The 61612-nt window shown below is 46.5% G+C and overlaps 5 protein-coding genes across 6 annotated transcripts; 2 read left to right on the top strand and 3 right to left on the bottom strand.

The window, feature by feature from the left end:
- Nucleotides 1–2485: 2485 nt before the first annotated feature.
- Nucleotides 2486–5856, bottom strand: ppcdc (phosphopantothenoylcysteine decarboxylase). 2 transcript variants are annotated; one of them, XM_084452594.1, is made up of 5 exons: nt 5323–5856; nt 3690–3785; nt 3463–3591; nt 3030–3198; nt 2486–2707 (listed from the first exon to the last, which is right to left on the bottom strand). In XM_084452594.1, the coding sequence occupies exons 1-5, from the start codon at nt 5467–5469 to the stop codon at nt 2616–2618; spliced, it is 633 nt and encodes a 210-aa protein (XP_084308720.1). In that variant the 5' UTR covers nt 5470–5856; the 3' UTR covers nt 2486–2615. The 2 variants fall into 2 exon arrangements, with proteins under 2 accessions (XP_084308720.1, XP_084308721.1); XM_084452595.1 differs by having other exon boundaries at nt 2569–2707; nt 3030–3226.
- Nucleotides 5857–6033: 177 nt separating this feature from the next.
- Nucleotides 6034–14474, top strand: hacd3 (3-hydroxyacyl-CoA dehydratase 3). The gene is made up of 11 exons (XM_084452553.1): nt 6034–6156; nt 9639–9681; nt 9805–9878; nt 10054–10218; nt 10331–10379; nt 11677–11787; nt 11929–12056; nt 12815–12927; nt 13089–13195; nt 13276–13407; nt 13690–14474. The coding sequence occupies exons 1-11, from the start codon at nt 6067–6069 to the stop codon at nt 13764–13766; spliced, it is 1089 nt and encodes a 362-aa protein (XP_084308679.1). The 5' UTR covers nt 6034–6066; the 3' UTR covers nt 13767–14474.
- A 93-nt stretch (nt 14475–14567) lies between these two features.
- Nucleotides 14568–23905, bottom strand: ints14 (integrator complex subunit 14). Its single transcript, XM_084453133.1, has 12 exons — nt 23874–23905; nt 23230–23510; nt 22676–22783; nt 21329–21484; nt 18100–18218; nt 17580–17722; nt 17177–17269; nt 16941–17085; nt 16414–16547; nt 15765–15883; nt 15486–15551; nt 14568–15119 (listed from the first exon to the last, which is right to left on the bottom strand). Exons 2-12 carry the CDS (start codon nt 23449–23451, stop codon nt 14886–14888), a joined length of 1539 nt encoding a protein of 512 aa, XP_084309259.1. The 5' UTR covers nt 23452–23510; nt 23874–23905; the 3' UTR covers nt 14568–14885.
- Nucleotides 23906–25205: 1300 nt separating this feature from the next.
- On the top strand, nt 25206–34762 carry slc24a1 (solute carrier family 24 member 1; the record flags this gene model as incomplete). Its single annotated transcript, XM_084452552.1, has 7 exons — nt 25206–26264; nt 27963–28025; nt 28140–28248; nt 33080–33342; nt 33668–33757; nt 33980–34146; nt 34513–34762. 7 exons carry the CDS (start codon nt 25206–25208, stop codon nt 34760–34762), a joined length of 2001 nt encoding a protein of 666 aa, XP_084308678.1.
- Nucleotides 34763–37488: 2726 nt separating this feature from the next.
- On the bottom strand, nt 37489–58450 carry dennd4a (DENN/MADD domain containing 4A; the record flags this gene model as incomplete). The annotated part of the gene is made up of 29 exons (XM_084452554.1): nt 37489–37625; nt 37856–37920; nt 38043–38205; nt 38449–38566; nt 39101–39461; nt 39558–39733; nt 39931–40022; nt 40742–40964; nt 41480–42349; nt 42765–42883; nt 43354–43476; nt 44464–44605; nt 45338–45466; nt 45585–45791; nt 45925–46060; nt 46527–46660; nt 49609–49629; nt 51667–51812; nt 52731–52955; nt 53503–53603; nt 54133–54308; nt 54434–54578; nt 54767–54825; nt 55326–55392; nt 55485–55732; nt 56651–56820; nt 56958–57027; nt 57380–57626; nt 58140–58450. The coding sequence occupies 29 exons, from the start codon at nt 58448–58450 to the stop codon at nt 37489–37491; spliced, it is 5181 nt and encodes a 1726-aa protein (XP_084308680.1).
- Nucleotides 58451–61612: the final 3162 nt, after the last annotated feature.

Consider the following 61612-nt stretch of genomic DNA (forward strand, 5'->3'; position numbering starts at 1 on the left):
AAAGAGTTGCTTATGTGAATGTGAAGGGTGTATGTGTGTGTGTGTGTGTGTGTGTGTGTGTGTGTGTGTGTGTGTGTGTGTGTGTGTGTGTGTGTGTGTGTGTGTGTGTGTGCGCGCGCGTGTTTGTGCGCAGGTGCAAACAGCCACAAAAAGGTCACAGAATAAGTACAACACAGATAGGACCAAGAAATAGAGTAGCCTAGGGTTAGGGAAGATTTAGCAGACTGGAAGCCATGTTTGAGGTGGGAGTGGAGTATCATAGATACTGTAGGTTTAATGAGCAGGGAAGCAGTTGGCAGAACGCCCAGAAATGCCCAGAAAGGCACTGCATGAGCTCACACCTTGTTTTGGCTGGTATAAACAAAACTCTATCTTTGTAACTTTAAACCTCCAACTCCCTCAGGGTTAGAATACGTGCAAGCTTGCATTAAAGTCACTCAAAAGTGTGTTGGTCTCGGGGACATTTTTGTCATCTTGCCCACCAAACCCAGAGGGACTTCTTGAGGTCCACAATGTATCTTTTTAATTAGGTAGGTACGGCATGTGGTGGAAATTCGTTAAAGCAAGGTGTTCTTTGGAAAATATTGAGCGTATTCAACGTTCAGAAAGTAATAGGAAAGTTTATTAAAGCAAGGTACCGGTACAACCTTCTTGAGAAAGGTCCCCCTCTCTCAGAGTGAGAGAGCGAGCCCCGAGACAAGATTCATGTTTATATAGGCTTCTCGGTCAGTTTGACCGCCCATCTGTAATGTCAAAGGTCGGTATACAGAGAGAGAGAGAGAGAGAGAGAGAGAGAGAGATACAGAGGGTGCTGTCTGGGCATAACATGAGTTATTTCCCCACTCAAGCCACAATGGGGAAGCAGGTACCAGTCTTCCCAGGCCTGGGGACATGAGTCAGCTAGCTGTCATCTAAGTATAAGGGTTATACTTGCTTTCACATCATCAATCTGGCGCATTCTAAATACTGATCAGACATAACTTCATAGAATACATGAGTTTGATTAACGAAATCCCATTACAGGCATCACTTTAGGAGAGGATTGGCAATGTTTTGGAGGCGAGGGAATGATAGCTACCTGATGTTTAAATGTTACTGAGATTTCCATGGTCCTGATGGTATAAACATTGACACCATTGTTGACATTGATTAGTGACCTTGACCTTTTTTACCCCACAAATCTGTATTCAGTCAAAATGTTTCAAAATCATGCTTGCACAAAGACAAACAGGCACTAGCTCCCAACTTAGGGTTCATCACAGTGACCCTTGGCACTTTAGGACCATAAAATATATATTTTTAAATACAGTTCAAGCAAGCTGTAGTTCTCATGATCTGTGGAGGCATAAACACACTAGAGAACCCTGGTCTCTGAAGCTGGAGATTCAATGTGGACAGCTTTATTAAAGGAGTAGTAAAGGGAAAATCATGTTTAGCCCTGTTTTAGGGTTACTTATGATCATATACTGTACAATGGTTCAGATCAAAAAGTTGACAAAACTAGCACTTATGAGAAAGTCTGATAATTGCTCTAGGTCATACAATGGATGTGGGTGGGCACCGTGAAAAATCATTAAAAAAAACATGTTAACCTCTCAATTTCAAAGACAAGAAACTCACCGAGGTGTTAGTTGGCATTCTGACATATAATTCGGCATAAAGTAAGATTCTAGTTCATCTGGAAAGGCTTTTTTAAATATTTAGCATATAACTATTTAGTCGCAGCACATATGTGTGTAAACTTCCGCAAAATAGGTAGCCTAGCAACATAAACAATAAAAATAGCTACCGTAAGTAGTTCCGCTTCCTGAATCTCCTCTGCGGATTGATCTACACATCTACAATGGTCGCGTCAATACAAGTCAATGGATTTCATAAAATGATAAATAAAACCCTACAGGATTCATACTTTGCGGCAAATTTGATGTCAGAACACAAACGGACACCGATTACCCCCTCAGTGAGCTTCTTGTATTTGAAATCGAGAGTTTAACATGTTTTTGAATGATTTTTCAAGGTGTTCACCCACATCCATTGTATGACCTAAACGGTGGTAGAGCAATTATCAACTTTCTCAAAAGTGCTAGTTTTGTCAACTTTTTGATCTGAACCATTCTATATGATCATAAGTAACCTTAAAACAGGGCTAAACCTGATTTTTCCCTTTACTACTCCTTTAACATGTTATAAACGACTCCAGGGGAGCCCATCCTATATAATCCCCTGTGTAAAAGCAGTTTCCGCTGCTCTGTCTACCATAATTACCCCCTAGGGCACTATGATGGCTTCTCCAGACTCCAGAAAAACATGTACATCACCCACACTGAATGACCCCCCCAACTTCTGGTCACTGGGTAAATACAACCTAAAAATAGTAATATTACACAGGCTGAATATGCAAAACATCACACTGCTCAGCAGTTATGGTTAACAACCAAAATTATAAATGCTAAAACATGCACAGAGGATTCATATCATATAAATACACCTTTATTGAACTCAATTTACATAATAAAATCTTACGCTTGCAACAAAAATGACTGAAGAGATCTGTATCACAGACGTACAGTATAAGTAATGTCTTGCTGTGCAGAACAGTGGGACATTTCATTATTTCATTTCACGGACAGGGAGGTGACTGCAGTTTTCTGAAAGTAGTGCTTGACAGCATCCACAATCGTCGATACCTCTGCCATGGCCCCTTTACCTGCAAATAAACAAATGACTGAAGTTACATACTGTATGACTTGGCATTGGTTTGAAGTTATACATGGCTTGGCACTGGTTTGAAGTTATACATGGCTTGGTACTGGTTTGAAGTTATAAATAGCTTGGCATTGGTTTGAAGTTACACATGGCTTGGCACTGGTTTGAAGTTATACATGGCTTGGTACTGGTTTGAAGTTACACATGGCTTGGCACTGGTTTCACACTGAATCAGTGAATACGACCAAGCAGTGATAATGTGCCTCCTCACATACCTCATTCACATATAAAACAGTTCAATTAGCCCATTATGAACAACACACCTTCATCTCCACAGACCAGCTTCTTGGCGATGCAGGGGATCTCTACGTAGCCGAACTCTTGGAGGCTGGCCACCTGCCGGGCTGTGATGGGGTGCTGCCACATGGCCGTGTTCATCGCAGGGCAGAAGAGCAAAGGTCGGCTGGTATCCCAGGCTCGTACAACACACGTCTGCCAAGGACAAACGTGTTGTTTTAATCTGTTGGTATTTCGTCTTAGTCATCACTCTAAAGGGACAAATTCCAAAATAGCCAAGTCATTGTGGTGAATTCCTAGGCTTGTTCTGCAAATATCTGCTGACGACAGACCCCTTGCATCTAATCTAATCTGAAATCAGTGGCAGGTTTCTCAGAATGCACCTAAAGCAGTCCAACTACCAATTCCTAGGATACTAACTAGCATGAAGATTGCCAGCACACAACCTCAGATCCTCACCAGTAGATTGTCACAGATGCCACTGGCGATCTTGCCCAGGGTGTTGGCGTCCAGCGGGGCGATGACGAGCAGGTCGGCCCAGCGCCTCAGGTCGATGTGTAACACCGGGTCAGAGCGCTGTGTCCACAGCTGGGAGAAAGAAAGACACTTCATTGCTAACTTTTTCTGCGCACTGAATATACATTTTGCGATGCAGTCAGTCCATTCCAGTGAAAACTGAAATTCACCTCCCACTCATCGCTATCACCGTAGACTCTCACTGGCACCTCCTCAGGGTTGTAAAAGTGTCGGGCGTGTTCCGTGGTGACCACTCGCACATCTACCTACAAGAATATGTCATTGTACATGATACCATCATACAGTAGCCTACAGTACATGACAAACAGACTTAAATGTGGAACTTGAAACAGATTACTTGTCAGACATCAAATTACACAAAATAATATTTAAAACATGGGCCTACCATACAGACCAATCACTTACACACAAGGAAGTAAAGGAGCTGCAGGTGTTGTGCCGAAAAACGACTGCCCTGCCTGAAATGAACGCTGAATATCGTTGAGTCTGCCTTAAATGTAGGCTGTGGGAATACTTCAAACATTAATAGCCTGCTTTTTAGAGTCAGATGATATTATCCTCTCAAGAGTCAGCTGGTGATAACTTGCTAGCCTATTGTGATTGTGTGCCTGTGACTCAAATGTGATATAGATGTAAATTAAACATGCTGCCCTGATGCTAATATAGCATCTTACTAAGAGTAATTTCTTAAGTGTATAGTAATTCCACTCAGACAGAAAACACACTCATGAGTTGGTGGGCGGGGCAGTCATATTTAGGCAAGCCCCTGCTGAAATAAAACTGCCCCTCCTAATTTAGGATTATGAAGGGTGACGATGACAAACTTTTCGTTGTCTTTTCTTTATAGTCCTTAATTAGCTCTGCGTTGTGTTTTTTGTTTCCAATAAAAGACGGACCCCCAATCTCCAAGTATACCACACAGTCCAGTGTCTCCTTTCTCAGGTGTTCAAAATTAATCTCTGCAACACGGGATTTGAGTCTCAAGCAAAAGCGTTTTATTCCAGAAGGTATAACATACAGAAGAACATGGCAATGTCTAATGCACAGATGACCTGTCTGGATGCTGGCTGAACCCAAATCAAAGAACATACAGCTGAACAGTGGTTTTAACCCCCTGGCGAGAGGGGGGGGTGTCCCACACCCCCCTACGTCCTTTGAGACAAAGCTGTCTCTCTCTCTTCTCAATCATGCGGCCTTGCAACTAAGATAGGATGAGGCGCCTGACGCCCTCGTGTCTAAAGAGTCGGTGTACCACATGAGACTGTCACCCTTACCCTAGGGACATATACAGCTATACGGTAGGGACCCTTCCCTATGCCTAGACCCCCCTTGGGTAGCAGCATGACTCCACCTGTCGTAACCTCCGTCTCCAGGAACCCTCGGGCAGTCACACAGGAGTCATACACCCACACACACTGGAACCAGCTGATAATGTTAATGATTGACAGTTCTTTCTAGCAGCCAGCTCTAGTACATTTTCATCACAAGTATACTGAATTTGGTAAATATCAGACTTTGCTATCCTAAGAAAGGTTATGGTGGGGCAGTCGTTTTTCGTCTGGCAATTGTTTTTCACACCTGGTAAAGGGCACTATCGTTAAACATCCCCATCTAGTGGCAGTTTTGCGCATGTTACAGTATACTATGCATGATCTGTAGCATACACTAGTGCAAAATACCCTACATATAAAAATACTCACTTATTCTACATAGAAATATGTTACATATGTGTTACTAAAGAAGCTTTAAACGTAAGGTAACGTGGAACAGTTCACTACTCACCCCAGGTATTTCAATAAGTTGGGAAACCAACAAGGGCAGTTTGAGTGCTGCTACACTCCCGGTCACACCGACCAGCACGCGGTACTCACTAACGTAGAGCAACAAGTCTTTAACAGGGTGACCAGCCTCAGGGCAACTGGCCTGCATGTTCTATAATAGCCTCAATATAAGCCTACTGTCAAGACGACGTACGCAACAAAACAATGACCCGAAGATGCAGGATGTAATTTAGCAACCACAACCTACCAAACTATTAGCCTGTAATAAAAGTAAGCTTAACTCCCATATTCCGCAACTCTCAAAAGTCTCTTACTTTTGCCTCAATTATAATTCGATCACCACTAAAAAAACAAAACTAAAAAAACGTCGATCACCACTTCCGTAAACATTGGCAGGGTGACGTTATGAAGCTCTTCCGTTGTGGATATAGATGATATAGCCTATGGATGTTTATCACAGCTTGATTCACTCCACTCATTGGGAATTCTTATTCTGGAGCGACAACCTGGGATCCGACCGAACCTCCTTCGCAATTGAACACATAGGGTATGTAATGGTAGTCTACAGTCTTTATATAAAAACCAAGTGTGGCGTTGCGAGTGTGCTGTGTCGTGAACGAGCACGCACCCTCAGGCGAATTCGAGAGCGCGCACGTTCACAGAATATTCTAGTCACTCTTGACGACTGTCGCTCTTTCATTCATCTTTGATGTTGGCAGGCTATAAAAATACCAAGAAGCTAAAAATGGACACGATGCAAACGCTTACTCCTCGCGTGTATTGGGCGCAGCGACATGAGGACATCTACCTGCGAGTGGAGCTGACAGACGCGCAGGTGAGATGTAGAGCGCTCATAGCCATCATTTGATTTTGTTGTTACTGACGCTTTGCATTCCATTAGGCAAATTATAGATCTTATTCTTAGGCAATATACATTTTGCCTAACGCATACTCATGTGTGACATGAACGCATGCACGTGTGACAAATAAAAGTGTCTTGTTGGGCCACTAGTGAACTCTACAGTTGGGATGGCACACGTGTTCCTCCAATTAATTTGGTGTTTTGATGACTGTGGTGGAGACCGCTGTCCAACACGTCAGTCCACCTCGAAGTTGGGTTGAGATCTGACTGCAAAGGCCAATAGCAATATGATTCACATAATTTTCATACTCATCAAACCATTCACCCTCGTGCCCTGTGGATGGGGGCATTGCCATCCTGGAAGAGACCACTCCCATCAGCATAGAAATGTTTAATCGTAGATGATCACTCAGAATAACTTTGTATTGATTTGCAGTGATCCAAGTGGACCCAAATCATACCAGGAGAATGCCACCCCAAAGCATAATGAGCACCAGACCCTCTCACTGTAGGGGCCAACCAGTACTGTTCTCTTGGTGTATGCCACACCAGCACTCTCCCATTTGTTGATGAAGCATGACTCATCTGACTCACTTTTTTCCATATCTCTGTAAACCAGTGCCTGTGTTTTTTTTCACCACTGAACTCTCAAATGTGCATTAGCCTTTGTAATGAGGGGGTTATGCACCGCAACCCAACCATAATATCCCTCTCTATGCAGCTGCTGTTTTTGCTGACACTGATCACGTCCTGCATTGACATTCTGGGTCACATGAGGAAGAGTTGCTCTTCTGTTTTTCCTTACATATCGCACTAATAATGCACACGCATCGCAGTCATCGGATGTGCACTTTTGACCACAATTTCCTATTTACAGATGTATTTAGGAAATTGTATATATTTACAGCTTTCTTTTTATGTGCTGCAAGAAGCTCTCACCAATCTGAAACTAGTCCTTAATCCTAGCAAATCTAAGTTTATGTTGTTTTCTAGAGCCAGGATTACTGATTATGATAGTCTTCTTTTACTAATGGCTCATGTGTTGAGAGAGTCACTGAGTGCATACGTGAGAAGAGAGGAAAGATCCGCACACTGATTTCTCCCGGTCCACTTTATTGAAAATATACGCAACGTTTCGACCCTTAGGTCTTCATCAGGCAACTTCAAAGCTTCAAATGACAGGTAGCAGGTATATATAGGCTGAGAGCCTGTGACATCACATCTGACATCATCTGCCAGTCAATTAGGCTAAAAGGTGCAGTAAGAGGCAGCAAATATATAAAAACACATCATAATGACATATGAATAGCCTATGTACACCATTCTAGATACAGATAGCCTACATTGGCAAAACGTCCAGGGAGCTACGCACTAGAATTAGTGAACACAGAAGCAGGATCAGAGCTGGCGATGAGCGTAGCCCCGTCGCAGCCCCCTTCAAAACAGCAGGGCACACCGTTAGTGCCCTGAGGTATTTAGGAGTGGAGAAGGTAGAGAAGCCACGTAGGGGGGGTGACCTAGAGAGAAAGCATCTCCAGCGTGAGACCTAATGCATATATAAACTCAATACCAGGTCACCTAAGGGCCTAAATGAGGAGTTTGACATTAAGCCCTTTTTGTGAACTGGTGTTTGGTGCGTTCGCTCTACAAACAGTGTAGCCTACATTGATGTAGGCCTATTTATTGCACTTTGATAACTCCGTATTATCTATAGTCTCTTTTCTGTATCTGTTTTTTGTGTCTGTATCTACATTGGTGTATATAGGCTATGCATGTGTCATTATGATGTGTTTTTATATGTTTGCTGCCTCTAACTGCACCTTTTAGCCTAATTGACTGGCAGATGATGTCAGATGTGATGTCACAGGTTATCAGCCTATATATACCTGCTACCTGTCATTTGAAGCTTTGAAGTTGCCTGATGAAGACCTAAGGGTCGAAACGTTGCGTATATTTTCAATAAAGTGGACCGGGAGAAATCAGTGTGCGGATCTTTCCTCTCTTCTCACGTATGCACTCTAAGATCCAGCACCTGGCCTACTAAGGTTGGATGTGCACACAGCTCTTTTGCCTTTAGTCACTGAGTACTTTTGTTTGTGGCTGGATGATCAACTCTCTTTCAAGTTTCAAGTAGATAATCTAGCCTCTAGCTGCGGCAGAAAATTGGCTTCCTGTACAGAAACTGTTCTAGCTTTCCTATGTTCAGCAGGAAGAGAATTGGTCAAGCTGTCGTCTTATCAGTATTAAACTATGGTGACACAGTCTATAGACATGCTTGTGTGACTACCCTGGAACCCCTAGAGTCTGTCTACCATTCTGCCCTAAGATTTATTTCGGGTGATAATTATGACACCCACCACTGTGTTCTTTATGATAAGGTAGGCTGGTCTCCTCTCTCTTTAAGGCGTAACTATCACTGGTATTTGTTTATTTTCAAAGCCATTATTGGTAAACTTCCACCATATATCTCGTCTCTGTTGGACTAGAGCCTTGGAACCTACCAGACCCGATCAAACGATCAGCTTGTTTTTAGGGTTTCTCGAGTGCATTCTGAACTTGGTAGAGCTGCTTTTTTCTATGATGCTCCTTATACCTGGAATACTTTACAACAGACTCTAAAGCTTGAGGTACTTCCTTCAGTCGCAGAGTTTAAATCCTTGGCTCTTGACATTTGTACTTCGACCTGTAACTGTTTTTATAATAATAATAATAATAATACTTACAATAATAACAATAATAATAATAATTTATTATTATTATTATTATTATTATTGTATTTGTTCTGTTGTTATTTGTGTGAACTCATCAACACTGTAAATGAGGGAAACCTTACGAGTATAAATAAAGGTTTGAAATAAAATGAAATGAAATTAAGTGTTTCCCATAGATCTAAATGCAGGTACTGTCCTGTTGAAAACTCATCAGTTGAGTCTTTGTGACTGAAGCTCCTGAGTCCTGCCATCCGTACCCCAATGATGAATCCTCTTTCCAAATATGCTTTCATATCTTTGATTTTGGTCTAAAAAAGCATAATATTTGATCATTTGTAGAGAATAGAGAAAGCAACAGTTTATGAAGAACAGTCTGGCTCCAAGGCCATGTTGTCTATTGGATGGATCTGGTTAGTGTTTTGTCAGAATCTTGTGATGCATCAGTTCAGGCAGCACACAAACTTCTTTAGAAACAGGCTTAGCAGAAGTCATGACCACCATAAAATACCTATTAATTTAGTCTGTATGTGGGTGGACACATAGCTGGCTTCCTCTTTAGAGATGAACTAAGCTGATATTTGACCTGGCTGGTTACATTGTCTGACACAGTTTCCTCTGTAGTCCTATGCCTAATTTACAAAATATTTGTGCTTTTGGGGGTTATGGTTTGCATGCTGTTTGGGAGAGACCCTTATAGGAGTAACTCAAATTCAACGTCTGGCCTGTCTCTCCTTCCTCTTGCAGAATATAGATATCTGCATACAAGAAAATGTCCTTCAATTTAGGGGTAAGTTATCTACATTATAATCACGTGATATGTCGTCAATAATTATTGTTGGGCAAGGCAGGAATTTTCATGAATTATAATCGTATAATTTTTTGAACATTTGTATATATGTTTGTTTTCTAGCCCAGGGCCATGGGGCAAAAGGAGAGAATGATTATGAATTCAGCCTGACGTTTCTCATGCCAGTAAAACCAGAGGTATATGTCAGCTCCTGAGTAATGATTGGCATACTCCTCAGAAGATACGTGATTACAGAATGTAATGAGTTTGTGTTGACCCAATCTGGTGCTATTACGCTGTACTTGCTCTATGAGTCACGACTGTTCCTGTGGCGATATCTGTTCCTGTCTGTGGTGGATTGTGTGTGCTCAGCTGAGCCACAGATCCACCCAGCGCCAGGTAAACATCTCAGTGAGTAAGCAGCAGCGGAGGTGGTGGGACAGGCTGACCCAGCAGGAGCGGAGGCCCGTCTTCCTATCCCCAGACTTTGACCGCTGGATGGATGAATCAGATGCAGAGATGGAAATAATGGAAAAAGTAATATCTTCTTCCAAGCCGAAAGCACTGTTTGTAAATGTAATTTGGATGTTACGGAGACATTTTGACATGTTTTACTGAAGTAGAATGTTCTTTACCGTTTCTCTGAAAGGAGAAAAAAAAGAACAGACTGCAGATGGATTCCGTGGATTCAGAAGATTGTGAGTACTTGTGTCTTCTGGGACATGCAATATGACATTAGCCGATATGATTCACAAACATACTTTAGACATGTGGTGCGGCTGTGGCTCAGGAGATGGAGCGGATCGTCCAATGACTGCAGGGTTGGCGGTTCGAATCCCGGCTTCTCCTGTCCACAAGTATCCTTGAGCAAGACACTGAGCTTTGTTATATGATTCACTCAAATATCATATTATAGACCACAGTGATAGCTAACACATAATGGCCTACCATGTAGGTACCTTCTCTGTAACTATTTGTGCACTCTCCTGTTAGTTTAGTTATGTCTCTCTTATGAAGTATCTAGCCCATGTTTACTGCTCTGTTCTTAGCCAATAGACAAACATTTTCCTGGAGCTTGCTCGATCGTCCCGTTGAGAGAGGTCAGGGAATAATTTTTACAGCTCACTTTTCTGGCCCCCGGGTGAAACTGTTTTTTTGCTTCCCTCTGGAGCATGTAGGGGTGGAACCTATGCCCACCCTCCCATTGCTCTCTGTAAAGTGAGTAGCATTTAGTTAACACATACACCGTATCCTTTTCCTAGCCCCACCCTACCCCCGACCTCTGCCTCTACCTGGACCCAGGCAGACTCACACTCACGCACACACAGACATACACCAGTCCTGGGCTCAGATCCCCTTCCCCTCACCCTAACCTGGGTCTGTATCCTTTTCCTACCCCCACCCTACCCCAACCCCTGCCTCTATCTGGACCCAGGCACACTCACGCACACACAGACATAGTGTTTGCCATGTCTCTCCTATGATGTTTTTAGTCCTTTTTGCTCTGAAAAAATAATTTAATGTAATTTATTGCTCTATAAATGTTCTTAGCCGTTGGACAAAACATACTCCAGGAGCTTGCTCGATCGTCATTGAGAGGGGTCAGGGAAGAATTTTTACAGCTGACTTATCTGGCCCCCGGTGATTACTGTTTTTTTTGCTTCCCTCTGGAATATGCAGGGGTGGGACCTATGCCCACCTCCCTTGTTCTCTGTAAAGTACATTGTGTTACCTCTGTGTATGAAATGCGCTATACAAATGAAGCTTTGTTTGTTTGATTGCTCGATTGATTGATTGATTGATTGATTGATTGAACCCCAATGAGCAGGCTAGAAACTTGCATGGCAGCTGCTGCCATGTGTGTGTGAATGGGTGAATGAGAGGCCATTGTAAAGTGCTTTGGATAAAAGTGCCATTAAGGTGTCATATAAGTGCAGTCCGTTTACCATTTACATAGCCACTGCAATATTCTAATTTCGTTAATGTCTTTCTCAGCACTTTTCAGTCTGAAGAAGGTGTTCCTGTTCATGTACAACTTAATCCAGTTCCTGGGTTTCTCCTGGATATTTGTCAACATGACTGTCCGCCTCTTTATACTGGGCCAAGGTGAGGATTGATGATCACCTCCATTCATTCATATCAAAGTTACCATAATGAAGGATATGGCCTGTAAGATGTTGCAAATTCATATCTGATGTGATTAAATCAATACAATGGTCTGTAAATACAATCTGTTCCTAATTTCAGACTCACTCTATGACACGTTTCACACCATATCGGATGTGATGTTCTTCTGCCAGATATTGTCAGCCGTAGAGGTACTCAATGCTGCTTTTGGAGTGGTCAAGACAGGTGTTGTCCCAGTTCTTATCCAGGTACTTTGTTTAACTATATCTACTGTTATAGATTTATTCTAATAATTCAGAAAAGAGTAGTCGAGAATGCCATGGTTCATCTTTGCAAGTCCAAGCTGGTTACTTTTATTCCAAATAGTTTATGAGTTTGCAAAGTCGGACTCAAAGAGAAAGGAACATCCACCAATGATCATCATGAAAACAGAGCATTATAAACAGTGTGGGTGTGACCATACCTTCATACCTGTATGCAAATACTTCACTAGCCAATTGAGTTGGCTAGTTCTGAGGGTCAACAGTTGAAGTAAACATTACAGAGATCAAAGATAGCTGGGAGGAGGGGACCCCTGGTGAGGTCTCCTGCCATAAAGCATTATTCAGGCCTGGGGATAGTGGGGTCAGGGCAATAAACAGAGGACAGCTTCTCACTTTAAAAGACAGGCCTATGACAATGTCTTGACCAGAGAATACACTCATTTGAATGTATCTATTACACTACTGGCACACTCTAGGTCACAGCATTCTGCTACCACATGTGGCAACAATGACACACATGGATTTTGTTTTTGTGATCACTTTTTCCCCTTCACCTTTTTCTTTTTCCTGTTTACGAACAAACTAAAAGTCATGTAACTACTCGTGAATACCCAGGAATATAAACAAAAACAAAAAATAAACAGTCAGCAAAAGCAAGCCAACCATGACATTATAATGAAGGATTAGAATGTTGGAATCAACAACTTTCAGATAGTTTGACTCTGTTCTCTTGTGTTCTCCAGGTGGTTGGAAGAAACTTCATCCTCTTCATCATCTTTGGTAGCTTGGAGCAGATGCATAATAAGCCAGTAGTGTTCTTTGTGTTCTACACGTGGAGCGCAATAGAGGTTTTCCGGTGGGTATTCAGACTCTCACTGTGTGTACCCTTAGTGTATGGTTGTGCATCACTCCTGTTCTACTAGTATGAAAATGATTTATTATTTTTATGAAAGATACATTTTTGGTTTGTGGTCTCTTCAGAGATGGATTCTCAATCAGTGATGCCCCCTCTCTCAGGTATCCATTTTACATGCTAGGCTGCATTGACACAGAATGGAAACTGCTTACTTGGCTGAGGTACACTGTCTGGATACCTTTGTACCCATTGGGGGTGCTAGCTGAAGGTGAGTCAGCTTGGCTTGAACACATTGTGTTTCTCCGTTTAAAGGTTAAATACTTATTGCAATGATCATCTCTCCTACAGCTGTTGCTGTGATCCAGTCCATTCCCATCTTCTATGAAACTAATCTCTTCAGCATCCGTCTACCTAAAGCCCTGGGCTCATCTGTCAGCTTCTCCTATTTCCTGCAGGTCTACTTGATCCTCATGTTTCTGGGTGAGTCTTGTGTAACCGAGTGAAACAGAGTCATCGTGAGTCCAGAGTAGGTAGCGGGTTGTTGTTTAAACTCACTCCCCCAGTATAAATGAATACTGTCCACCCGCGCCAATGTACATTAGTTCGTTTTTCATCGGCGTAGCTGCTTAAAAACAGTGTCTGCCATGCGCAAGATCCAGGTTTGTATGCCACCCAGGGCACGCCAACATTTATGGGTTACACATGTATCATCTTTACCAATATCTACCCTCACACACCGTCTAACGAGGAAGTTCCTTTCAGGACTTTTCGTCAACTTCCGCCACCTCTACAAACAGAGGAGGAGACGGTTCCACACCAGGAAGAGGAAAGCAAACTGAGGACCCAGGCCTGCAGATGTCCTCCAACCCCTTCGCTGCCTGTCCTGAGCCCCGTCCTCTTAGTCCTCAGCTTCATCCTGAGACCCGTCCTCTTAGTCCTCAGCTTCATCCTGAGACCCGTCCTCTTAGTCCTCAGCTTCATCCTGAGACCCGTCCTCTCTGTCCTCAACTCATGTTTGGTCTGTTCCACAAAGGCTCCTTGCTTCCCCACTGTCTCTATCAAATTGATAATTCTAGATGAAACATCCTGTAATGTGAAAAGATCAGTCCATATGACTATAGGCAAGTCGTCATCATCATCGTACAGTAGATGTACAGGCTCATGCTCTTAAAACTGTCCATGTTCCTCTTATGAATGAACCACCCCATAATGACTATGTAGATCAGACACTAACTGTAGTCATGATATCCATCATTGATGGTTGAATCCCATGTCCTTGATACGTGATATGTTGTAGCTCATGTATGTTATTTGCTGAATGTATAGCATATCAAACAGGAAGTAAGACTTATTTTACAAAGCTGGATGAACGAGGAAGTCAGCTAAAGTACCTAATGATAACGGTTTGTTGCAACTTTATATTTTTACACTGCAGATAATCATTCTGGTACTTCTGTATTTGTCATTGACAAATCTGGTTTGTGAAACTGCCTAGAGACCTCAGGGAAAACCGCTCTTTTGAAAGATGCGCAGCGAACATGCTTATTATTCAGTCCAAGTTTTCAGCAAAGGGAGTTTCATTATTGTAATAATAAAAATATGATTCAATTTAAATTTTCTGATTTATACAGCCATGAAGAAAGACATTGTCTATTTATGAGAAACACTGTTACAAAATGAGAAACACTGTTACAAAATGCTATGTACAAAACATTTTCAGGAAACAAAAACTGGAGCAATGAACAGCATTCAAAAAATGTTTGTTTTTTTCGTCTCACAAGCCCTTGTGATAACAAGGCATTAACAGACAAACCCGAGGTCTGCTTTCACAATCGCAAGGCAAAATAGCTGCGTCCACTGGTCACACAGAGCCTCATTCACTCAAATACAAAAGATCTGTCTAAAAATGCCTCATGGGTGAACCATTCTTCCTGGCCGCCATGTTACGGGCCGGGCCCTCAGCCTGAGAAGTCTGTGTGCATGGGGGCGATGTTGTGGTGGAAGGCCGTGTGCTGGGCGTCCCCGGTGCTGGCCAGTTTGAGCTGCTGGGCAGCGTGGGAGAGCTGGAAGGCGGCGTCGGGGTGGGCGGAGTCTGGCAGCATGGTACACTCTCTCTCCAGCAGCTCCGCCACCCCTTTCAGCAGCTCCCAGAACCCGAACGCCAGGGCCGCCTTGCGCAGACGGTTCAGCTCCTGACACACGGGGGGAGGACAGGAAAATATTAGTCATCTGCACAAGGGAGGGGGTGGGGGGGTCATGTGGTAGGATTTTCATTTTTCTTGTCTTACGTCTATGTCTTAATGGCATTTTGTCTGGAAGATATTTGGCATCAATGTTTGGTATCCATTGATAAGGACCACAAGAGGCTCTTGCTAGGTCTAAGCATTTGTTCAGCAATAAAAGCTCAGTTCAAAGGACAGTTCATGACCCCCTTGGCATGGCAGACTTGACCGGAAGTATTTGGTTTTTGGGGGGGGGGGGTTCTTGTTTCAGTGCTGGTTTTCCGTGACAGTCGTTACACAGTGAAAACCTTTGTCCATTACGAATGGAGCATTTACCTTATAGAAGGTCTGGGTCTTCTCTGGCAGTTTCCTCGCATTTCTCAGGATCTTTTGTACGTCGGTCTGTGGAGTAGCACAATCATTTAGATCCTTCTTAACCAGGGAACAATGGAAATAATTCTGCAGATGGTTTGCATAGAGCTGTGGCTACAAACGTCCGGAGGCTATGTGGCATCGGTCAGGGCTTCAGTTCTGGCTTGACTACTACAAACACACGCCTGATCTTTATCACAGCTCCAATCACAAACAGTCTGTAGCCAGCAGCCTGCCGTCTACCTGCAGCCCGCTGGCTTTGATCCACACGGTGACGTTCTGGGCGTAGCTGCGCTTGTTCTTGGGCTGCACAGGGAACGGGCTTTTGCTGTCATCCTCCCCATAGGGGTTTTCAAGAGCATCTGAGAGAGAGAGAGAGCAGTTAGGGCAGTTATGCAAAATCATATAGGCCACTACTGATCATGGTCATGATAGTACATTTCTGCAGGGAGTGGACGTCAATAATTAACTACCATATTTGATTATGTACACACACACACACAACAGTCTTACACAGACTAACACAAAGGCCTTTGGACTTAATGGGCCTTCAACCGGACACAGGTTAGTGTGTCTTCAGTTAGTTTAAAAGGGACTTTAACAGGATGAATCAAGCTATCTGCTTGTAGCAGCCAATTTGTCCAAGAAGTAGTTCCGACCTCACCAATCTGGAGAAGGTTGGTTAAGAGTGGGCTGTTGTACATTCATAATTTGCCATGTGTAAATCCTCTTTACAGTCCTATTTTAATTATTACTACGCCACATACAGTATTAGCTAAATAGCTAGCTAGCTTTCTATCCATGTTTACTAATGTGTCTGGAATAGAGAGCCCTGAGACCCAGAGACGTGGGCCTGTTCCAGCTGCTCAGTGGAGGAGGTGGTGTTCAGTACCTGAGATGGGTCCCAGCTGAGACACCTTGCCCAGCCAAGGCAGAGGCTCAGGCCCAAACTCAAACAGAGACATCATCAGGTTGGACTTCTTCTTGCTGTCCGCCTGAGAGTACAGCATGCCAAACCACTCTGGCCTGGGGAACACATAAATAACCCCAATCATTATTTATGATTAAATTGTATTGAGCATAATTATACACACATTCTCTCAATCTCAGTCCGATCTTTTAATTGCAATCTTCTTTATTTGCTTAGAGTATTTTGAACTGTGACTGAGCATGTGAGGTCTGTATGGTCGTAGTACAGATGTTAAGTCTATGGTCGTAGTACGGATATGAAGTCTATGGTCGTAGTACGGATGTGAAGTCTGTATAGTTGTAGTACGGATGTGAAGTTTGTATGGTCGTAGTACGGATGTAAAGTCTATGGTCATAGTATGGATGTGAAGTCTGTATAGTCGTAGTACGGATGTAAAGTTTATGGTCGTAGTACGGATGTGAAGTGTGTATAGTCGTAGTACGGCATACCCCAGCTGCACCAGCGCCACCATGCCCTCCACTTTCAGACTGCCATGCAAGAGGACACAGAAGTTTGGGCTCTTTCCTGCCATCTGATTGGCTGAGGTCTCCTCCTCTGCGTCCTCTGGGTTTCCTGTGCCAACGTCATCCACCTCTGGGACCAAGCAAGCGTTCACACATTAGAAGAACACGCCGTTGTTTTAGAGATATGACAGGGGACAGCTCTCTGTGAAGGGGAGAGTTACCTTTGTTTACCGCAATGGGCAGGACCAGGTGCCTGGATATGACGGGAGGACTAGAAATGTCGCCTATCTCGATGAAACCCACAATCTCCAGATCTATAACACAGTCAAGAAGTAAGGAAGATGGTAGAGAGCCATCATTGTGGTTTGAATCATCAAAATCAAATCAAACTTTATTTATATAGCGCATTTCATACACAAAGGCAACGCAATGCGCTTTACAGAGAGAAAGGGGGGGGAGGTATACATACTGATCCTACTCCTGATTTTCCAGAGGGAAACAAAAAAAACAGTTCACCCATTTGAGCCAATATAGGAGAAGTGTAAATATTGTTTCCCTGACCTCTCTCAACCATTGTGTAAGCGGGGGGGGGGGGGGGGTGAGTGCAGGAGGGTCTGCTGGTACCTGTCTGCACCGTCCTGGGCACGGGGTCCACCTCCTCGTCCACGATCACAGGCTCAGGGCGAGGGAACACCTGGACGTCCGAGGACAGGTTCCCACAGCGCAGCACAGCGTGGAAGGGCGAGTACGCCTGGTCAATCAGCCTCCTGGAAACGCACAGGAACACAGAGGGAACGTCAGTGCTACGTTCATTTAAAGGACTAGATTGGTATTTAGCCCTGTTGTTATAAGGTTATTTATGATCATATACAACGGTCCATGTCAACATTTTGACAGATTGTGTACTCTTGACATATTAGTGCTCATTGGTCATGTCACATGCCCATAGAGATCCATTGTGTACTTAGTTGTGACATGAGCAATGAGCACTAATATCTCAAGTCCTCTCAAATTCATGAAAAAAATTATATGGACCGCTGTATATGATAATATGGACCGCTATATATGATCGTACATTACCTTATAAGAGGGTTATGATAAATACAAACTAGTCCTAGAGAAGCTTTATAGAATCCGTCCATACCCAAACATGGCCTGTACACTCTTCAGGCACAGTGGCCCCTCCATGGTGAAGATCCCCCCTCCCCCTCCGTTCAGGCTGAGTAGCTGGCCCAGGTTGTCCATGGTGTCCGTGGTCTGAAGCTGCCCATGTGCAACACACAGAATGTCAGTGTAACTTACAGTAAAAACACATACAGACTAATACCACATAGATGTTTTGTTATAATGGATCTCATGTTATAGTTTAGGCTTGGGAAAGTAATGACCTCTGACCTCACCGCCTTTTAGTGAGAATACAGGAATGCAGTGTTAATGGCGCCCTGGATAACCAGACGTAGTTAGGTACACCAACTTATGGGAAGAGTGTTTGTGACTGAATGGTAATATAAGGGGGGTAGAGCTGTTGGAATATCATTGTCCCAGTGTGTCCCACCACCGTTTGGCACCATTATTTTGTAAATAATTCAGAATCCCAAGCCCTTGTAAAACAACACAGAAGGTCAGAGGTCACTGTTGCAATATATCAACATGTGGGTAGTATAGAGTGATACTGCTGAATAGATGCTCCTCTGTTCAACAGGCAAAGTGCATGGACCCCAGGAGAGGATGTTATTGTGGTTGAGTACGGCTCATAGATGAACCTTTGAACTAGACTGTTAGAGCTGTGGTCTGGATGCGTGGGTGTGCTCCTAATTTGACACCTGCCGATGCTGGGGCCCCTTGCAAAATGTTAAAATGTCAGATGAGCAGAGGAAATTGAGTTGTTTTGAGTGATATATTACTGAGAGGAAATGGAGTTGTTTTGAGTGATAAATTACTGTAAAAGCTTTTCCCAGTTACAGGAGTCATATCCACCTATTCGTCAATTATTTGTTTCTTTCTAATGGTCTTGATTGGCTCTTATCCTCCTCAGTTCAGGTTATAAAGGTGTCATGTTTAGAGTCTTTATGTCCTCTGATCTGATCATGGATGTATTATATAAACTGGATACAGCCACTCCATTCACTGGCCGCTATCAACAATGAAGCCCTATTGAACCGCGCCATCTTGGCAAAATTTGTAGTCATTTGACTTTTTCCGGTTACTTTTGACTTGCGCAGTTGTGCTTTTCTGGCCTTCCGGTTACTTTTGACTTGCGCAGTTGAGCTTCTCTGGCCGACGCGCGTCCACGAAAAAGTTCACATTTCTCTGAAATGTAGACGCACGTTCCCGGCTCTCCCCGCTTTGATTTAGCAATGAAAACCGGCTTGCATATTAACCTGTTTTTGTCAAATATATCAATTGGAGAAATTATTTTTTGATCCTGGCATCTTAGTTTTAACAGGTTAAATATAATTTAACATGTTTTGTTTGCTAGTAGATGGTATTCATTCCGTTCGCGATAACGTTATTGCAGCCAGGCTAAATTCCTCCAGGGAGCCAGTGACCGGCGAGTTGAAGAGCTTCCCTCCCCGCCAGCAGGAGCTTTGGCCGCGGCTACCGCATCTTGGATAACCCGCTGAGTTCCTGGCTGCTATTTCACATTCGCCCTTGATCAATCCCAATACCGATCCATGGTAATAATGAATCAATCGTTCAGATCAGATCGGCAGTGCTGCATGCATGTTACAACATCATTGTTACCTTTATTAACATAACCATAGCCTACATTTATCTCTCTAACGTTAGGCTATCCATCACACCAGTCGGCCATTCGATAGCTGGAAGCGGTCAACGCCAACGTTGACTGAAAGCACCCAAACTCAGTGTATCGTTTCATCTTCATGCTACACATCAACTCCTTTACATTGTATGTGAATAAATTCCTGTTATTCTAAAAATATCCCATTTCTGTCCATTCTTGGAAAAGGCTAATAATTGCTGTCAAAAGATCACTCCAGTTTATCACCGTATCCCACTACCATTTCAACTATGCACAGGAGGTTGTCTTGTGGTCATTTTCATTAAAAAATGATTAGCCTGATCAGTTTGTTGTATGTATTAAGTATTGGGATTGATCAAGGGCGAGTGTGAAATAGCAGCCACGAACTCAGCGGGTTTTCCGAGATGCGGTAGCCGCGGCCAGAGCTCCTGCTGGCGGGGAGTGAAGCTCTTCAACTCGCCTGTCACTGGCTCCCTGGAGGAATTTAGCCTGGCTGCAATAACGTTATCGCGAACGGAATGAATACCATCTACTAGCAAACAAAACATGTTCAATTATATTTAACTTGTTAAAACTAAGATGCCAGGATCAAAAAATAATTTCTCCAATTGATATATTTGACAAAAACAGGTTAATATGCAAGCCGGTTTTCATTGCTAAATCAAAGCGGGGAGAGCCGGGAACGCGCGTCTACATTTCAGAGAAATGTGAACTTTTTCGTGGAAGCGCGTCGGCCAGAGAAGCTCAACTGCGCAAGTCAAAAGTAACCGGAAATAGCCAAGTGACTACAAATCTAGCCAAGATGGCGCGGTTCAATAGGCCTTCACTTTAGATTTCGATTCCTGGGGGCTTGATTTCAGAGAAATGTGAACTTTTTCGTGGAAGCGCGTCGGCCAGAGAAGCTCAACTGCGCAAGTCAAAAGTAACCGGAAATAGCCAAGTGACTACAAATCTAGCCAAGATGGCGCGGTTCAATAGGCCTTCACTTTAGATTTCGATTCCTGGGGGCTTGGGATCTGATCCATCAGGCTGACGTGGAGCTCTGAACCAGATTTGTATTGTATCAGACCTCTTTGTTACATTTAATTTATATTTTGTTAATTAAAACAATTATTGATTTTGATACTTTGTCTGTAGTTTGTGACTCTGAGAACTGATAAATGGTAAATGGACTGCACTTATATAGCACTTTTATCCAAAGCGCTTTACAATGGCCTCTCATTCACACACACATTCACACACCAATGGTGAATGATATGGCACCTCTGTTGAGGACCTTCTATCCATGCATGAATAAACCTGAAATCTTTACTTTAGCACTGGGTTAAGTTCAAACACTTGTTTGGAAAGGTGATGCACTTCTGGCTAGCAGAACCCCAAATTGCTCCTAATGAAATGCTATTGGTGTGTGAATGTGTGTGAATGTGTGTTAAAAGTGCAGTCCGTTTACCATTTACTTAACTACCTATGTTAAATGCAATTATTATAAGTTGCTTTGGATAAAAGCATCTGCTAAATTATTGTAATGTAATGAATTATTTGGTCACAGCATCCTGAGTCTCTTTTTGAACTGGAACACGGCCCAGATAAGCAGCAGGTAACTCAGTACCTCCTCTGCATTGGCGATGCACATGATATACAGCTTGGCTGGGAAAGGGAACGGCAGGGGGAACTTCTTGTCCTCCCCGCGGTGCTTCAGTGTCTGGAGAGAATGGCGCAGTGAGCCCTTTCCTATTCCCAGAGATCCGTCTGTCACCAGCACCACCTGCAGGCAGAGATAAGAAATGCATAGATGATCATTGATAACCGTGCCTGAGTGTCCCCCACCCCCACGTCCAGATGTTGTAGGGATATATTCTAAATTCTATACATATTGTATGTATATATTTGTACTCTTCTATGTGTATGCTTTACTCTAATGTATATTCTTTGGTTGTACCCCAGTTTGTCGAAAAATCCCTTGCGGTGATTTCGAGTCAAGTGGCAAATACTAGGAGTCCCCTACGGCAGCCAGTGCGCATGCACCATTCATCAAGTGGAAACCCTATCGCAACATTAAACCCAACGTGAAGAAAATCGCAGGCAAATTATCTTCTGAGTCCATAAAAGTGTTGTTGTAACACCCAAATGCCTGGGGATTACTGAAGCTCATCTTATCAGCGATAGCCTAGTGTCAGTGCCACACCCATGAGAGGTTTTACGCTGATACACTAGGTAATCTACGCTAACTTAGAGCATGCTGCAGATCTCTATGGGTCTGGGACACGTCTTGCAAAAAAATAGTTTTAGAATCCTGGCCAGTGATTGGTGCCGCCGAAATAATGGCGGCACCAATCTGTAACAACTTTCACGTTACTGTGCCGCTCTCTCTCTCTCTCTCATTGCTGCTACGACTTGTCACTCTTTCAATTCTGACCGTTAGACCCGCCCTCAGAACACCAGCTTGGGCAAAGTGGCAATGACTTTATTATGTAGCATGCGGAGCGCAGTGAATTAGCATAATATTTGAGTCTGGAGAGACTAGAGATTGCCTCACAAACTCAAGTCTGTAAACTGTACCTCATCTATCACAGACAAGACCTGTTAGGGTACCTAGCAAACTGTACAGCCTCTATCACAAAGACCTGTTAGGGTACCTGGCAAACTGTACAGCATCTATCTATGTCTTTGTGACCTGCTAGATTACCTGGTAACGACCTGTCAGAGTACCTGGTAAAGACCTGTCAGAGTACCTGGTAAGGACCTGTTAGAGTACCTGGTAAAGACCTGTCAAGAGTACCTGGTAAAGATCTGTTAGAGTACCTGGTAAAGATCTGTTAGAGTACCTGGTAAAGATCTGTGAGAGTACCTGGTAAAGACCTGTCAGAGTACCTGGTAACGACCTGTCACAGTACCTGGTAACGACCTGTCACAGTACCTGATAACAAGCTGCTAGAGTACCTGGTAAAGAAAGTACCTGGCTGGGGCAGGCACTGCCCCACTCCTGCTGGACCACGTTGCTGACACCCTGCAGCGCTGACTCCAGGCAGGTCTTGTCATAATCCTCCAGGTTGCTCAAGGCTTCCTGCGCGTCACAAGAACATTACATTACAATCATTTAGCAGATGCATTCATTCAAAGCGACTTACATTTACAGGTAGTCAGTATACTACTACTCGCCTGAACTTACAGTACAAGTACATCTCCTTACCGAACAAGTGACAAGCATAATCTAGTGCTAAAGCCAAGTGCAAAGAGTAACAAAATAGAAAAAAATACAATAGGTGCTTAAGAGGGAAGATCCTGGTAGGCATAGCATTAAAACAGACAAAAATCAGAATACTGATCTTTCATCTTTTCAAGTATACAATGGCTGGTGAGATGCAATGTTGGCAATAACTACTTCAATGAGAACTACCCATAACACACCATCCACTTACACAGCCAAAGGTTGAAATTCCTGGATCTGAAAGCCCTGAAAAATACATTGTGCCAAATACTCTGTCTTTGGTCCTGGGTCTGTAGTAGTACCTGCAGAGTGTTGTAGTCCCTGGTGAAGGGCACCAGGAGCTCCCAGAGGGAGGAGAAGGCCACCAGTGACGTAAACTCCAGGCGGTAGTTGGTGGCCATGTGTTCAAATAACATAGTGAGTCCATGGACAGCCAGGTTCTTCCTCTGAAACTCTTCATTGCCCTCCAATGACACAGGTCGTGTCATGGACAAGGACACGTCCATCAGAACCACGGTCGGCATGATGGCCCCTCACAATAATGTACCTCTCACTTCAGAGAATGAACCACCACACACCCTCTCTGGAAAACACAACATCGCTTTCAATCACGCATGCCCAGTACAGAACTATCTACTTTTCTGCATTAACTAACAAAACTGTATTGCTTTACCTTCCTCTATACAAATGTTAGCTATAGCTAACGAGTTACCAAATAGCAGGGTTAACGTTAGCTATCTAGCATCAAGCAACTAACCTTAGCAGAGTTAGCTAGACTCACTCGCAGATATAGCTAGCTACCTAGTTCGAGCTACTTGCCAGACAGGGACAGATTGCGAGTACGATCCTGCTCCAATGTGTGTGTAAATGAGCCGTTTTAAATTTGAGATTATATGCAGTTGCGAACTATTTATCTATAACAACGTGAAAACAAATAGATGCCTACCCATCAATACTTCAGTCGTCACGATGAATTTGTGCTACATACCAATCTATCCGGAATACAACGCCAATATATGAATCACTGGTTCCTAGCTCGTTAGTTCCTAGTCGCACCTTGACTGAAAATGATAGCTTCGAAGTACATGTACTAATTTAATCTATGCGGGCTGAATTCCTATATAGAACATAATATTAATTAATTAAATTAATTGTTAATTACTTTTCATTTACACATTCTTACACATTTAAACATATCATAATACAATTTATGTTTAGGCCTAGGCTATATGCACTGGGAGATAATCAACTCTAAACTAAAACTCCCCATTTTTCTAAAGAGCCTATGCATAATGTATGACTACAGTCCGAAAGTTTGTTTGATTAAAAGTAAATACAAAGTGGATAGAGCAAGATAAAATGAGAGTGTCGCAGACAATAATACAATACACCTAACAATACATCTAATCCTCTTAGACGACCTCAGGTATTAGGTATTATACTGATCCATGGTGAAGACCTGTTCTGTCCATGACCGTCCGGGGTGCCTCTCCTCCCCGTTAGTGCCCTCGAGCTCTCTTCCCAGCTGTGGATGTTACATCTGTGGAGACATTATTGCGTCCCTACTGTTTCTACAACCCATTCATTGCAGGTAAGGTTACTTACCTGTGCAGCAAGTGCACAATATTGACATTCACGTCGAACTGCTTTGCATATTAAGTTATGTATATTTGGACAAATTGGCAAATTGATTTTGGCTGTTATGACAATAGGTGCACGCGTGGCTTTTAGTAAAGAGATAATTAATTACCTTGCATGGTCAGCAAAAAATAAATTGATTCTCAATGATTGGTTTATTGTATCTGCTTTTGATCTTTCTTTACATCTATATTTGGCCAATTTTCCAGTTTTGTTGGGCTGTCTAGCATACATAATCTAAAAATAAATATTGTGAATCAGGGAGAGAGTTATACTCTGTAGACTATTAATGTGTAGTCACAGCAACATTAGGGCTACCTATCCCAAAGCTTTGAGAGGTAGGCCTACTTATCTCTCACGTGCATTATCATGACAATAATAAAAGCCTGCAAATCAAAAGACAAATTGTGCAACTTGTGTGCAACATGTTGCATCATTTGTCAGGTCATTCAGTGTAATAACTTAGTTGATGTTTTGCTCCTTGTACAACAGGTTGGGATTTTCAGATGATTTGAGGATGACATAAATGGCTGGGGGCCTGGATTCACCCCACTGACTTTTGGGGAGTGACTGTGGACCTAGCCTTCACTTTTACCTATATGCAACTTAATTGTCCAATAGCATCGCTGCTTAGATGAAGATGTTTTGCTCAAGGAGGAGGCGCCTGCAGCTGAGCCGTGTTCTGTTCCTCCTCTCCGGGGTTCTGATGTGCTGCCTCTACCAGTTGGCCGTCAACACCCGGCCGTCAGAGCCCTGGTCAGCTGCTCAGATAGGCGGCGACCCCAGAGAGGGCCCAGGCCCCGTGGAGGCCGTGGAGGTAGAGGCAGCCGAGACTGGGGGGGATGTGGCGCTCAACTTCGGATCCGGAGAGGTGGAGCTATCAGATCAAGCCACCACAGAGGCGGCGGTAAACTTAGAAACAACAACGTCCGATTTCACCTTGTCGACGACTTCAGAGGACGCCCCTCCTTCAACGACTCCAAACAGGACTATTGTGCACTGCATCTACGTCGAGCCTGAATCTCCCAAGGCCACTGAGGTGCCCACACACACAGCAGCACCCCCAGGCCCCAACGCAACACACCCCTCCCCTGGTGACGCCCCACACATAAAGGCAGAATACCCCCAGGATATCTTCAGCGTGGAAGAACGCAGACGAGGCTGGGTGGCCCTGCACATCTTTGGGATGTTCTACATGTTCGTGTCGCTGGCCATCGTGTGCGATGAATTCTTCGTTCCCGCCCTGGGAGTGATCATAGACAAGTTGGAAATCTCGGACGACGTGGCAGGGGCCACATTCATGGCGGCGGGGGGCTCCGCCCCGGAGCTCTTCACCTCCCTGATAGGAGTATTTATCTCGCACAGCAATGTGGGCATCGGCACCATTGTGGGCTCAGCAGTCTTCAACATCCTGTTTGTGATCGGCATGTGTGCCATCTTCTCCAGGGAGATGCTGCATCTCACCTGGTGGCCTCTGTTCAGGGATGTGTCCTTCTACATCCTGGACCTCATCATGCTCATCATATTCTTCCTGGACAACACTATCATGTGGTGGGAGAGTCTAATGCTGGTGGGCGGATACTCTCTCTATGTGTGCTTCATGAAGTACAACGTGCAAATAGAGAGAGCCTTCAAGTACCAACTACAGAAACACAGTAAGAGCTGTTCCAGCATCGTTGCTGTCGTGGAACCTGAAAAGGTAAATGTTGATTCTGATTCTGATTCTGATTCAAGCTGCACAAAATTTGATGTGCTAAGATAATACAATTCTACACCTAAAGGAACTGAGATTTGGAAGGCCATGTTTCAATAATACTGTATACACATTTTTTGAGTGTGAGCATATTGTTTGCTACAGCATGAACAAATAAAACTTTTTTATTTTAGAACTGGTGGCAATGACAACATGACAGTTCTATTCATGGGAGGGGAGAGTGGAAGAGGGAGCGAGGAAGGGAGAGAACACTAGGTTTACACCACACTACTGTTACTGTACAAGTCATCAGAAACCAAAACGCACGATAGCATCCTCATGGAGGGCACAGTAGGAAGTCTGTCACAGAAAACATTTTGCTTTAGTTCCCATGTATATAAATTATAGAGTATTGCACATGCCTTTACTGTAAGTGTTTGAAAAGCTCAAATGAGTAGGATATGTGATGTCGGGGAGAATGGGTTAGGGTCACATCATGAGCTGTCCTGATTATCATGCGACTGTTTCCTCCCAGCAGCCATGTGTGCGTGTGGCAATGCAACCACGTCTGATTCTGTATCTCATCATAAACTAGGTTGAGGTCTGCCCTATACTGTATATATATATATATGTGTGTGTACTGTATGAGTCATTTGCTCCCTCATCCTCTCAGGCTCACCCACACTCCTGTGAGAAACCCACAGGAGTGTGGGTGCTTTTCTGAGGGAGATCATCACACTGTCTGGTCCGCCATGGCAGCTCTGTACGCCCACCTGACAGATTTTATGTGCAAATCATGGCCCCAGAGCAGGGTGGTAGAATGTGGTAGAATGAAGAATCTTTATATACAGCCCACAGGAGATGTGGAGATTAAATGTTCTCTGCACTTAACCCATCCCGACGTCCTTCCCCCAAGGGCAGCTGGGAGTAGACGTAGGCAGCATGCAGGGGACACGCCCAGGGGCCAACCAAGTGTTCCTGTCCGTCTTCACCAGGGACGGACAGCGTTAGCGATCTGTTCTTCTGCATGTTTTTCATATTGGGTTCTTTATGGGGGAGAACGTGCAAACTCCACAGAGAAAGGACCGGAGACCTTCTTGCTGTGAGGCGACAGTACTAGGTACTGCGCCACCGTGCTGCACGTGAGCAATTTTGGGGTTCAGTGTCTTGCTCAAGGACACTTCGGCACAACGCCAGGAGCTGGGATCAAACCGGGGACCTTGCGATCCCCAGCCAGCCACTCTACCTCCTGAGCTACGTGCCGATTCAGTGGTGATGCTCACTTAGGCCTTGTACACCCAAAGCCAATCACTCACCACGACCCCTAATCCCACGAGGGGCCACAGAGATGCAGAGACATTTACAAATACTGTTTAGCCCTGGTAAATGTGATTGAAGCTTATTCTGTACAGAGTGAGTGGACTCGGTATAGTACTTGGTCAGGGGTTTCAATTTAGCTGGATAGTGGGCAGGGCTACATGAGAAGGGTTTGCAGTAAGCTACCTTCCTTTATGTACAATGTCCTGTCACAGCATCTCATTATAAAGAGGTCATCAAATTAATATAAAAAATTATCTATCTATCTATCTATCTATCTATCTATCTATCTATCTATCTATCTATCTATCTATCTATCTGTCTGTCTATCTGTCTATGGGATATATTGACTACTGCCATGGGATCAGTGATCATTGTTTTATTCAGGATGATGGGCCAAAAGGTGAAGAAAAATCTCCTCCTCGTAAACAAGACAAGAATCGACTAAAGGTAATGACCAAACTAACTAAATCCATAAACAAGCCCTTTACCTCAACACACACACACAGGTTACAGATTGTTTTATTATGCACATGACCATAGCCTCTTTTTTTCTCTCTGTAGTTGAAACCGGCCCTTCAGCGAGGTGGCAGCTCAGCCTCCCTTCACAACAGCACGATGAGAAGCACCATCTTCCAGCTGATGATCCACACGCTAGACCCTTTAGGTGAAGGTTAGTTCTTATTCTTATAGCAGAGAAATCACAAACCATGCTGCAGCCCAAAGTACAATATCATCACTTCCTGGTGTGTCCTGGAAACTGCTGTTATGGACAACAGTCCCTTTTGTCCTTCCCTCAGTATAATGGATTAGCATCGTCTCCCAAATGGAGGCAGCACTAAGTCCTGATGCTAAGCAGATAAATACCTGTGTCAGTCCATGCAATGATTTAGTCGTGTAGAAGCCCGGGAGATGAAAAGGCTTATGTAATGGCACGGACTGCGGCCATTTTGCTGTGTCTCAGTGTAGTTATTCCGGAGACAGATTGCCAGGTGGTTTTCTCTCTACCAGAACCAGAGGGGGTCCCCGTTGTCAGACAACAATGTTAAATGTTTTCCCCAATTCACATCTCACTGGAATCTGTGAACAAATAAATAATGAAAGCAGTAGTACTCCATGCTCCTCCTTGCTATGATAGGCATGTTCCATTGTGCTAGACAGGAGCCTGTGGAGGTGTGTGGGTTAGGGTTAGGGTTAGGTTTTGGGTTAGGGTGAGGGGGGTTTCTGGTGACCTACATTGTGTGGCCTCTGGGCCCTGCCTCACCCCCAGGCCCTCAGTGCTGCACGGCTCCAGTCCAGTAATCAGCTTTTGATTGAGCCCATAAAAGCTGGGTCAGCCTCCACCAGACCAATCCCTTTATCTCAACAGGGCCATCATTCATACTTTCCCCCATGTGCATTGCTGTGCCCGGTAGAACCACACGGACACACTCACGGTTGTGTGTGACAGAAACACACCTCACACCTGTAACATTATGTCTTACAATCACGGCTGACTGTGGTATTGCACTTTGGGGGATTCTTTCATAGCAGGAAGGGAGGATGTTTTGTCTTGAGGTGCAGGCAGAGAGAGAAAGTGTGAGCTGTTGTGTGATGTTGGAATGGCTCCGTTTGATCGACATTCATCGTGTCTATATAGTTGAAAATGGAAAAACAAAAGTTATTTGTTCTTCTCAAATCAACTCAACTCAAATTTTATTTATAAAGCACATTTAAAACAGCCAAGGTTGACCAAAGTGCTGTAAAGCTCCAGAGCAACAAAACACACAGCACACAATAGAACACTACAATACTGTACATATACCAATACATACACAATACACAGTAAGCAATATACGTAAAATATAGTACAATACAGGGGCCATCGGGTGTCCACTCAACCATCTCTTATGATCAACAGTATTAAATGGAGTTGCCCATGCAGGCGTTTCAGATCAGGAGAAAAGTAAAGGTTTAACAGCATAACAGCAGTTCTATGTGTGGTTAATGTTGTTTTGTTTCTTATTGGTTTCTAAATTGGCTGGGAATTTCTGGTACAGTTTTAGATTGGTTTGAATCCTACTTAAAGGACAGGGACTATTTTGTGTCTATAGGCAATTACAAATCTGAGCTGACAAAAATGACCTGTGGAGTTCCCCAAGGCTCCATCCTGGGGCCTATTCTGTTCAACATTTACATGCTCCCACTAACTCAGATAATGGAAAACAACAAAATATGTTACCATAGCTATGCAGATGACACACAAATGTATATCACCATAACACCAGGAGACTATAATCCCATACAAGCGCTGAGTAAGTGCATTCAACAAATCAATGATTGGATGTGCCAGAACTTTCTCCAACTAAACAAAAATAAAACTAGAGTAATTGTCTTTGGAGCCAAAGAAGAACGATTAAAAGTCAGTGCTCAACTTCAATCAGTAGCCTAATGCTAAAAACCACAAACGAAGCCAGAAATCTTGGTGTAGTCATGGACTCAGACCTGAATTTCAACAGCCACATTAAGTCAATTACAAAGTCAGCCTACTATCACCTGAAGAATATATCAAGGATCAAAGGATTTATGTCCCAGAAGGATTTGGAAAAACTTGTCCATGCATTTATCTTCAGTAGACTCGACTACTGTAACGGCGTGTATAGCCTACAGGTCTCTCTAAAAAATCGATCAGACGTCTGCAGCTGATTCAGAACGCTGCTGCTCGAGTCCTCACTAAGACTAAGAAAGTGGATCATATCACACCAGTTCTAAGGTATTTACACTGGCTTCCTGTCTGTCAAAGAATTGACTTTAAAATACTGCTGTTGGTTTACAAAGCACTGAATGGTCTAGGGCCAAAATATATTTCTGATCTGCTCATATGCACCATCCAGACCCTTCAGGTCGTCTGGCACAGGCCTGCTTTCTGTCCCCAGAGTTAAAACAAAACATGGAGAAGCAGCATTCAGTTTTTATGCCCCACATATCTGGAACAAACTTCCAGAAAACTGCAGGTCTGCTGCAACTCTCAGTTCTTTTAAAACAAGCCTGAAGACTTTTCTTTTTGCCACTGCTTTATGTGCAAAGCACATAAACATTTAGGAGTTATGTTTATCTGCACTGTAACTTTTATTCTTGTATTCTATTTGTCCTGCTTTTTGTTTTAAATGTCTATAATGTCTTGCTTTTTGTTTTAATGCTTTTAATGTCTCATGTAAAGCACCTTGAATTGCCCTATGGCTGAAATGTGCTATATAAATAAACTTGCCTTGCCTTATGATGCTGTGCTTTCTATTGGCAGAGATTCTAGGCATGGCTCGGGGAAAAGTGGACACGAAAGCGAAGTCCGAAGGTAGGACAAACATGTTGGAATTGCTGTGTTACTGTATTAACCAGAACTCACAATATTGTGTGTGACTATGGATGTCAGATTGACACCACAAATCAATGATTAGCAATGCGTCGTCTTCCTCATGGCATGGTCAATAACACACATTGTGCCATACCATCAGTCATAGTCTTTTAACAGTTTGCAATTAAACACACTATCAAAAGACCAGACCCTCGTGTGATATGATTACCCCCGGAGCTGAAGGTTGTTCGCTGTGGCTAGCTGTCACCCCCCAGAAAGCTAAGGTGATGTATAGTAGAGCAGTGATTATGCCGTATTGTTTGGTGGATCCTGCTGTTTTAATTGACAGGTAGCTCTGCGGCGATATTGGCTCGATACGCACAGTATTCCCTCCTCACAAGCGAGTTGTTGCTGTGTTGTTGATGCACTGGGTCAGCAGCTGTGGTGTATGCAGGGCGACAGGTGCTGCAGAGCTGCGTGCTGCCAGTAGGCGGCGCAGTGGTTCTCTGAGTGGAGCGTGCTGCTGTTTCCCATGCTGTACCTCACTGCCATAAAGCTTCTCTAGCTCATCGGCTGATATAACCTGATATAACCGTCAGTCTGGGCTGTGTGAATAGACAGTGAGACCTGTGGTCCTGCAGGGGAGGAGGCACAGGCAAGTCAAAACATGCCCTGTTCTCCCTGCAGCCATTATGGAGATGTAATAAACGTGTAATAATTACCGCTGATTCTATTGTGTATTCTGCACTGTTCTCTGATCTGAAAGAGCAGCAGCTGTACAGGTTGATAGGGAAATCCCTGTGCTCATTAGACCTGGCAGCAAGATAGTTGGCAGATGGTTAGGAGGGGTGCTGTTGGAGGGAGGAAGCAGGGGTGTGGCTTTGGACAGTGTTCTGATCTGTCTGTCTCCCTGGCTGTCTCCATCCCAGAGGACGGCATTAAAAAGGAGCCACATAAGGAGCCAGCTGCCACCCCGCCCCCAGCCAAGGAGGAGGAGAAGAAGGAGGAGAGGAAAGAGGAGAAGAAGGAGGAGGAGGAGGTGGTGAAGGAGGAGGAGGAGAAGGAGGAGAAGAAGGAGGGGGTGAAGGAGGAGGAGAAGAAAGAGGAGAAGAAGGAGGAGAATGAGGAGGAGAAGAAAGAGGAGAAGGAGGAGGAGAGGAAGAAAGAGGAGAATGAGGTGGTGAAGGAGGAGGAGAAGGAGGAGAAGGAGGTGGTGAAGGAGGAGGAGGAGAAGGAGGAGAAGGAGGTGGTGAAGGAGGAGGAGAAGGAGGAGAAGAAGGAGGTGGTGAAGGAGGAGGAGAAGGAGGAGAAGAAGGAGGTGGTGAAGGAGGAGGAGAAGAAGGAGGAGGAGGTGGTGAAGGAGGAGGAGAAGAAAGAGGAGAAGAAGGAGGAAGAGGAGAAGAAGGAGGAAGAGCAGCCAGAGAAAAAGAAGGTAGGCACCACAGCCCTCTATCTCCTCTGTTATGGCCCTGGCTGGCCTGCTGGGGTTTGCCTGTCTGTCTGCCTGTTCCTGACTGTGTTTGAGTTTCAGGGGAGCAGGTGGGCGTGTCCGGTGATTGGGGGAAATCAAGCTGACTGGCAGCACCTGGGCCCGGTGCTGTCAGGGACCTATATCAACCCCTGCAGTCCAGCAGGGCCTCGGTGTTCTCCTCTCCTACCTGGAGGCACCCATTTTGTCCTTGGTTGTGTTTGCCCTCTGATTGAATGTATTTTGGTTGTTATAGGCTTTAGTTAAGTTGTGGTTTGCTTCCGTTGTTAGCTTTAATTGGTTTTCCTTGGTTAGATTGGTTTCCTTTCATGTTGCACCTTACAACACTATATACAGGCACACCATCTCACTCATGCATACACCCACTACACTACTGATTTCCTGATTATCCACACATCCCATGTTTATTTTCAGTTTAGGTTGAATTTCTTTGTGCTTTATCCTTCCAATAAATTATTGTTAAACTTTTAGTTTTGGTCTGCGTCTCCCACTTTTTGTCATGGCCGTCCGGCCCGGTGGGTGACACCTCCCACATCTATGTTCCGGCAGAGTAGTGACTTTATGATTCCTGTCTTGAAGATGAATCTCAGTACACTATGTACAGAGCGTTCCCTGTTTGTCTGTTGATCTCTCTCTCTCTGTCTGTCTTCATCCCTCCATCTCAGGATATGGAGGAGAAGGGAGATGGTGGGGGCGGGGCCTCGGGGGGCTCTGATGGCAGCGAGGACGACAGCGACCAGGACAGCGACGATGAGGACAGCGAAGATGAAGACGAGGAGGATGAGGAGAAGGAGGAGGAGATGGCATTGGGGGACGAGGAAGACGGATGGGAAGATGAACCTCTGTCTTTAGAGTGGCCAGCCACTCGGCGTAAACAAGCCACCTACCTCTTCCTGTTGCCCATAGTCTTCCCTCTGTGGCTCACAGTTCCCGACGTTCGCAACCCAGTAAGGCTCAAACAAACAAACAAACAAACCACAGCAGCATACAGCCAGAGACTTTATATCAGCTCATCAAGCATTAGCAGAATGGGACCCTGATTTAGTGCAATTTCCCACCGGGGATCAATAAAGTACACGACTATGCTACTGCTATACAGCTCATAGCAAGGCTAAACATATTGTTGTACCAGACTGAAATTTTGTCTATTTATTTATTTATTTTTACCTTGTGTTGGTTTAACCTTGTCTATGCCCCAGTTCAATTTATTTGTGGGGATTGCAGAACCAAGAAACATGATCATATGTTTCCAATCCTCTCTTTGTTCTCCAGAACTCCACAAAGTTCTTTGTGATCACCTTCCTGGGTTCCATCTTGTGGATCGCTGTGTTCTCATATCTAATGGTGTGGTGGGCACATCAGGTCAGTAGTGCTGGCAGCTGGTTCTATCGCGTCTCATCTGGATTAGAATATGGATCATTCTGCACTCCGATTGTGCCTTGGCAAGATGGTGAACTGCATTTTAGAGTTGTGCATATTATACACATGAACAGTGAATGAGTACATTTGTGAATGCAAACGTTCCCATGTGTGCTCCGTTTTCTTGGTATTCTAACCCTCTGATGCCCTCCCATGCCCTGCCAGGTGGGTGAGACCATCGGCATCTCAGAGGAGATTATGGGCCTGACCATCCTGGCCGCGGGGACATCCATTCCTGACCTCATTACTAGCGTGATCGTGGCCCGGAAAGGCCTGGGCGACATGGCGGTGTCCAGCTCGGTGGGCAGCAACATCTTCGACATCACCGTGGGGTGAGTACAGCCTCTAGCTGCTTGTATGTGCCTCCTGTAGCGGGTATCTCTAGCAGGCCCGTGAGTCATCTCAGCTTTGACGTACTGTAATATTAATAGATCCCGATATCAGATGATGAAGTGCTACCGTACAGAATTGTTACTGGAACAGTTTAAATCTAGTTTTTACTCCCTCCCTCGCTTCCTCTCCCTCCCACTGTCTCGCCTACTCTCTCTCTCTGTCTGTCTTTCTCTCTGTCTCTCTCTCTGTTTCTCTCTCTCTTTGTCTCTCTCTTTGTCTCTCTCTCTTTCTCTGTTTCTGTCTCTTTCTCTCTCTCTCTCTCTCTCTCTCTCTTTCTCTCTCTCTCTCTTTCTATCTCTCCCCAGCCTGCCAATCCCATGGCTGCTGTACTCTTCCTTCCACGGTTTCGAACCCTTGACAGTCAGTAGCAACGGGCTGTTCTGCGCCATCGTGCTCCTCTTCCTCATGCTGCTCTTCGTCATCATCTCCATCGCCGCCTGCAAGTGGAAGATGAACAAGATGCTGGGCGCCACCATGTTCCTGCTCTATCTGGTATTCGTGGTGCTCAGCGTGCTGCTGGAGGACCGCGTCATCATCTGCCCCGTGTCCATCTGAGCAAGAGAGCGAGGGGAAGCCAGGCCTTCTCTCCACACTGCTCCCCACCGGAGATGAGAACCACCACCCTTTCCTGGACGTGTGTCTGGATAGTGGGTCAGGGTCCGGGTAGATCCACGCATTCACATGCAGTACTACGGCCCTTCCATACAGGCGGCCTGTGGAGTGTGTCTGGAGCGTTATACATGCTACAGTACTGAACTCTCATTAGGCACCACCTCACACTCCCTGTTAGCCACAATAGCAGCTTGAACTTCACAGTTTGCTGTATCTGCAATACATTATAGCCATGGGTGTGTAGTGGGAATTTTTAGTAGAGGAGCTCTATTTTAATGACGCCATCGTCAGCGTGATCTCTGTCATCCTGTAAATGATCATTTCGAGCATTATATCCTATTGACAGAGGTTTGTTATGTGAAATGTTTGATTTAATGCTGTTTTAATATTATAAAACGACAACAAAACAAATGGTATTATGCTAGAAATGGGGGAGCGGTGCGCCCCAACGACGACTACACCTACAAACACTCTGGACCAATGACTACAACGCATATTATAATATGCACTCACTACAGATGTTAATCAGAATCATAGGCCCGTCATTTAAATGCCGCAGAGTCGTCCATATAAGCAGTGGGTTCCTGTTGGAAACATTCTAGAAAGGGCAGAATAGTAACAACCAAAACAAGCGATGACAAGAATTCCAATGTACTTGTACTACATATGGCAAATATATATTCTATTCAAACATATTGAATTATGTACGTAATACATTCTGCTATTTAATTATTTTCATATAATATCTAAATACATTGTTTTTATAATATATAAATACATTCTTTTATAAATAGCAGTGTAAGGCTACTTGAAATGCATGTGCATTTTGTGAAGCACATTAGTTGTTTTGTTTTAAGTCGCATTTACCATCCTTTAACTGTCCTGATATTTCATATAAGGGAACCCATTTCCAGTGCACTGATGCAACGTGTGTATCTGGTATCACACTTATTTTCTCCATTTACACCATATCTCAGAACCAGACCAAACATTGTATCCATATGATACTTTTTATTGAGAATTTATCTGTAGATCCAGTCAGGGAAATTCCATGAACACTTTTCTTTTATGTATAAAACTTACAAATTAGTAACTGCTAAAAATTATAAATACTATTTCAAAGACATTGGTCTAATTGAGTAGCAGTGTAAACAACAGATATGGACATGTGATGTTTTGGTCAGTAAGAGGGTAGTGGCCACACATTTATAGACTTAACAAAACTTTTACTGAAGTCAGTCTCTGTTTGGAAGGGCATAACAACTACACTGCAATTAATGTGAAACAGTCATGAGCTGAAAGTGTGATCCTGATACAACAGCATTGAATATATAAGTGGATTTCTGAAGGATAGTGTTATCAGACCAGGCAGGCAGCTAGCATTATATCACAGACTTCAAAACTGTTTTTCCACTGGCTGTACAGGCAGGCAATCACTGCCATCTGTGTGTCTGAAAATAGAAAACAACACTCAAAGTCAAATGAAGCTGTTCTATCATGCTACATCTCCTGCTGTGTGAATGTGGCACATGTGAGCCTAGAATTTGTTCAGGATAAATTGATTCCCTTGTGTTACTGTAGGTTACTGTATATAGTTCACACTGTTAAACTGGGTATTTGGTGCTAGTGCCACTGAAATGACTGTATAACCCTGTTCTATAAAGTCACTGAGAAACCAACAGAGAATATCAAATACCCTGTACACTTTTATAGCTTCATGTTTGTGTCAATAAATCAATTTATTTATGAAAACATTGTGCGCAATGATTTAAGTAGGCTAACACAGATGTAGTCATTCCTGATTCTGCTGTTTGTATGACTGTGCCTGAACCCTATAATCCACCTTATATCAATTACTTTATAAAACCCATTGCTTAAAAATGTTAACAATTCAATTCAGCTCGCAAATCATATTAGTATTCCCTTTTAGGTCAATCATGATTGGTCATTTTCAGGGTCTGTACAAAGGGATAAAGGAATATACTTTTGAAGTCGTTACACATTTCAAGAGAGGTTCTAGTATCAATAAAGGTTGTGTGTGCACGTTGATAAAAAATCAAGAGGCTCAATAAATTGGTCCACTGGTCCTCACGAGTTTCCAGCTCCACCATGAGTTCTGTTCTGTCAGTCGGCTCAACGTACCAGTGTGACATACGTACCATAAAGAGATGCTAGCACTGTATGTGATCATAGCCTAGCCTTTGTACAGCAGCTGAACAGAGTGATTCATGACAACAGTTTTAAAATTCATCTTGGCAAAGTGCTTAGCAAAATATGGACATCTAAAAGCAACCACCTCAACACTCGACAATATACCACCACGGTCACCAGGACCACTGGAGTACAGAACCATACTATTACTTCTACACACATACACAAGTTCATCAGTTACTACAGACTGGTCATAAAAATATACATGTACAATAACTTTACAGAGGGTTCTCTTAATACTATACAACAAAACACAAGCCCCGTCATACTATACCCCTCAGCTGTAACAGTGCGAGGCATGTCTGCTCCATTGTGCTTCTAATTCAAGTCCATATATCTGGTCCGTATTGGTCCTGGTCAGTCAGGCAGGCTGGTCCTGAGTCTGGTAGAGAAGGAGCAGCAGCAACAGTCTAGTGAGAGTGTGTCGTGAGTGGAGGTCTGAGGTCGGGGAGGGGGGGTCACAGACTAAGCTCCCCAAAGGTCCTCCTGCACTCCATGACCCCGGCACCAGGCGGCCGGTCACAGTTGTGCGTCAGCTTGACCTGGCTGGCTGTCAGACGGTCGTACGCCATCTTGTACTCACGGTCGAAAGCATCTGCAAACATTGAGGGGAGGCAAGGGGCAGTTACCACCAAGGAACTCTTAACGGCTCTTTTGGGAAAGAAAAACAACAATATCACTGGTACAGTATTATTCATTCACCTCTATGAACAACAGTAGAGATATACTGTACATGTAGTATGACCTGTACTCTATTGAACATCCACAATAAGATAGTATGTCAGACAACGGATATACCAATCATATTCTCTTGCTTCAACTCACCAATACTAATGTTGTTCTTGCCCAGCGCTACCAGAGCCAGGAACAGGATATCTCTGTACAGACTCCTGTTAAGATGACCATGGAAGAGGGATTAAACCACTGTCACTAGCCACATGGTGGAGATAGAACACAGTTCCCATAGAGGGCCAGCTATTTCCCGGTTCTCTTGGTGTGATCTCCTCCTCACCTCTGCCTCCTAAAGCCCAGCTCAGGGCCCAGCAGCTGGATGATCTGACTCATGGGCTGGTAGACGTCACTCTTCTGAATGCTCCTCACGATGCCCTGCAGAGCCTCCACGCTGAAGACCTGGCTCTCGTCACACGGCCCGGCGCGGACCAAGGAGCTAGAACCTTTGGAGGGGGGAACAGGACAGGAGCCACCGGGTCACACAAACACACTCCATCATTCATATCTTGATTTAAACGCACACTGCCAAAGCAATGTCCAGAGGTTGACTCAGTATCTATCAGCTCTAGCCCCCCAAAAGTACACAACAGCGTAGCGAGCTAAATCAAAGACTCCTCCAGCGTTTCGAATGTGCATTCAAATCAAATCAAATCAAATTGAATGTGCGTTGTTCATCTGTGACTCACAGTGTGCGTTCCACAGGACGTAGCAGGGCTGGCTGGTGTCCTGGTGCAGATCCAGGTTGTCCCACATGATCCTGACCAGCACATGTTTACTGTCCTCAGAACACACGCTCTGAGGGGCCTAACAGGGTCCAGGCACAGAGAAACGTTATTAGCATTATTAGCATGAACAATTACTGGGACATTACTTCCGTGTTAGGTTAGTAGAGTGGGTTGGTATTTAGCATAATAAGCCCTATTAAAAGGTTATTTATTGTTGGACAACAGTCCATATAAAAGTTTGACATATTGTGCACTCTTGAGATATTAGTGCTTATTGCTCATGTCACAGCTACTGAAAGTACACAATGGATCTCTATGGGCATACTGTACAGAGAGGGGGGGGGGGCATATACTGTATGTCCATAGAGATCCATTGTGTATGTAGCTGTGACATGAGCAATGAGCATTAATATCTCAAGAGTGCACAATTTGTCAAACCTTTTATATAGACTGTTGTATATGATCATTAAATAACCTTAATTAAATAGGGCTATAAATACCAAATCACTAGTAACGCATTGGTCTTAAATGATGTGACTGTCACAGTTATCTGAAGGAGCATGATGACCAGGTTGACGTGCTTGATGCGATCAGAGAGCTTGAGGCGGCCTACCTGGTCTCCGTGACGACAGCAGTGCTGGGAGCCCAGGACGAGGGCGGGCAGGTTGCTAGGCAACTCAAGGCGGCGGAAGTACCAGATCAGGTTCCAGAAAACGATGGGGTGGTGGTCCACGATGGCCGGGGAGGAGATGACCTGGTCGCCCTCGTTCCCCAGGAGGCTCTCCAGCTCCTTCCACAGCACCAGGGGGCTCAGGTAGGGCACGGTCACCGGGGCCGCTGGGGCCGTCTGAGCCGCAGGGCTGAACGGAGGGGTGGAGGAGGAGGAGGGCGCCGCCACCCCGGCCGCGGTCTCGGGAGGACGAGAGGAGGCGGACGTGTCCTCGTCTGCGGGCGGGTTGGTCTCCTCGCTTGTCCTGACGGGACAAAACGCAGGTGAGCATGTCGTTACCGCCACCCACGTTCTGGAGTGTGCGCGTGTGCGCCTGTGCGGTGCGCGCGCGTGTGTTTACCTGGCGAGCGGCCGCAGGTCCTTGACGTGCACGTTGAGGAAGGGCAGGAACGGCGTGCCACAGAAGGGGCAGCTGCTGTTCAGGTTGGAGTCGTCTGCTGTCCAGCCAGCCATGATCTCCTCATCGTACACCAGACAGTCACAGGTCTTACAGCGCGAGCAGCTGGACATCAGCACCTACACACCGCACACACACATACACACACACACACACAGGTTGAGAAATGAGTAACAGGATGAAAAATACACGCTGTCTGACCTGTCCAACATGGTATCTCCTCATCAAAATCAACAACAATTTCTTGCTACTGTAGCATGTGGTTTTGAAGCAGACTCAAGGAGTGGTTGAGTGGGGTGCTCGCTGAAAGACTCACCTCCACAGTGTAATTGTGACTGAAGTGGAAGCGGCCGGCGTCGGGGGAGGAATCTGGGGTTTGAGGAGCTCTGGAGGGCGGAGCCAAGCCACCTGGAAACAATAGAGGACAAGTCAAGACAACATATTAATAAACTACCAGTAAACATATAAATACTCCTCCACCAGTAAACACCAACATGAGGATGCCTGTCTACCTTATGCCACCTATCAGACTTCTCCATATATGGTCATGTGTAGTAACTTAAGCCATATGGGGCATAAACTTGACTGATGATGATAGGAATGAAATTTAGCAAGAGCCCGTTCCCATGAGCCCGTAATCAGTGTGTGTGTGTGTGTGTGTGTGTGTGTGTTTGTGTGTGTGAGTGAGAGAGTAAACTGAGCATTGGGACTCTGGCATGGCCTCCACACTCACTGAATCAGGCCCACTCTCTGTCTGCTGGCCTAGTTTCAGACAACACAAACACACCACCTTCATCACTCTGCCCTACTCTTCCTCTATATTTAGATCAGGAAGTATTCTGCTGTGTAACCAACTTAGAACTAAAATAAAAGGGTTCAAAAAGGTTGAATCCAAAAGGTTGAACTTACACAACTACAAAACACTAACGATAGTGTAATATTTCAAATGACGTCAGTCTCTGTGCTTTAATTAGGGTTAGCGTTAGCGTTAGGGTTACATAGTGAGTAGTTGTATTTAAACTAGCCAACGTACTGCAAAGTCGGTCCTAGAAAAAACGGATTGCTGCAACGACAACGGTCCGCAACGAGTTTGGGGCTGAGAGGGGTGGGCTAGTCAGGGAACCCACCAGAGAAGGAGTTGTGGCGGAGCACTCTGGACAGCGCGCAGGGGCTTCCCTGGGCGGGCCGGTGGCGGGCGGGGCTCCTGCGGAGGCGGGACACACCGTCGTGCTGCGGGGAGGCGGCGAAGCCCTCATGGTCCAGGTAGGAGGGGTCGACGTCCAACAGAGAGGAGCATTCTGGGTCTCCAGAGGTCAGGGAGGACACGCTGATCTGGTCGCCGTTCCCGTCCTGCAAGGGGGGGGGGTGGGGGTGCGGTGCGGGGGGAGAGGTCGATGTAAGGAAGTCAAGTTTATTTGATATAGCCCCTATCGTAGAAATAGTCACAAAGTGCTTTGCGGAATTAAAAACACACAGAGAACATCAGATAAAAGTCACATAAATTACAGAGACAGGACATAAGCATAAGAATACAGACGCACACGGTTAGACAAATGCCTCTAAACAGAAGAGTCTTTAGCAGCCTGTTAAAAATGTCCACGGAGGGCATTCCACAGCTTTGGCGCCACAGACTCGAAGGCTCGGTTGCCTTTTGTCTTGAGCCTAGTGCGGGGGACAACCAATAGGCCCTGATCGGACGACCTCAGTGACCTACAGGCAACACACGGGATGTCACCACTGCACGGACGGAGGACAAAGCGGGTCGACGCCCGACAACAAGCAATTGGGACGACAGGAAGGTTGGCAAAAGCGTAGGACGGCGTATTCTGGCTGTGCCCTTGGTGGAGTGCGCCATGAACGCCTACCTGTGTGAGGGAAGTCTGGGAGGAGAGGCGGGAGTACAGGCGGCTGGCCTTCTCGGCCACGCCCTTCCCCGCGGAGAGGACGCTGCTCCTGAAGACGTCCAGGGTGGGGGTGAGCAGGGCGTCCATGGAGAAGGAGGAGGAGGAGCTGGAGGGGGAGGAGGGGGACGCCAGGGAGGCAGGGCGCCGCGCCCTCCCCAGGGGGAGGGCCGGGGAGGGCCGGAGGCGGTCCCTGGGCCTGGCGGCGACGGCAGCGGGGGAGAGGTGGGAATGCGAGCGCGGCAGAGCTGGGGCCCGGGGGGAGGCGTGGGGGGAGGGGCTGGAGCGGAACAGGGGGCTGGAGGGGCTCTGCAGGTCCACGCTGGGAGTCCGGCTGCTCAGGGGGCTGCTGACGGCGTTCATGTACATCTCGATCTCCTCGGCCAGGTCACGGCGGGCGGCGGCAGGCGTGTCGGCGCCGGCGTCCGTGCCGCCCTCCTCCTGCTCCGTCGCCGCAGCCAGCAGGGACAAAGGGTCGAAGCCGGACGCGATGCCCTTCCTCTGCGCCACACCCCCACCCCCACCCCCACCGCTGAAGCTGAAGCTCCTCCCTCTGGAGGCAGCGCCGCCACTGGGCGTCTCCGCGGAGCCGCTGCAGCTCACGCTCCTCTCCATCGCGGGCTTCTGTCGGTCCGTGCCGGGCCCCGCCTCCCCCTCCTCGGCCCCAGGAGGCCTCTCCTGCTCACTGGTGGTGACCTCAGCTCGGCCCAGTCTGCTGTCTGAAGGGCGGTGCTGTTTAGCAGTGCGGAGCCTGGGAGCTTCATGTACCCCAAACAGGTTGAGGGAGTTGGGCCTCTTCTTCGGTGGGGGGGAGGGAACCTTGGTGTCTGCTGGCTGATTGGGATGTGTAAAACAAGAAGAGGTGGTCTCGAGGGGAACTGGATCCCCACATCCTGGCACTGTGGACGGGCAACAAACAAAGCAGTTAGCTAGCTAGTGCCCTGGCTGAGGTACAGTACATAGACAGTACAACCTTTTTTTAAGCACAGACACAGTCCTCATGTTTGGCATTCAAAAAATCACAGCAATATAAATCATATGTAATTTAATAACTGCAGTTAAGTATAAAATAATCTAGTTACAGAGCAAAAATCCAATCAATCAGTTGAAAGCTTATCTGGCATCCATCTAAATATAACAACATGTTGGGAAGACATTGCGCCCACGCTGGGAGATTATATCCTCACTCTTAAAGGGAGGAAATTCATTTTACTGTCGATAAATGGTAAGTCAATTCTGCTCTGGGGACAATGGAGGACTTACAAGACTCTCCTTTTTCCTCCATGCTAGGGGTGCTGCCGCCCTCTCTGCCCCCAAGCCTCTCCTCCTCCTTGGAGAGGGAGTCATAGCCTTGGTCTGACTGGCCACCTGAAAGAAAAAAGAAAAACTTAAAGATTGATCACAACCGACTGAAGTGACATTGAAGACACTCATTATTCATTCTGTCCACCCTCGCTCCCCCTCTCTGTCCAAAATAGCTGAGTCAAGCTGATCTCCTAGGAATTATCTCTGGTATGAGACAGATGGTCTGAATTTTTTTTCTCTCTCTTGTGGGTATGGTGACACTCTCTGAAAGTTAAAGCCATGGAGGCTACAGAACTCATCCAGACTAGACAAGCAGGAGTATCAGTTAAGAAACTGAGCAGAGACTTAAAAAGGCTACGAGTCGTCAAGGTCAAACACAAACTTCTTCTAAGCTCAGACTAATTTCAACATATGAGCAGACAGTAGCAAACAAACCAGGAAAGACGGGGTCATGGACTCAACGCATCACCAGACTCAGACTTGACAATCCCAGGACAGAGAAGAGAGGAAGGGATAAGAGGTGCTTGGGGTACCTGTGCTAGATCCATCGTCACTGGAGTCCATCTTGGTGAAGTCGGTGTCGATGGAGTTGCGCTCGGCCGAGTCGTTGGCACTGTCCACGCTGCCATGGCTGACCGTGTCCAGATCACTGCAGTCTGGGCAGAAAGACCACAGAGGCTTCAGATTTGATAAAACATACCCACTAACATGTTTACATAAGAATGCAGTCACATTTGAGGCTACTATGGAAAACATTGCACATACTATGCTATTTCTACACACACACACAAGGTGGACAGTACCAGTAGAAGAATCTGCGCAAAAATCTTTACTTTCTTTTAGTCGTCACTTTCTATGGAGGAATGCTGTTTATATTACTGAGGTCTTGTATACAGTATCTCTAGCTCTAGTGTTCCTGAGTGCTGAGTGCTATGCATGTACATCATGTATGTATATGTATGTATGTATTTATGTATTTATGTATATTATTACACATATTTATACAGATTGTATGTATGTATGTATCCTGTATTTTATGCATACTGTATGTATATATTTCTTGTACTCTATGATGTATATGCTCTACTCTGTACTGTATATTCTTTCATCTAACCTGTGCTGTACATTCTCACTGCTGAAACACTCGAATACGCCCCCTCATCTTATCTTATCTTCATAATAAACTGGGGACAGAGGAAGGGAATCAAATAAAAAATGGCTGTCAGCCTTGACAGTTGGGGGAGGAAGACCTTGTAATTGGCCCCATTCATTAAGTGCTGGTTGGGAGTATAAGGTGCCAGAGTAAACAGCTAGCATAGGAGGGCCGAGGGGCTGGGGGACCCTTCCCCTAGGTCCAGGCTACAGGCTCACGTTACCATCCGCTCAGGATGAGGACAAATACCTTCTCGGCAGGAGCATGAGAGAGTTGGGGGAAGTCATGGCTGGGAGAAAAATATGGACTTTCACTCAACTGAGACCTCATTACTGTTTGAGCAGAACTCCTTTGTCAACTCATTAATTTAAAAACCTCTCTAGTATCCCAGAGTTTTGCTGTACTGGGAAGTGCCTCAACCCTGGAGTGTGTGCCGGCAGTGGAGGACAGTGACTGAGGACTGACTGCGTGGTGCGTTGTGTGTTCTCACCTGAGAGAGGCGGGTCTCTGAGCTGCAGCTGCTTCCGGCCCATCTGTTTGAACTGCGCCACTCCCAGGACCACGTTCCTCAGCTTCCCCCACAGGAAGTAGCCACCTCTGGTACCAGAGGGCCAGGTGCTCTCCAACACCGCCTGGACCCAGAAGATACACAGTCCGTTTACTCATACAGACCCAGAGAACGGGAGTGTTCCACTGGCGTTTGCATATGTCCGTTAGCGTATGTCCGTTAGCATCATGTCTGTTAGCATATGTCCATTAGCATTATGTATGTTAGCATATGTCTGTTAGCATTATGTATGTTAGCATATGTCCATTAGCATTATGTATGTTAGCATATGTCCATTAGCATTATGTATGTTAGCATATGTCCATTGGCATTATGTATGTTAGCATTATGTATGCTAGCATATGTACATTAGCACTATGTATGTTAGCATATGTCCATTAGCATTATGTCTGTTAGCATTATGTATTTTAGCATATGTCCATTAGCATTATGTCTGTTAGCATTATGTATGTTAGCATTATGTCCATTAGGCCGGATTCATAGTCGATGCAAACTACATAAGCGCAAGCAACGCAAGCTTCGCAAGGCCACGCAAGATCTCGTTGCGTCCTTGCGTGTGTCATGCCGAAATTTGTCACTTGCCGCAAGCAATAGTGCAATTCCTTGTGTTTCTACAAAACAAAACACAGAATGCAAGCTCTCGAGTCATGTTGGAGCTTTCGTTCACAACGTAGCTTGCATTGTTTACGTCGACTATAAATCAGGCATTAGCATTATATCTGTTAGCATTATGTCTATGGTCAGGTAGTTTATACTGTGTCCGAGGTCTTGTTCTAAAGATTCCATTGGCACCCACCTTGTTGTAATAACCATATGTGATAGCATTGGGGTGAACTCCTGCTTTCTTCATCTCGAACAGAACCCGAACAGCAAGTACAGGCTGCCCACACAGCCCACACAGTTGCATTAGGACCCGGTAGCACACCTGATAGTTAAGAGTGAAACAGTACTGTCACGACTCACACCCACACACGCTACACCAAGGCCAACAACAAGTCTCCTGCAGCTGTTTGAACAATGCTCAAAATGGACATTTTGTCTACCTCATCAGGAGCCTGGAGCTTCTTGTCCTGCGTCTTCCTGAGCACGTCGTAGGCGGTGCGCAGCACGCGGACCTTGGAGTGGCAGGCGCTGACGTAAGCCGGCAGGCAGATGAACCACAGGCCGTAGCAGTGGCGCAGCAGACACTTGGACCACATCTGGGGCATGGAGGAGTAGCTCTTGGCCATACGCTGGGCTGATTTGATCTCCTGGAAGAAGGAGCCCCAAGCATTCAGATGATTTTCCCTTTGGTTGATAAATGAGGGCACGAGGCTGATGACCGGACGATGGTTCGGGTGTTGTTATAAACATTCAGACTGTGTCTGAGGGCGTGTGACTGACCTGTTTGGAGCGTCTGAAGATGGCCGCGGGGCTGGCCGGACCGCTGTGTCGCGAGACCAGGTTCACCGTGGGGGGGTGAGGCCCCCCCTCCAGGGGCCCCAGCAGCTCAGGACTCAGCAAGGGGAAGCCAGAGTAGCTGCACAAAGCAAGTTCACATTCTCAGGTCCCCCGATACGCACCAAACACACTCTATATTCCGCTCAAACAGGAACAAAGCCAAGATATTATGCACAGTTGCTAGGCTTCGACTCCACTGAGGGTTGAGAGCTGATGTAAAGAGTCTGAAACCCTGATCATGTTCCAGATGGAACTGAGCACAAAGCCCTGCAACAGCAACAAATCCCCCAACAATGGAGGTGATTTCAGCATAGCCTGGAGAGCTGGGGCCCTGCAGCACTCACCGCTTGTCACTGAGTGTGTGTGTGTGTGTGTGTGTGTGTGTGTGTGTGTGTGCGTGTGTGCGTGTGTGTGTGTGTGAGAGAGTGCATAGAGAGAGAGAGAGAGAGAGAGAGAGAGAGAGATAGAAGTGATTGTTCTATTTAGCTTGTGGTTGGGACGTGGTGTGTTTTCCACAGTTAAGTTCACAGGTCGCCTGTCTGTACCAGTAACACAGAGGATGCTCCTGTCCCGGGGGTGGGGGGGGCAGCTCTGGAGGGTTGATGTAGACCGTGTGCTCACTGCGGTGGGACTCGTCCAGCTCAATCAGCCTGGAGTCCTCTGGCCGCTCGCTGTCCATCTGCGGGGGAGAGGGGAGGGGACAGACACTCATCATCGATCCGGCGGCCTCTGCTCTGTGTCTGGCAGGAACACGGAGCCTCTCAGGTCGGGAAACAGCTAATGCTCTCCCTGCACTGGCCAGGGAGCAGAGCGGGAACAACTGATTCCAGATCAGATCTGAGGGGCTGACTGAGGACAAACAGTTTGGGGGCATTTCAGGAGGATTAGGGTCCTTTGGCCTGCATTTCCATCATCTGCACTGTTATTCTACGGTGGTTTGATTCTACACTCCCCCCCACGATTACATTAATCTTGACTGCACTGACCTGGACATAATTCCATGATTGCGTGTTACTCTCTTGAGGACATGAGACCATTACAGTGAAGAGCTCTAGCAGGGATCCGGCCTGATCTCTGGACTGCCACGCCACCTTTAGCTAACAACCACTCATTCTGAGTCACTGTCTGGAGAAGGACAGGCTAAGCTCCTAGCCACAATGTAGCTCAATGTGAGGCTCAAGAAGGGCTCTCAAAGAGAAGCCAGGATGATCTCTTACAGGGAGGAATGGAAGGACGAGAGACACCATAGAACAGAATAGCACTCTGATAGTGCCGCAGTATCTGGGCCCAGGGTCACTCTTTTGATGAAATGATCACTCCACCGCCACACAAAAGACAGTGATATCGATGGTGCTGCAGCAGGAGCAGAATGCTTTAAGAGCTTCTCTGTGCTACGGCAGCAGACACTGTGTGATATTTTCCACTCAACCGAGTGGGAGATTGAGTCAGCAGACTCCTCCCTGACCCGTCTCTGTGATCTTATAATCTGTAAAGCACATCGCTGTCTCTACACCCTACCACCAAACCATACACCCCTACACCCCAACCCTACCACCAAACCATACACCCCTACACCCCAACCCTACACCCTATCACCAAACCATACACCCCTACACCCCAACCCTACACCCTACCACCAAACCATACACCCCTACACCCCAACCCTACACCCTATCACCAAACCATACACCCCTACACCCCAACCCTACACCCTACCACCAAACCATACACCCCTACACCCCAACCCTACACCCTACCACCAAACCATACACCCCTACACCCCAACCCTACACCCTACCACCAAACCATACACCCCTACACCCCAACCCTACACCCTACCACCAAACCATACACCCTACCACCCAACCATACACCCCTACACCCCAACCCTACACCCTACCCACAACCCTACACCCAACCATACCCCCTACACCCCAACCCTACCCCCCAACCCTACACCCTACACCCCAACCCTACACCCTACCACCCAACCATACACCCTACCACCCAACCATACACCCCAACCCACCACCCTACCCCCAACCCACCACCCTACCCCCAACCCTACACCCCTACCCTACACCCCAACCCTACACCCTACCACCAAACCTACACCCCTACCCTACACCCTACCACCAAACCATACACCCTACACCCCAACCCTACACCCTACCACCAAACCATACACCCTATACCCCTACACCCCAACCCTACACCCTACCTCCAACCCTACACCCTACCACCAACCCTACACCCTACCCCCCAAATCATCCCGTCCACTTTCCCCTGTTATCTGCAACAATACACACAGCAGCGCCGGCTCCTGAGAGGATACCAGGGAGTGCGTGCGATTTCCTGTCCGAACAACATCATTAACACCAGGGTCATTAACACCAGGGTCAGGGAGGGGTTCTTTGTTTGGCCTGCGTCTGAGAGGGGCGTGCAGACACACGTCGCGCTCAGGAGAGCTGGGAGGTCTGAACCGCCTCTTAGACACAATGGACCAGGCGCAAGGATCGTCTAATCATCATTAGTCAAAGCAGCTCCGAAGAATATAAATGACAAATTACAGTGTCATTCTCACACAATAATGAACATTGATTACATTGTCCTCAGTCTCACTTTTTTAAGGCTGTCAGAGTTGTGCAAGCAGACAATGTGGCAGGATGGCAGGAGGCTCTCCAACTCTGATAACAATGAACCACATGTTCGTTTACTCCACAGAGAGGCTGTCTCTCAGTGCTGCTCTCTAATAGCACTTGATTCAATAATGCACACTAAGATTGCTGGCGCAATAAGAGACTTGCTTACCCCAGCCTACAAGAGCTTTCATGCTCTCTCACTGTCTACAGTAGCTCCATGGTTTATTCAAAGCGCCCTCAACTTGTTGAGTCACGGCCCCAGAATAAAGCGCTGGCTTTCTCAGCGTTTCCTGGATAATGACTTCACATTCTACTGAAACTCAAGAGCACAAGTCTAGTGTTCCTGTTCCTGTTACAATGATTCCAGTGATTTTCACACAGACCCCCCCCCCCCCCAAATAAAACACACACACACACATATATATAAATAATTGTCATATGAAAATGTATTCTACCAAAGCAACTCCAGCATTACTGTAGCTGATGTTTTTATCCAAAGCAATTTAAAATATTTGCATTTAACATAGGAAACGTCAGTGTAATACCATTTGCCAGAACTCACAAGTGCACCTCCTTTCTAAAACAACTGACTAAGAGCAAACTCAAGTGCTGAAGCAAAGTGCAAGAGTAGCAAATACAATAGGTGCTTAAGAGGGAGCATCCTGAAAGTACTTCTCTAAGAGGTGAGTTCTGAGCCTGCGGCGAAAGATGGGCAGCATCTCTGCTGTCCTGACGTCAGAGACAGTGTAGATCGACTGCAGGGGCCTCGGAGTGACGAGGCAACCAGTCGCCCAAAGGTAGCAGAGCATAGTGGTCAGGAGGGGGTGTAGGGTTTGACCATGGCCTGGAGGTAGGAGGGAGCTGTTCCTTTCATTGCCCTGTAGGCTAGTACCAGAGTTTTGAGCTGCTACAGGGTTCACTAAGAGCTCCCTACTAGAAATAAGCCTTCTAACACCCCTTCAGACCTCAGACTGTGGAAGCTTACCTTGCCTCCGCAGGTGAAAAGCTGTCCAGACAACAGACCAGCAGCAGAGGAGCAGGGAGGAGAGACGGCAAGACACAGACAGACAGGGAAGAGAGGAGAGAGAGAGAGAGAACAGAGGAGAGAACATGTGGAAGAGAGGAGACAGAGAGAGAAAGATGGAGAGAAAAGCAAGGAGGAGCTGATTAGAACAGCTGGTACTAATCAGACACTCAAGGGGGAAGTCAGAGTTAGTGTTGCACGCTATACCGATACTAGAAAGGTACCGCGATACCCTGCCGTCAAAAACGGTACAATACCCCATTTTATTAGTACCGGTACTTTAAGAATGAGCTGTACTTCTGAGTTTGGTCGAGGCAGTGTGTCGGGGCAGTGTGCGTCTCTCTCCCTCTCTGCTACTCTGACCCTCTGCAAATGTTTGGGGCAAACACAAATCTAACAGGAAAAAAAGTTGTAAAATAGTTTGCAAAGACCGTTCGCGAAGGAAAGTGAAAGGACTGAGGGCTGCTCAGTTGGTTACTCTAGACCAGGGGTGTCAAACTCTGGCCCGCGGGCCAAATTTGGCCCGCAGTGTAATTATATTTGGCCCGCGAGGCAATACCAAATGACTACTAGAGCTGGCCCGCCAGTATTATACAGCGCATTCACCGCTAATACTACAAATCCCATAATGCTCTGCTGTTGTTTTGGCGCGTCAATCAAGACAGGACCCAGAAACGCCCTCTCTTCTGTGACTGTAGTCATAGCAATCTCATACTACAACTGTAACCGTGTTACCACTTCTTAAAAATGGCGAAAAGAAAGGCAGAAAACAGAAGCTTTACGTTATGTAACGTCTCACTGTGATGGAGACACCTGTGTTGACCTAGCCGGCCGCTGTGTTTGCTCTGTTCCTGTTCATTCAATCCTGTCTGCCTTCTTGCCGGCCTGTCTGCCTGCCTGTCTGCCTGGCTGTCTGTTTGCATGCCGGCTGTCTGTCTGTGTGCCTGGCTGTAGGACAGTCAGGGTTTTACAAGCTTCTCTACTGAGCAGATGGAGCACCAACACTTGTGTCTGAGGGCGTATTCACATATGTTAGTGCACACCATTGATGCGCACCAAAAGCGAAAGTGATAAGTGCATATTCAATGTTAAAGCAAACCTTGTTTGGGTCCATATTAAAATTTTCATTTGTTCAATGTTGGCCCGCGACTTTGTTCAAGTTTTACATTTTGGCCCACTGTGTATTTGAGTTTGACACCCCTGCTCTAGACAGTGGCGGAGGATTTCCAAAAGCAAAAGCGCCTATTCGGTAATATGTCAAATTTAAACCCAATGCTACTAGCTGGGGAACCTCATAATCAATCAATGAGTCAATCTGTAAACTCTGGAGGTCGTCATGCCGTAACGTGAACACCGTTGCTCTGTGCTGCGAGGCTGCGGCCCGCTCTGCTGCGCGCGGACAGAGTGAAGGAGACGATCAGTAGCCTGGCTCCCGCCCCTGAATCTGAATAGCAATTCAATCTGAGTGTCAGACTAGTGGAGCACAGCAGATACTTTCGCTTATAAATTGTAGCATCCCAAGGTTATTATTTTACAAAGTAGAGATTTTTTTCATTTAATGAATAAAATAATAAAATAAAATATATATGTAATTTATTTAGTTTAGTTTAGTTGACATTCTTGCTCCGCAGACAGCAAACACAGATCAGTAGGCTACACCTGACATTGTATTATTCCATTAGCCTACTTTTCCTGATGTTTTAGGTTTTTGCCATGGTATCGTTTCAGTATCAGTATCGAGATACTTTTAGAAGGTATCGTATCAAATTTATAATTTTGGTATCGTGACAACACTAGTCGGAGTACTAAATTTTGCTTGTGGTTCAGCAGTTTCCCAAAGTGATTCCCAAGTCTAGCCAAGGGACCTGAAGACGTGACAATATGATAACAGAGCAAAAGATTTGTCTGAGATGAATCATCTGATGTGATAACTCTTCTCTGGAAATGACTCATGCCATTGCAGGGGGGGGGGGGGGGGCTGGAGGGGGGATGTCTCTGCCACAGGGAACCACAGCTCACCTTATCTACGCACTCATCAAAGAACGCCAGGCTAGCGTCCTTATCGCTGACGAAAGAGCACTCCTCTATGAAGCGCACAAACATCTGGGTCTTCATCATGAGGGAGTAGAACTTCTGGTGGGAGCGGTCTCTGCTCTTCAGGAACCCTGAAACACACACACCAAACACATGCTCTTCAGGAACCCTGAAACACACACACCAAAAGCATGCTCTTCAAGAACCCTGAAACACACACACCAAAAGCATGCTCTTCAAGAACCCTGAAACACACACACCAAACACATGCTCTTCAAGAACCCTGAAACACACACACCCAAACACATGCTCTTCAGGAACCCTGAAACACACACACCAAAAGCATGCTCTTCAGGAACCCTGAAACACACACACCAAAAGCATGCTCTTCAAGAACCCTGAAACACACACACCCAAACACATGCTCTTCAGGAACCCTGAAACAGACACACCAAACACATGCTCTTCAAGAACCCTGAAACACACACACCCAAACACATGCTCTTCAGGAACCCTGAAACAGACACACCAAACACATGCTCTTCAAGAACCCTGAAACACACACACACCAAACACATGCTCTTTAGGAACCCTGAAACAGACATGTGAAGCCTTGAGCTGCAGTGAACATGACAGGCACGCAGACTGCTAAGTTAACCGTAATTATACATTGCCTCATTCACTTGTGAAATGGAAACTTTAAATTAGTGTAGACAGGGTCATGGCATAGCTGCTTGCCAGCTACAAACCTTACACTACAGAGTGCACGGGGGGCGCATTAGTACTTGTTCTCTGGTTCACTGATTACATAAGAGCCCACAGATGTGCTGGAAGATGTGCCATTAATCACGGCCGTTTTCCAGACATGTCAGCCACGCCTGATTTCCTCTGGGGCCTACGCTAAATCACCCTGCTCATTTCGAGGGGTGATTCGAGCAGGACTTTGATGGCGTAGTTCCAGAACTCTGGCCACTGACCTGCTGCACATCTAAATCATCGGCACCTTGTCAGTATGACGCATTCCCAGCGCTGGACGAGCTCAAGCCCACCTTGCAGGTCGAAGAGGGAGCTGGCGTCGGTGGTCCTCTCGGACGGCGCCTGGGTGATGGGCAGCAGGTAGGAGCGGTAGCCCCTCAAGATGGCCGCCATGAAGCGCAGGAAGGCCTCCTGGATCTCCAGCTCCAGGGTGTGCAGGCTCTGCCCACTGCCCAGCTCCCCGTCGTCGCTCACAGCCCGCTCCTCCATCTGGCCGTCCTCGCGACTCAGCTGACCACCTGGACGGTCGCACACACACACACACACACACACACACACACACACACACAAACACACACAAACACACACACACACGTGTACACATGTTTACCGTTAAACCCCTCTTCCCACACACATTACCTACGGAAATCCTGTGATGCGAAGCCTTCACACACACACACACACACACACACACACACACACACAAACACACACACACACACTAACAACAGCAGGACTGTCACACAAGCCTCTTACACACAAGGAAATCACATTCACACTATTACACATTATAACAATGACACCCCCCGGTGGCGCACTATCGTTATTTTGCCTTGGGCGGCCAATCGCCTTCCGCCGGGCCTGTATATAAGATTTGTTACATATCACCCTAATCTATACTGTATAAGCTTTATTACACATCAACCTAATCTATAAAAGCTTTATTACATATCTATATAACCTTTTTACATATCAACCTAATCAATATACCTCTATTTAATCTATTTATTACACATCAGCCCAATACTCTAATAAGGATGAGACTGTTCTCTGCGTCAGACTCACTGTCGAGCAGCTGCTGGTGGAGCTTGTTGAGGGTGTTCAGGAGGTGTTTGCAGGCTCTCCTGGGCAGGATCTTCCACGTCAGGGCCCTCTTGTCATCTTTGCTGAGAGCACAACACATGTTCATGATTACGGTGGGGAAGATTTCTCAGACATACAGAGCAAAAGAAGAGCAAAGCAAGAGAGTCGGCGATCCGGACACCAGTACTGACAACTTTCAGCTAGCAACAAGCAACGAGCCAGGGTGCACCAACGTTATTGACACAGAACTCTGTACTGCACAAAACAGAAATATTTGAACCTGTACTAGTCAGATACATGCCAGGGAAGCCAGGGATAGGGCCAAACATGAAATTCAGTGTCCTTATCCTTTAATCTGTGCTCAGTCTACCTACGGAGCATGAGTGGGAGAGGGAGGACATCTTGATCTATGGAGGAGCGCAGAGTCTCAGTGTTATGCAAGCATTCCTCATTCCGCTATCGTTACGCAAACGATGATATACGCCGACTCCGATAACCTCCGACAGCACTTAAAACGCCTCTAATCCAGGGGGAACCAAATGGCGTGGGAGGAAGGCGCGAGGGGGGGGGGGGCTAAACGTGACCGAGAGAGGGGTCAGGTGGGTCACTCACTGGGAGATGGTGTTGGTGTCCAGGTCCACGCAGCTGATGTCGGCCGGGGGCACGTACAGGTCGAAGTAGCGGGAGTCCACGCCCACGATGAAGGGGCACGGGGCACTCAGCACGTCGGCCAGCGCCAGCGGGCACAGCGGAATGTAGGGGCAGGGCCAGTGGAAGGGGAAGATCATCTGGGGGGGGTTAGGAGCGGAGAGAGGCTGCTCAGACACAGTGTTCCCGGCGCCAACGGGTCACGGCAAGTCTCAGGACCGAGGGGAGGTCTGAGCGGCCGGTTGAGGGGACCGGCGACACTCACCGACACCAGGGCCTCGGTGACGCTGGTCAGCACGGCCGGACGCAGGGAGTGGACCAGTATCTTGTGCTCTGTGACGGCCAGCACCAGCAGGGTGGCCGCGTTCTTAGGACCCAGGTTCATCAGCAGAGTGGAGAGGCTTCCGCCACTGCCAGAAACACACACACAGACACCCACACACACACACACACACACACACACCACCCAACACACACAGACACACCACCGCACACAAACACAGTTTAAACAGCACTACAGCTTATATCACAGGTAATAACTAGAATAGAACTGCTGCAGCTCCATTGTTGGCGGCTGCCTGGCAGTTCACCGCCTTACCTGAGGGGCAGAGGGGACGACACCGGTTGGCTCAGCATCAGGCTATCGTGTGGAGACAGCTGTGAGAGGCAAATAGCACAACACTCGCTTACAGACAATCCTTTTCAAACAGACGCATAGATAGAGCTCTGTGATGACCTGCCAGTGTAAACACACCACCACGCAACAACACGAAGCACTGCGGCAGAAAGCTCTTATCGCCTCACATAGGCCTTTTCCACCAAGAGGGAACCGGTTCGGTGCCGGTTCGCGAACCTAATTTTGGTTCCGAGCATTTTGACCAAAAAGAAATGAGTTTGGGAACCCGAAAGCTGGTTCCGAACCGGCACCACAAAATAGTAGGTTTTTCAGTGCGAACCGTGACGACATCATGGGCGTGGGCTGGCGTACAACGGTTCGGCTCAAACCTGGTCAAAACACGGGCCCCGTTCTCTGGACAGAACCAAGGTTCCAGGAGTTTTGAAACGAACCAGTTCACGAACCAGAGTTCTTTTGGTGGAAAAGGGCTAACAGAGGAACCCGGTGAGCGACCAGCGGCGGAGAGCGGAGCTCAGCTCACCTGGACCAGAATGCGGGGCCTCTGGCAGGACGGGAACGGGACTTTGTGCATGAAATGGGAGATGTGCCTGCGGGAGGGGGAGGAAAACACCGTGAGACCGTCTGGAGACAAAGCCTCGACTCCCGTCGCGAGTTGATTCAGCTTCTAACGGGCACCTACTTCTCGATGGGGAGGGCGTGCGGCCCGGAGACGGAGTAGCGGTAGAGGAAGGTGAGGAAGCTCCTGAACGAGGTGAAGAAGGGCCAGTGGGACAGCAGGCAGATGCTCTTGCTGGCGAGGACGGTGCTGGTCTCGTCCCCGTGCGGAGGCGACCCTGTGCTCGGCGGTAGGCCCAGCTGGTAGCGCTGTCTCTCCGTCAGACTCTCCTCGGGGCGGGGCTCGTAGAACTGGATGGCAGCCCCGTACACCTGCACGAGCGCACGCACGCAAACACGCAGAGTAGGGAAACACACAAGCTGAGAACACAAGCGTCCCTTTAAACACACACACCACAAAGGCTTACTAACCATGGTCTTTATGGCCATAGGCCAATATATACAGTACTTCTTCATTCAGACAAGTCAGAGTCTGTGTGCCTAATAAATCAAGTGTTTTTCTTTTTAAATCATACTCGGAGTGCACAGATGTCCATAGCTCTTTGAAGTAATTCCAGCTAAATAAATAAAACATTAGAGGGTGTGATAGCGCCAGGAGAGCGGCTTGGGGGAAGGGCGCTGATGTGTGCTCCATTCCGAATGGTTGTCTTATGATGCAGCGGTCCCAGGAGTGGACGCGTGATCTATCTATTATTAACAAGATCCATGGCTAATGTGCCCTCGGTGCTTGTGAGCCCAAAGCACTCCGGCAGCTTCACTGTTCCTCCCTATACCTGCGTTTCTCAGAGCAATTCATATTCACTTCAGTATTCAGAGCCTGATTGTGTCTGTCTCGTATTTCTAGACGTAGGCTATTACTGGGCTTGGCAATAAACTACCCCAGCAGGGTGTGTGTGTGTGTTTTTGTATGTGTGAGTTTGTGTGTGCGTGTGCGCGCGTGTTTGTGTGTGCGTTTGTGTGAGTATTTGTGCGTGTGTATGCACGTATTTACGTGTTGTGTGTATTTATGCGCATGTGTGTGCATGTTTGTGTGTGTGCCTGTGTGTGAGTGTGAGCATCTGTGTGTGTGTGTGCATGTTTGTGTGTGTGCCTGTGTGTGAGTGTGAGCGTCTGTGTGTGTGTGTGCGCGAGTGTCTGTGTGTGTGTGTGTGTGTGTGCGCGAGTATCTGTGTCTGTGTGTGTGTGTGATGTTGCCGGGTGCCTTAAAGCTGCTGTCGGTGGTTGTTTCACCTTCTCTCCGGATGCTCCGGTCAGGACGAAGGTGGAGAAGACGGGCAGCGAGTGCTTGGTGTGGGCCGGCCAGCACTCCACGGTCGACCCCATGGGCAGACAGAACAGAGGTACTGACTCCGGGAGGGGGAACGACTTGTAGTCCTCTTCGGGGTACCGACACAGCAGACCTACACAGCAAACACACACCACAGAATGCTTCACCAACCTCACGCTGCAATCCTTGATTATACAGATGTGTTCAGTGTGGTAATGCACACGATCGCTCTGCTGCTGTATTTTAAACTGAATGAGAGCAACGCCTCACCTGCTTTGTATGCGATGGTGTTGGTTTTAGCCAGAGACTTCTTATAACACAGATAGACTGAGGATCCCCACTGGCAAACGGCAGATAGAAAGTGTCAGGTTGTTACATTACATTACAGTCGTTTAGCCAAAGCGACTTACAATAGTTTATTTACAACTTATATAGTTGTTTAACGTAGGTAGTCATTGTATCATTCGCCAGAATTCACAGGTGCATCTTCTTTCTAAACAAGTGACTAAGAGCATAATCTAGTGCTAAAGCCAAAGTGCAAGAGTACCAAAATATAAATACAATGTGTGCTTAAGAGGGAGGATCCTGGTAGTATTTGTTGAAGAGGTACAGTATTAAGACTGAAGGGAGGTAGAGGTCTGGGTATTGGGTAGTGGTCAGCCATGCTCTGTTGTAGACTTGAGGTGTCTTACCATGCTACTGCTCAGGTTCTTGTCCACCTTGCAGAATGTGGGGGGGGGCGTTTCCCCCTTGCCAGGGACGATGACGCAGACATCGGTGACGGCCAGAGCGGTGTGCGGTCGACTGTGAGGGGCGCGGCGGTAGGTAATGTAGATCCGCTGGGAGGAGGAGCTGCTGATGTTGGCCGGGCGCCCCCAGGGCGTGGTCTGGACGAGATGACAGCCGGGCTTCAGCTTCTCCTTCCATTCATACAGAACCCTGAGATACACACAGACAGTTCACATCAGAACCCTGAGATACACACAGACAGTTCACATCAGAACCCTGAGATACACACAGACAGTTCACATCAGAACCCTGAGATACACACAGACAGTTCACATCAGAACCCTGAGATACACACAGACAGTTCACATCAGAACCCTGAGATACACATGCAGACAGTTCACATCAGAACCCTGAGATACACATGCAAACAGTTCACATCAGAACCCTGAGATACACATGCAAACAGTTCACATCAGAACCCTGAGATACACACAGACAGTTCATCAGTTCATCAGAACCCTGAGATACACATGTAGAGTTCACATCATAAACACACTACACAAGATAGTCTCCTTTTACAGGCAAAGCACAAAGTAACTGTCTCTGCAGTTATTCAAGGGCTCTAGGAGAAGATTAGAGAGCCATGGGATGTACAGTCATGCGAGGTCAGAGGGAGGGGGGATTAGAGCCACTGGGCGTGCCAGTGGCCGTGAGATTACCCACCCCAGGTCCGTGAGTGGAGGCTTATCTCGGCCCCTCTTGAAGCAGAGGAAGATCTGGGGCCCCCTGATGCTGGCCCCATTCAGCTCGGCCGAGAGGCCAGAGGGCGTGGCCTCCACGCAGGTGTATCCCTGCGGCACCTCCTCCCCCAGGGAACGGACCACCACCGCCACATCCGTGATGGGGGCCTTGGGCTTGGCGGAGCGGGGACACGCGTCGTCCAAGTGGAGCTCCTCTTCCAGAGGCTTGGATGAGTCAGTGAGGCCGGCTACCACGAAGTAGTCAGCTACACGAGGCCCTTTGTCCTCCATCATCTCCCCATGCCCACACTACGACCAGAGAGAACGAGAGAAAGAGGGAGAGAGGAGGGAGAGAGAGGGGGGGGGGGGGGAGGGGGACAGAGACAGGGAGGGGGGGAGAGGAGAGAGAGAGGGAGGGGGAGAGAGAGAGAGAGGAGAGAGAGAGAGGGTGGGGGAGAGAGGGAGAGAGAGGGAGGGGGGGAGAGGAGAGAGAGAGAGAGGAAGGAGTGGGAGAGGGGGGACAGAGATGGAGGAGAGAGGGAGAGAGGGGGAGAGAGAGGGAGAGAGGGAGAGAGAGGGAGGAGAGAGGGAGAGAGAAAGCATTAGTGTAAAATGAATTTATGCTAGTGAGCGTGATTTCTATCTAGAAATGACACACAAGGACATGAGACATACAAACTTCCCAAAAACTACACCCGGCTGCAGCCATCTGGAAGCAGTTACTATGCATTCCTTTCCTGTAAGGAACAACATCATATCTCAGCAAGAAATGTGGAAGTGCTTAGGCCCTGCTTATATGCCATGACAGAATTCCTAAAGAGAAACACATGCCTTCATAAAAAGGTCAGAACACAGAACAAACATGCATGAAAACCACCTAAACCCAGGAGTGATGCATGTCCTTCGACAGGTTTGTGAGCTAATATACATTCACCAGCTTATGGCAGGGCCTCAACAACCTTGTGAATTAGGGAGGACGGGACTCTGCTGGTGAACGGGCTGTGTTTAGTTCTGGCCTTGTATCATGTGGCCCAGTGCTATGCCAGCTCTCTCTCTCTCTCTGAACTGGGGTAGCTTCGGGGGGCTCAGCTGAGACGAGCTGCGCTATCTCTCTCACAGCGGTGCCTCCTCCCTACTGCTGATAACCAGCCGACTGGCTCAGTGCCCCACGGGGATTCCATGGGGACTTAGCAGAAAGCGATTTCCTCCTCCTCGGCGCCGGACCTGTCATCGCTCAGAAACATGGCGGGAGGCAGGCAGGCCACTCGTTCCGCATCTTTCGAGAGGCCTTTAGAACCGTTGGGTTTAAGGCCGATGGCTTTCTGTGGCATTGGTTAATGAGACAGAGCCATGGGGCTGAGACCTAAGAAGCGCTTATAGGCTTACAGAGGGGAAACTCCCAGGCATGCAGGGCCTATTCTACCACCTTGCCTTACTGCAGAGAACCCTGAGTTCACTGGGTTTCAAGGCCGACATGCTGTATACCAGCGTTAGTATACTGGAGAATGGGGAGGATCAGGGACAAAACACCCATGATATTTTCATATGTATTTGGCGATGATGTTATGCATATTAATAAGAATACAATCTATGACTTGAAGATGATGAATCATGTCTTCGATAACAACAAAAACAAACAACGGAACCAAACCATTTATAACCTTGGTTATAAATAGCCCACATTATGGCCGGAGGAGTCAAATCTACACCTTTCCTTACATATCTCCAGGGCTGGTCTAGAATAGCAGATACCACCCCATCATCCACACCTCCATCTTCAAATGCTCTGAACACTGTTAGATATACAGATGGAGGGGCGGCAGCAGATGTGTGGAAGAAGGCACGAACGGTTTAGGATTAAAAATAGATGTAAGCTCCTGTTCCTACGATCGCACCACCCGCTGGCTGGTCTGTTCCCCGCAACGCTGGGAGCTCAACATTACAGCTGATCCTCACCATAGCAACAGCCTAACAGCAGGAAATCAAGACATATTCCTCTCATTTGCTGAATAGGAGACACTTTTATTTTCAGGAAGCAGTGTGCTACGTCTGGATTAGAAACCCCTCTCCATCTCACCAAAACACTGACAGAGACCCTGGGGAGGGGCGGAGAGTAACAAGTTATTACTGTACAGACAGAAATGTTACTGCATTGGGAGGAACTCCCCAGGAACTCTAAAATCTTCTCATTCATCAGTGAGTCTTTTATTACAAAAGCAGCACAGACCAGGCAGAACAGATATCCTGCACTTGCCAAGCTTACAAAACAAAAGTGCATGAATTACATGGGCAACGTCTGTCCCTGAGGATGACAGGCTACAAGAAAGAGGAAGTGTGGTTCTCAAGAAAACCAAGATATTTCCATAAATCATTTCCCAATAGTGGACATGTCCATAAAACATTTCCCAATAGACTAGTGATTGACATCTCCAAAACTGTAACTTCCCTTTTCCACCCTACTAATGCGTCACACACACCACCTCACAACCGGATATTACCATACAGTATGTGGTCAGCAAGTTGAAAATATTCATTTAAAACAATCTGAAGTGTAGGAACAAAGCAATATACGACAGCAGAAGGCTACAGACATACACTCTTCCTTTTTAAATGATGGGAAAACATATAAGACTTAAACCTCTATGTACAGAAATTGTGAAATTCAGAATGACAAAAAAGTAGGGTTTGTCTGCCAGTGGTAGAGCTCTGCCAAGTACTTGGTCATGAGAGCTCCTCTAACAGCGGGGGGCCAGGGACCTCGCGGGCAGGCCGGTCTGGGAGGGAACACCAAAACATTTCACCAGGAAAACATCTGTTCCCTCTTAGCCACGAAGGCTAACTCTCAGTCTCCCAGCACTCATGCAACATCCAGGCTGCAACACATTCCTAATGTTATGGCAGCCAATGAATTCTTGTGGACAAGACCGTCGGCCTCTGAAATAGGGGGGATTCTAATGTATAGGCTATACACTGTAAAGAAATAGGTTGGTGGATGTGACTGGACATTCACGTACAACCCATGCATTGCATACGTCCAGCTCTGATCACTCGCAATAAAATACGGGTTAAGAACAACCTGGTCATCTTGAAAATCTCCCACTGACAGCGATGGGCAGGATGGGTTCAGAGCACCTTCACCCCGAAGGCTCCTCAACCCCGACATCATATTGTAAACACAGTGGCCACGGACGGTTCAGTAATTCAATTCTTATGTAGAATCTGTTGAGCACAAAGTCCCATGTATTTACACATTCATTTAACACGATAGGCGGCAGTTAAGACGACATAATTATACAACTTGAAGCCAAATATGGGCGAAGAAATAGCCTACATAACGGCGAATCTGTCTTCTATTTCATTCCCGATTAAATTAAAGCATTAGGCTACTCACATCAGGATCACACGACGATTGTAGAAAAAGCAAATATTTTACAAACTAAGTGAAATCTGATGGAT

This window comes from Borostomias antarcticus, assembly GCF_949987555.1.
Source record: "Borostomias antarcticus genome assembly, chromosome: 18".
NCBI classification, from domain to species: Eukaryota; Metazoa; Chordata; class Actinopteri; order Stomiiformes; family Stomiidae; genus Borostomias; species Borostomias antarcticus.

Coding starts and splice junctions, on each gene's coding strand:
- ppcdc (XM_084452594.1), bottom strand. CDS start 5,469: ATGCAGGCCAGTTGCCCTGAGGCTGGTCACCCTGTTAAAGACTTGTTG. Junction 3,592..3,689: donor GTGATAGCGATGAGTGGGAG/GTGAATTTCAGT, acceptor TCTTTCTCCCAG/CTGTGGACACAGCGCTCTGA. Junction 3,199..3,462: donor GCATCTGTGACAATCTACTG/GTGAGGATCTGA, acceptor TGTCCTTGGCAG/ACGTGTGTTGTACGAGCCTG.
- ints14 (XM_084453133.1), bottom strand. CDS start 23,451: ATGCCGACCGTGGTTCTGATGGACGTGTCCTTGTCCATGACACGACCT. Junction 16,548..16,940: donor GTGGCGCTGGTGCAGCTGGG/GTATGCCGTACT, acceptor TGTGTTCCCCAG/GCCAGAGTGGTTTGGCATGC. Junction 15,884..16,413: donor TCAGCTGGGACCCATCTCAG/GTACTGAACACC, acceptor TCTCTCTCTCAG/ATGCTCTTGAAAACCCCTAT.
- hacd3 (XM_084452553.1), top strand. CDS start 6,067: ATGGACACGATGCAAACGCTTACTCCTCGCGTGTATTGGGCGCAGCGA. Junction 10,219..10,330: donor AGATGGAAATAATGGAAAAA/GTAATATCTTCT, acceptor TTTCTCTGAAAG/GAGAAAAAAAAGAACAGACT. Junction 12,057..12,814: donor TTGTCCCAGTTCTTATCCAG/GTACTTTGTTTA, acceptor TGTGTTCTCCAG/GTGGTTGGAAGAAACTTCAT.